The sequence below is a fragment of the Cornus florida genome, unplaced genomic scaffold (genome assembly GCF_030987335.1).
Source record: "Cornus florida cultivar Cherokee Brave unplaced genomic scaffold, ASM3098733v1 CherokeeBrave_3.0.0_Hap2_Chr02, whole genome shotgun sequence".
NCBI lineage: Eukaryota > Viridiplantae > Streptophyta > Magnoliopsida > Cornales > Cornaceae > Cornus > Cornus florida.
In genome coordinates this window covers 111878801-111950889 of record NW_026775572.1, presented here as the reverse complement: position 1 = coordinate 111950889, position 72089 = coordinate 111878801, and the positions used below count along the sequence as shown (strand labels likewise).

General features: G+C 36.9%; 1 protein-coding gene and 1 non-coding gene across 2 annotated transcripts; one reads left to right on the top strand and one right to left on the bottom strand.

Annotated features, from left to right (window-relative positions):
• The first annotated feature begins 27769 nt into the window (after window positions 1-27769).
• Window positions 27770-28675, top strand: LOC132296619 (uncharacterized). Its single transcript, XM_059794803.1, has one exon. The coding sequence runs from the start codon at window positions 27770-27772 to the stop codon at window positions 28673-28675; it is 906 nt and encodes a 301-aa protein (XP_059650786.1).
• Window positions 28676-52568: 23893 nt separating this feature from the next.
• On the bottom strand, window positions 52569-52675 carry LOC132297827 (small nucleolar RNA R71). Its single transcript, XR_009479419.1, has one exon. It is a non-coding gene; the product is annotated as a small nucleolar RNA R71 (small nucleolar RNA).
• Window positions 52676-72089: the final 19414 nt, after the last annotated feature.

Sequence of the window (72089 nt, the reverse complement as noted above, 5' to 3'; positions counted from 1 at the left end):
GAGAGGATGGCATTGGCTTATGATCAGTTCAGTGCACGCTTTGATGAGAAGTATTTCTCTTATGCAGTAGGGCAGCTATGAAGACTGAGTTTCTTAATTTGCGCAGGGGAACATGACAATGGCAGAGTATGAGCAACAGTTCACGCGCTTATCTCTTTTTGCACCGCAAGAGGTGGATATCGAGGAGAAGAAGTGCAACAGTTTTGTTTAGGGACTGATGTGGTCTATCAAGAAAGCTATTACAGGCACTCCAACCTATACTACATATGCTCAGGTGGTAGACGCCGGTCTACAGCAGTATCAGTTGACCGTGGACTTCAGACAGGCCAAGGGTGAGAAGCAAGGTGACAGAGATTCTACTAACCAGTTAGCTGAGAAAGGGAATGGGAATGGACACCGACATAATGACAAGGGCAAGTTCCAGGGACAGCAGCCTTGGAAGAAGCACAAGGGTGGTTCAGATGTTCCTAGGGTTGTGGCACCTATTTAACGACAGCAGAATGGGGGACCACAGGTAGGACAGGGTCAGCCACAGGCTAACCGACAGAGGAGGCCATTTGGTACTTTCCAGGGTAGTTGCTATACTTGTGGAGAGTATGGTCATACTTTCAGGTAGTGTCCTAGAGCAAGACAGGGACAGGGACAGCAGGTGCAGCAAGGGCAGAGGGAGCCAGTGCCTTTACCAGTTCCACAGGTTCCACGGATTCAGGGACAGACATATTCGGCTTTACCGGCACCGCCGCAGCCTCAGGGACAGGCACCGCAACAGTTACATTATAGTAGGGTATACAATCCCATGCCACAGGATATGCAGGCACCTCAGGCTGTTAAAGGTAAGTTTCCTATTCATGGTTTACTTGGACGTGTGTTATTTGATACGGGTGCTACACACTCGTTTGTAGCTAGATCATTTGTTGCTTTGTCTGGGATGACGACTCAGGTATGCAGTAGACCACAGGGTATTTCTACTTCGTTAGGCAATACAGTCATTCTTTATGAGAGTGATGGGCCTGTGACACTAGATATTGGTAGACTCAGATTTCTAGCCAATCTTTTGGTCCTGGACATGCACACTTATGATGTGATACTTGGGATGGATTGGTTATCGCATTACTATGCCCAAGTTGATTGTTATGATAGGTCTGTGGTTTTCACCATACCTAGTCAGGATATGTACGTCATCGCTATGCCGCGTTCTAGCGAAGTCACTATCACCTATTTGTTTTATATGGAGGAGGAAACGGAGGAAGGGACTAATGTATCATTGGATAACATACCAATTATACAGGATTTTATGGATATATTTCAGGAGATTCCAGGGTTACCGCCGAGTCGAGAGATTGACTTTGTGATTGACTTAGCTCCAGGCACTATGCCAATTGCTAGGACACCGTATATGATGGCACTAGTGGAGATGCGAGACCTGAGGGATCAAATTCAGCAGCTACTCAGCTGTGGTTTTATTCGCAGGAGTACTTCACCCTGGGGAGCACCGGTTTTATTTGTGAAGAAGAAGGATGGTTCACTTCAGCTGTGTATAGATTACAGGGAGTTGAACAAGGTTACTATTCGTAATAAGTATCCGTTACCCAGGATTGATGATCTCTTTGATCAGTTAAAGGGAGCTACGTACGTCTCTAAAATTGATCTGCACTCTGGATATCATCAACTTCGGGTTTGGGAGTAGGATATTCCGAGGACCGTGTTTCTCAATAGATATGGATCATATGAGTTTCGGGTGATGCCGTTCGGGTTGACTAATGCACCAGCGGTTTTCATGGATTTAATGAACAAAGTCTTCAAGGCTTACTTGGATCAATTTGTCATTGTCTTCATAGATGACATTTTGATTTACTCGAGGTCAGAGGACGATCATGCTAGACATCTTCGAATAGTCTTGCAGATGCTTTGTGAGCACCAATTGTATGCCAAGTTTGAGAAATGTGAATTTTGGCAGCAGGAGGTGAAATTTCTGGGTCACGTGGTGTCAGAAAGGAGAATAGCAATGGATCCAGCCAAGGTTTTAGTGGTGGTTGAGTGGGATCAGCCTACTTCACCTACTGAGATTCTGAGTTTCCTCGTGTAGGATGAACATTGTCAAAAAGCTTTTGAGGAGCTGAAAACTAAGTTGACTTCGGCACCGGTTTTGTCTACCCCATAGAGCGGGATAGAGTATCTGGTCTATACAGATGCTTCGTTGCAGGGTCTTGGATGTGTTTTGATGCAGGAGAAGCGACCGATTTCGTATGAATCTTGGAAGCTTAAGCCTCATGAGCTTAATTATCCAACACATGATTTAGAGTTGGCAGCTGTGGTCTTTGCCTTACGTATTTGGAGGCATTATCTGTTGGGTGAATCCTTCAGGTTGTTTAGCGATTACAAGAGCCTGCAGTACTTGTTCACTCAGCGGGAGCTGAATATGAGACAGCGCAAATGGTTGGAGTTTGTAAAAGACTATCACTTTTCTATACAGTATCATCCAGGGAAAGCGAATGTGGTGGCGGATGCACTCAGTCCCCGACCTATCGGTAGTCTTTCTACTATGTTCGCTACTGAGTGGAATGCTTTGAAGATGGTGGATGAGTTGTCAGATGCTTTCATGGCTTGTATGGTAGTTACACCTTCCATTATTCACAAGGTTTTGAAGGCACAACTCACAGATCAGCAGTGCATTAACAAAATTATAGAAATAGCTTCTGGAGAGGTTCCATTCTACTACGTTGGGGCTGATGGAGGTTTGAGGTACAAGGGACGGTTAGTGGTACCTTTTGCTGATGATTTGAGGAAGGATATGATGACTAAGACTCACCACTCTAAGTTCTCAGTTCATCTAGGAAGCGACAAGATGTATCAGGATATGAAGTGGCAGTTTTGGTGGGCAATTATGAAGAGGGACATTGCTCTTTTTGTTTCTCAGTGTAGTACTTGTCAGATGGTTAAGATTGATCATCAGAGACCACCAGGAGCTCTACAGCTACTGTCGATACCAGAGTGGAAATGAGATAGCATTTCTATGGATTTTGTCAAGGGATTGCCAAACTCTTTCAAGGATCACAACTCTATTCGGGTTATCGTGGACAGATTGACAAAATCATCTCATTTCTTGCCTATTCACACTAACTTCACTTCGGAGCAGTTGGCGAGACTTTACATTACCGAGATTGTGAAGTTGCATGGCATTCCATTGTCTATTATATCGGACAGAGATTCGAGCTTTGTGTCAGGATTTTGGAAGAGTTTTCAGTAGGCTTTGGGTACCGAGTTGCATCTTAGCACTGCTTATCATCCTCAGACTGATGGACAGACGGAGAGGGTGAATCAGATCATGGAAGATATGCTCCGGTCGTGTGTTCTTGATTTCAAGGGCCACTGGGAGGATTACTTACCACTTGTGGAGTTTGCTTATAACAATAGTTTTCAGAAGACTATTGGGATGGCACCATTTGAGGCGTTATATGGCCAACCGTGTCGATCGCCTATTTGTTGGATAGAGGTTAGCGAGAGCAGATTCTTGGGTCCTGAGTTCATCAAGGATACTTTTGAGAAGATAGCTCTTATTAGGGATCGCATGCGTACTGCTCAGAGTAGGCAGAAGAGCTATGCTGATCGTCGCACTCGTTCTTTGGAGTTTTAGGTTGGGGATTAGGTTCTACTCAAAGTGTCTCCTATGAAAGGAGTCATGCACTTTGGGAAGAAAGGGAAGTTGTCACCGCGATTTGTCAATCCATTTATGATTACGGATCGAGTTAGAGCTGTTGCTTATCGGTTGGCACTTCTGGATAATTTGGATCGCGTACACAACGTATTCTATGTTTCCATGTTGTGGAAATTTCTGCGAGATGAGGATCGATATCAGCATATCGATGTTGGGGAGATTGAGTTGTAGCCGGATGCAACTTATTTGGAGCCGCAGTGTCGGATTGTCGACCGTCAAGATCAAATCCTTCGTAACAAGGTTATCCATTTAGTTCGTGTCCAGTGGAGCCATCACAATGAGGCTGAGTCTACTTGGGAACGGGAGGATGCAATTCGCTCGCAATTTCCTGAAATTTTGGAAAAAGGTAAGAGCGAATTCCAGCAAGGAATTCCTTTTATTAGGGGGGAAGAATGTAATACCCCTAATTTTAAAAAGGATAGTCCTGGTATTTATTTTATTATTTCAATTACATTTTTAATTGTTGACATGCATATGTGTTAATTTTATTGATTTAATTATGGTTAATTAGTTAATTGTTTTCATTGTTGTGATTTAATTGAATTTACTTATTTAATTGTTTTAATTTAATTGATTTAATTATAGTCAATTATTTGGTTATTTTAATTGAATTAATTTACTTAAATTTAATGGTTTAAATGTTTAATTGAATTGTTTAAATGGACTTGATGTAATTAAATGTAATTATGTTTTCAACGTGACTATTATATAGTTGTACATTAGGTTTACAGCCGACATTGATATTAAAATAGTTTTCTCTATGGGCCGAGTAAATCCAATTAGGGTTTAAGAGAGCCTAGGATTAGTGTGGCCTATAAATATGAGCCTAAGTTATCTGCTTAGGGTTGAAGAATAAAATTACGACATAGTAAGGTTGAGAGAAGTTTTGGAGACGGTTGGGAAGAAATCAGAGAATAAACAAAGGATTCGCCGGAGAATTGAGACGGACGTCGGTGTAAGGCAAGTTCTATCCTTACTCTCTCCCTTAGGCTTCATGTTCTTTGCATTCTTAAACAGTTCTAGGATTGATTGAATCAATTAAAACCGTTTTCTGTTGTGCTAAACTTGAAAGATAGCAGTATGTTTTTATGCTTTGTAAAACTGTTAAAATATGATGGTTGCTTGCATGAATCTCTATTTAAAGCTATGTATGTAATGTAAACTAAAATGAAACATGGATTAGGAACACACTGGGGTGTGATTACATTGTCTAGAATCCATAGCAATGATGGTTAAAGGCTGCAGAAGATGTTGGAGAAGAAGAGACGAGGTAGAGAGGGAAAGAACCGGCTCTCCCTTGGAGAGAGCCAGCTCCCTTTTGATGGGAGGTGGCTTCTAAGGTATGGGAGCCGGCTCCAAGGGCAAAGAAGCAAGCTCCACACTTGTTGGAGCAGGCTCTTGCTCCAATTTTTCTTTTTATTTCGTTTTCTGTAAGTTTTTCATGCAGTGGATTAATTTCTGGAATTTTCTGATGAGTTTAGGAGTAAATATGGAAGGTTTAAATGAGGCTCATGACTGTGTTAAGGTTCCAGGAGGTGTGTTAATAAACTAAATACCTGGGTAGCTTGGACAGTAGGTGGTTTAAACAAATTAATACACTACTTAGAGCTAGAAGATTTAAATTGCTTAATCTGTTATGTTAGCAATTTTTCTGAGACGAATAATATAATTGGAACTTGTATCACCCTATATCATGAGCATGTATATGAATTATACTTGTCTAGGATGTGTTGGTGTTTAATGATATTAAATTGTAAACTTAGCACTAGCTGGATTTTGTGAAACAACCTAAACTAAACATGTTTATATGTATACTGTGGTTTTGTTTTGATGCTTACATTATCACTACTAGTATCAATTGCTGGAGGTATGGACTTTGTTGATATTTACCTTAATTACTTGAAATATCAACTGCTGGATGTTGAATGCTATTAAGATTTAAACTTAGCACTATACCGGATTTTATGAAACACTATAAATTGAGTATGTTAATGTATATACTGTAATTCTATTTTGATGTTTTCATTATCATTGTTAGTATCAATTGTTGGAAATATGGACTTAGTTGATATTTACTTTAAGTGTCTGTGTTATCAACTGCTGGATGGTTGGATAGTATACACCGGTATGGGACGGTGGTATACTAGGGATGGTTTGGCTTCAAAATACCAAAACCTACCTAGTCTGGATTGAGAATTGGATTAACTAAAAGTTAAGTCCTATTGATTATAGTGCCATGGCAACGACTAGTTGAGCGGCACTACTAGGATACCGGATAGATTTAAAATATATCGTTATGGTACCTCGATATGAGCTTGAGTCTAAGGATCGACGGTTAGGGAGCGTATATGCATGGGGATGCATAGCTGGCTACGATGGTTGGAGGTGTACCCTGTTTAGGCTTAGGTACACGTGCCCACTTCGTGTGCGTTTTAGCATATTACCTTTATTCAAGTTGAGACCGGCCTGTATTCTCGTGAGAGTCCTTTAGTGTGATTATATATATACTTACGGACTATTAGCTATTGTTGAATTGTTTAGGATGTACATGCATATCGGGCCTCTGTTTAGATTGTAGTAGTATAGAACTTACGCGTGGGCCTGACCCACTTCTATTTTTCAGGTACACGACAGTTCCATACTTAGACGTGTTCGTGCTGAGCAGAGGTTTCTGCTCGCTCTACCGAACGACGTAGGACTTCTCTCCGTAGCTTATATCAGGATGTTCTTTCAGTTGTTTTAATTCAGTTTGGATTTTTTATTAGGGGTCCACTAGAGATGGATTCCCAAGTTGTTTATTCTATTGGAGGTTTTGGATTATTGGGATTTAAGTATTTATCTTTAAAGGATTTTATTTTATTTTCTTTCAGCTTCTAATATTTATTCTTATTTCATTTTGTCATCTGTGTTTGTTTATAAAATATTAATTGTTTGATATTCCCTCGGGTTTGGGCCTGGGCCTGATCAACCCGTGTCTCGGATCCAAGGGGTACCATAATTGCATCAAGTGTAAGCACTAGATTATGAAAATGCCATATACATACTTCATTCCCCAAAATAAACAAAACTAAAGCATGCTTACAAAGGAGGGCTTCATCACCTCCCTAGAAAGGGAGTTAGTTACCTATAGAAGCAAGGGAGGAAAGAGTAGAGGAGATCTTCCCCTTCATTTTTGCACCTTGGAGCCACAATACACACAACCCTCAAGAACATAACATTTATCTCTCTAGAAAATCCTTACAATGTGTGATATCTTATTACCATGGTTCAAGCCTTCTATAAAGCAAAAAATACCTCCCAATAACTCTAAATTCATGGCCCAAAATCCCTAGAGAAGTGTAGAGCAATCCCTTGAATCAAGGGGATAACTTTGGGTGAAACAATGCAGCCCACGACCTGTTGTCTACAGATTGGAGGACGCCCGCAGAGTAGGGCGGGTGCCCGTAGGAAGCTACCGGTTTCTTCCATGTTCTGGCAATGGGGCACTTGTGGCTTGATGAAGGCACTTAGCGGGGACCTACAGTGCATGGTAGGGCCCCACCAAATCTGAAACCGACTGGACAAATTAGTAGGTGCCCGCAATCCTGCTAGGCACAAATCGTTCTTGAAATGACTTTAGCCTGGCCCGGTGATGCAATCATCCTCCTTAGCACTTTTTGCAGGGATAACCATAAGTTCAATGGATCACTGGCTTTGCCAAATTGATGGTCCCCGACAATGGCATGCTTTGATCTTCAAGAACTCATCAAAGCCTCACTTTTAACTACTTTTGGGGAACCAACCTAAAAGTAAACAAAAACAAGCAAATGAAGCTAATATATACAATACGATTAACTAATGGACTTAACCGATGCAAATAAGGGCACTTGAATATGCAATATTTGGCGCTTATCACACCCCCAAACTTACATTTTGCTAGTCCCATAGTAAAACCAAAATGAAGGACTTAATAAAGTGACTACATTTGAAATGCTACCCACAGACATCAACCATGGTGCAAGAAAATGCACACAACTCATTTGTAACTTAGAACAGACAGAACATTGGAGATAGAATCATTATGAAGACTACCTTGTGTATATGAAGCCTTGATTTAACAAAATGGCCAAACATATTTCAATTCTCATGAATCAACATCATAGTCTATATAAATACTTCAATTGTCATCTCTTTAATAGAAATCAACTCTAACTTTAATGAAAGTGAACCAGATTCCCAATATACAGCTTTTACCTTCTTTTTCCAATTTCAAAACACAAGTCTTCAAATCATTGAATTTCCCTTTTAAATGAGGTCTCTGAGGCATGATTTATTCAAAATACACATTTTTTTTTTTTAAATACATATTATGGTCATGCAATGTCGAAATCCCTTAAGCTTTATAACCAACCCATGTAGCAAGTGTTAGGCCAGTAACTCCCAAACCGAATAGCATTAGGCTGCTAAGTGTAAGGACACTCCAATGGCTTAATAACTCGAGTTAGCAAGGCTACGAACTCCAACGAACCATATTTATTTATTTATATTTCGTGAATGACCGTGCAATGCCTAAGTCCCTTAAGCTTCTAACTAACCCATGTAGCAAGTGTTAGGCCAGCAACTCCCAAACCGGATGGCTTTAGGGTGCTAACTGTAAGGACACTCCAAGGGCTTAATAATTCGAGTTAGTAAGGCTACGAACTTAAACTAGTCATTTTCATTATTCATTTTTTCTTCTTTCTTTCCTTTTTTTTTTTTAAAAAAAAAAAAAAGAAAAAGAAAAAAATGCCAAAGATATCCATTCATTAGGGTTATCATTTCAAATCAACTGAGTCATGATCAAGGTAAATCAGGTTACATGCCTCACAATTAAGTTTCCAGTGTGCATCTGTGAAGTGTGAAGCATAGAAGAGTATGAAATCCGACGAAAATCTAATTGAAACATTTATACAAACCGATTTGAATCAACATGATCATTTCAAATTTTTCTATATTTTCAAAACTATCATTTGCCTCTATACACAAAGTATTAAACACATGCTTCAATCTCAAACAAGTTATAAGATTACAAGATCATTGCTTCCCAAAAATTAAATTTATTAACTTATACTAACAAGTTAGCACATGCAAGCAAAAATGCAAGCCCAAATATACCCCCAAACTTGAATGTCACATTGTCCTCAATGTGAGAAGACAAATAATGGAATTGAAAATGAAAAATAAAGAGGGTACAAAGAGCAATAATACCAAGGAGAGGAGGAAAATCGGTGACGTTGTAAAAATATGCCACCATGTGAACTCCAAGAGCATGCCCCCAAACTTGAATCTAAAAACCTATCAAGAACACATCTATGCACAACAAGCATCATGTAAATCTAGACAGAGATAAAACTAAACAACTACAATTTTATTTAACCAAAAATTGAGTATCCATGCAAAATAGCAAAAAGAATTGCAGTTATAAGTTCAAAATAGGAACTGAAAGTAATGCCAAGTGCAGCCCAAAGTAAAGCAAAAGAGTACTTCTGAAAATGAGAATAGGAACTAAAAGTAGGAAATCATTCCATCATCGGAGTAGAGGATGAGCCACCTACTCCGCCTAGTGGTCGATCAATCAAAGATTGCAGCATGGCTTGCAATACCTGTTACCCCTCCTGAGTCTCCTTACGAAAATCTATAAGGGTGCCCTCCATGGTCTCAACTTGCAGCTGCAGTGTATCAAGACAGGGGCTGAGAGAGTCATAGTCGGCACAAGACATAGTAGGTAGTGGTGGCACAACAGGTGCTGGAGCAACCGGTGCAGGAGCAACAGGAATAGCTGGACCTCCCCAATCAAACACACCTCCAATGCGGGCTCGATGAGAAGTCTTAAGCTGGACAGTACTTGAATTTCATGCACCAAGGTCATAAAGAAATACCTCAGTGCTCCGCTCTTCTCTCTAGGGAACCTTGAACTTTTTATTCTTGAGCAGCTTGGTGACCAAGTATGGGAAAGGAAATGCCCAAGTGAGGGCATTATCCGACTGTGTCACGAAAAGATCATTGTAAACCTTGAGAAGTTGGTCCCAGATGAGCTGCGGGACACAAAACCAATATCCCTTCTTAGCGGCATAAAAGGTGTTTAGAAAAATCCCCTTACGTTTAGAATGCTTCAGAATGGAAAGGACATTTTTGGCAAGGACAGAGTCCAAGAACCACAATTGGCACGGAAGGTATGACTTATTCGTGTTTGTTTTGCGACTGCCAGTATAGTTGTTGTGGCATATTTCCTCGACAATTTCTGACAAGGTTAGATCAACTGGAGAAGCACCGTATAGAGGCTAGTCCTCCTTATCTAAAGGAGATGCCAATGGATACTCCAAGGCCATAGCAAGGTCATGAAGGGTGAATGCAAAAGGTGTACCATCAATGGTGGTCTTAATGACCTCCGGCTCTGCGCATGAGTAAAACATGTTGGAGTAAAATTGACGAACTATACGCTGATAGAACGAGCCGGTGCAGGGTTTGAATAGAGCTTTAAGGCCACGATCCTTCAATTCTTTGACCGCCCACGCCGTTTCCGGGTTTTCCTTAAACTCATCCTTAATGACGAATTTGGCTTCAGTTTCAATGGATCACTCAGCCCAATTTGAAGTGGGAGCATCCTTGGATGGTCCCTTAGAGGAGCGAGCACACTTGGAAGAAGTTTTGGGTACCATTTGGAAGAAGGAGTTGGCTTTGGCAATTTATCGAACACCCAAATTGATGGAGAACCGAACAAAATCCCCTTGCTTGGTGGGAGATAGATGGAATAATAAGGATGATTGATGTGGATTTGATAGAAAGATGATGGAGATGGGAGAGGAAGAGATGGAAGTGAGAAATGAAGGGTTGAGAGGTGCAAGGGAGGGTTTGAGTCGGTTGGAATAAGAGAGAGGGAGTTATATAATTTAAAATGGGCCTTGAAATGGTTAATTTTATGAAGGCCCAAAGCTTGGCGGGCACCCGTAGCATGTCATAGCATGGCACAGGCTAATCCTAGCGTGCAGTAGAGGCAGCCTTTGGCACTCGGCGGGGGCCCGCATGTTTTGGCAGGCGCCTGCCAATTTTGACAGAATCTGCTTTGTCATTTTGGCTGAACAGAGGCGGGGCCGAGGTCCAAAAATGTTCCAGCTAGAAACTTAAGCTCCTATGGACCCTAGACACCTTGTATAACCCTCGGAATAGGAATGGGAGCTTATTTGCAAAAGCGCTATTTTTGAGGTCTGAATTTCCCGTGATTTTTCAATTTTTTGAGAAAATTTGCCAAACAACCTTGAAAATTTTCAAAAATGGTACCGAGACCTTAAAATGACTAAGTAAGCCTAAAGTGACTTTTGGAACGCAATTTGAGATAATTCTGGAAAAGGTCACATTTTGGCTGCACTTAGCTAATTTCTGAAATTTTTTGGCTAAGGCAATATGAAAGAGGGAAGCTTTGAAATTGAAAGTATTGTTTCCCAAGATTGCTAAATTTAATGTTGATAGCTAGATGAACCATGATTTCGCATCATTCCTCATAAATTGGGTCCATCAATAGGACTTTCTCCACTTTTCGAATGGGGACTATGCCATCAACATAATGTTTAAGCCTTTGGCCGTTAACCTTAAAGAAAGATGCATCGGTAGGATCATGAAGTTCAATTGCACCATGAGGAAAGACGGATGAGATAATATATGGACCATCCCACCGTGAAAGGAGTTTACCGAGAAAAAGTCGCAACCTAGAATTGAAAAGCCAAACTTTCTGTCCGGGGGCAAAAGACTTGTTGACATTGCGCTTGTCATGAAATGCTTTAGTCTTTGCCTTATAGATTTTGGCACTTTCATACGCATTATTTTGAATTTCCTCAAGCTCATTGAGCTGCAATTTGCGAGTAGAACTGGCTTGCTTAAGATCAAAATTGAACCATTTTATGGCCCAAAAAGTACGGTGTTCTAACTCCACTGGGAGATGACAAGCTTTGCCAAAGACAAGTTGATATGGTGATATGCCGATGGGCATCTTATATACTGTCCGATAGGCCCAGAGCGCTTCGTTTAGTCTTAATGACTAATCTTTGCGGTCCAGTCGAATCATTTTTTCTATAATATGCTTGATCTCACGATTAGATACTTCCACTTGACCACTCATTTGATGGTGGTAAGGTGTGGCAACCTTGTAAGTGACAGAGTACTTGATAAGGACGAATTTGAGATAGCAGTTACAGAAATAAGATCCTCCGTCATTGATGAGGGCTCTTGGCGTACCAAATCGACTGAAGATGTTTGATTGAACGAACTTGACCACAACTTTATAATCATTGGTTTTGGTAGCTTTCGCCTCAACCCATTTAGACACATAATCCACCGCTACAAGAATATACTCATAGCCATAAGAGGATAGAAATGGTCCCATGAAGTCAATTCCCCACACATTGAAAATTTCTATGATTAGGATAGGGGTCAGGGGCATCATGTCTCTTCTGAACATGGATCCGAGCTTTTGACAATGCTCACATGACTTGCAGAAATTGTAAGCATCCCGAAATAAAGAGGGCCAATAAAATCCGCTTTGAAGGACTTTGTCAGCAGTTTTCTTGGCACTGAAGTGTCCTCCACATGTAAGAGTGTCGAAGAAATTTAGGACACTTGAGAATTCAGTTTCGGGAATGCATCGCCAAATGATTTGGTCCGGGCAATAATTGAATAATTCTAGGTCTTCCTAAAAGAAATTTTTGACTTGGGAGAAGAACCGGTCTTTCTCTTGTTTGGACCATTTGGATGGAATTTTTCCTACTGCAAGGTAGTTGATAATGTCTGCAAACCATGGAAGATTTGTATAAGAAATCTGAAACAATTGTTCATCCGGGAAAGAATCATGAACCATAGCAAATTTAGAAGATTTCTCGATGAGTAAAGGAGAGAGATGGTCGGTGACAACATTGTCTGTCCCTTTTTTATCTCGAATTTCAATGTCAAAATCTTGAAGCGAGAGAATACATCAAATTAGATGGGGTTTGGTCTCTTTTTTAGCGAGCAAATGCCTTAAAGTGGCATGGTCTAAAAAGACAATGACCTTGGATCCAAGAAGGTAAGAACGGAATTTATCCAAGGCATACACCACAGCTAGCAACTCTTTTTTAAGGGTGATGTAATTTAATTGAGCATCAGAGAGAGTTTTGCTAGCATAATAGATAGCATGCGGAAGCTTGTCCACACGCTGGCCTAAAACTGCACCCAATGCATAATCGGATGCATCGCACATGATCTCAAATGGAAGACCAGTTAGGCGATTTCATGATTGGGGCTGAAAAGAAAAGAGTACGGAGCTTCTTAAAAGCTTCCAAACAGGCTTTATCAAAATTGAAGGGAAAATCCTTGGGAAGAAGATTACACAAGGGCCGAGATATTTTGCTAAAATCTTTGATGAAGTGGCGATAAAAGCCGGCATGACCAAGGAAGGAATAGATCTGTCGGACAGAATTTGGAGGAGGAAGGTTAGAGATTAATTCGACTTTAGCCTTGTCAACCTCAATTCCCCTTTTAGAAATAACATGTCCCAAGACAATGCCTTCTTGGACCATAAAATGACTCTTTTCCCAACTTAGAATCAGATTTGTCTCATTGGATTTTTGAAGCACAAGGGATAGATTTTGGAGACATGAGTTAAAGGAAGATCCAAAGACGGAAAAATCATCCATGAATACTTCCAAAAACTTTTTAACCATATCAGAAAATATGGGCATCATGCACCTTCAGAAAGTTGTTGGTGCATTGCATAGCCCAAAGGGCATGCGTCTATAGGTAAATGTTCCAAAAGGACATGTGAATGTGGTCTTCTCTTGATCTTGAGGATCAATTGCCACTTGGTTATAGCCGGAATAACCACCAAGGAAACAGTAGTAGCTTTAGCCGGCAAGCCTTTCTAGGATTTGATCAATGAATGGGAGTGGGAAATGATCCTTCCTAATGGTAGAATTGAGTTTCCGGTAGTCAATGCACATACGCCACCCGGTGGTGGTGCGTTGTGGCATGAGCTCTCCCGCTGAATTTTCAACAATGGTGAGGCCGAATTTCATGGGAACAACTTGAGTGGGGCTTACCCACTTACTATCCGAGATGGGGTAGATGATTCCCACATCTAGTAGCTTGATCACTTTTTTTATGACCACTTCATTCATATTTAGATTCAACCGCCACTGCACCTCTCTAGAAGGTTTAGGGTCATCTTCCATATGAATGCAATGCATACAAATAGAAGGGTCGATTTCTTTCAAATCAGCCACTGCCCAGCCAATAGCTTCTTTGTGCTCTTGTAGCACCGCTAAAAGGTTATTTTCTTGGTCCTTTAAAAGGTCCGATGCAATGATGATTGGAAAAGTTTTATTCGTACCAAGAAACACATACTTAAGGTGAGATGGGAGTGGTTTTAACTCAAGTTGTGGTGGAGATTTTAATGAAGGTACCGAAGGAGTAGTGAAAAGTTGAGGAAGTGGTTCTCTTGACACTTTCCAAGGAGGAAAGTTCATGATAGTACCAATGTTGAGCAAAGAATTTACTTCTTGGATGGATTGATTAATATCAAATTTTGCAAAGTCAAAGTAAGACATGCAAGTTTTAAGAGGATCCTTGCTTAGAATGAAGCGGAGAGATTCTTCGACCACTTCATCGACCACATCAATGAGAAAATAATCATCCTCTTTGAAAGGATGTTGAGTTGCATGGAAAATGTGGAGTTTGACTTACATATTTCCAAAGGCAATATCCATCACCCTGGTTCGGCAATTTATCGAAGCATTAGTCGTAGATAAGAAAGGCCTAACGAGGATCATGGGAATATGTTTCTTTGGATCATGAACCGGTTCTGTGTCAAGAACCACAAAGTCTATTGGGAAGTAGAATTTGTCCACTTTGATGATGACATCTTCAAGAATGCCCCATAGGTGCTTGACCGATCTGTCAGCAAGCTGTAAGACTATGGAAGTTGGCTTAAGATCTCCCAACCCAAGTTATAGGTAAACTGAATAAGGAATTAAGTTTACTCTTGCTCCTAAGTCAAGGAGGGCCCTTTCTATCTTATTGTCACCAATGACACACGAGATTGTCGGGGCACCTAGATCCTTATACTTTGGAGGAGTGCTGTGCTGAATTATCACACTCATTTGTTCAGTTAGCCTTACCTTCTTTGGTAAATGACTTTTGGAATTGCGCTTTTGAGTGCACAAATCCTTTAGAAATTTGACATAGGGAGGAATTTGATTGATAGCATCCAAGAGAGATAGGTTAATTTTTACTTGCTTAAAGACCACTCACAAGTCCTGAATTTTTTAACTTTTGTTCCCAAAATGTGTCGACTCTTGGAGACGTTGAGGAAACGGAGCCTTAGGCTCATAAGAAGTCTCCATATTTGGGGTCAAAAGCTTGGAATTTTTGCACCTAGATGAGCTAGGATTTGGATTTTGTGAAGAAGAACTTGTTCATCTTTTCCTCCATTAACCTTGTTGTCCACAATTCGACCACTCCTAAGGGTGGTGATTGCTTGGACATGTTCATGAGTAGGCCCACTCGGAGGAGGGACTTCGTCAATCACATGGATCCCTCTAGGATTCTCAAATGGTTGAGCGGGAAGTTTTCCCTTATCTCTTTGAAGAAGTTAGTTCATTGAATTAGCTATTTGTCCCACTTGATTCTTAAGTTTAGCTATTGACTGAGTATGTGAATGAACCATTTGGAGAGTGGGCTGTAATGATGTCTAGAGTTGCTTGTTAAGGAATTCCATCATTTGCTTATTTATGGCGAGAATCTCATCAGTTGGAAACACAGGAGGTGGAGTAGAAACATTTGGATTAGAGGGTGGACGATAACTTAAAGAGGCCTAAAATTGCCTATTTGGAAATTGAGAAGGGGGATGATTTTGATGCCTTTGATTTTGAAATGTCGAATTTTGTGGGGTGGGTTGCCTCCACAAAAAATTCGGATGATCTCACCATCCCAGGTTGTAGGTATTGGAGTAAGGATTATTTTCAGGCCTGGAAAACATAACATTTGCTTGCTTTTGATTATTACTAGGAAATTGCTCCAGTATGGGGCAATCTTCCGAGAGATGGAATGGGCTAGTGCATGATGCACACACCGCACTTACTGAATTTTGAGATAAGGAAGGAGAGAGATGTACTGCCATTTGAGCTACGGCATCCACTTGAGAAGATTCTTCCCTCATTGTCTTTGGTTGACATAGATTGGTGTTCTTGGCATTAGTTGAGGTTGGAGCCCTACAAGAATTATGTTGCAATGAGTTTTCACTCAAATTCTCGAGTAAGGTCCAAGCCTCATCGTATTTTTAGACATGAACATCCCTCCACATGATGAGTCAACCATAAGTCTATGTGGTTCAGTTAAACCATCATAGAAAGCTTGCACCAATTGCCATTTTGAAATTAGGTGGTGCGGCCATTTCCTAAAGAGGTCTTGTAGTCTTTTCCAAGTCTCATGGAGTTGTTCCCCATCGATTTGTGAAAAGCTAATAATGGAACGCCTCATTAGGTTGGTCTTACTTACAGGATAGTATTTTTTTAAGAATTCTTGCTGCAATTGAGCCTATGTAGTGATGGAATTTGCAACAAGGGAGTTCAACCAATATTTTGCCCTATCTTTTAAGGCAAATGAGAAAAGACGCAAATGGAGTGCATTCTCAAGGAAGACCCTCAGCTTGATGGTAGAATAGATTTCAAGGAACTCATTAAGATACTTATAGGGGTCTTCATTTTCAAAGCCATGAAAGGATGGTAGCATTTGAATTATGTTAGATTTGATCTTATATTGGGCTACATCGATGTTTGGCATCACTATGCAAGAAGGAGAGGCATAAGTGGTAGGGATTAAATGGTACCTAAGAGTTATAGGTACCATATTTAGAATTTCAACCCTATAATTATTGATTGCCTCATTGCCGACATTTTCTTTAATTCTAGCAATTGTATAAAATTCAAGTTCATTTCCTCTTATATTTTTAGATTCCCTAAGATTTCTTCTAAGGGTCTTTTCAAGTGAATTTATGTCAATTGGGGCTTCAAGAGTTGGCAAAGATAATGACCTACGTCGCAACATCAACAACACAATTTACAACAAGCATAACACTTCTTCACCATAACATCCACATACAATGTTCCCTTTCTCCTCAATTATCAACAAGACAGAAAATAAATGGCCATGACAAGGACCGATGCTTTGTAAAACAGTAAAACAGGAATAGCCTCGACAAAGGCTTCACAAGTTAAATATCAGTAAGTTAAACATATGCAACATATTCACAATTTTGAGACTAGAACTTTGAAAAACTTACCGAGAGTCCTCTAGAGCTACAATTTTTTCCAGCTTTCCCTCGGCAAGCCTTAAGTCCCTAGAATCTCACAAGAATACTTAAAACATAATGTCACCAAAACCAAACAAGAAAATATTCACAAAACACAATATTCACAATCAAACCAAAGTTAATTTTTGAACCTCGGTCACAAAACAGTTTGCAGTCCTCGGCAACGGCGCCAAAAATTGGTAGGTCTCGGTATATGCTACCAATAATAATCAACCCTTGCAATAGCACAAATCATTGTAAAATAGGGCTATCATAGAAGTAAGTCGAACCACAAGGACTGCAAGTTTATGGCAACCAAGGTCTTTGTAATCACTTTGTTTAATGAAAGAGGTGTAAAGTTTTTGGTTTGTTTGTCACTTAGAACTAGGAATTAAAATGTGTATAAAATAATAAATTAAAAGAGATTAAATGGAGAGAAACTTAAGTAGAGAGGGCTAGGGAAGTGAATCAACTACCAACCCTATAAACATGCTAGCTTATGATTAACTTGGGAAACAACTTACATATATGGAAATGATATGTAGCAATACAAGATTACTACATTATCTTCAAGATGTTCATAGAATCAAGAATTAAGCATAATCCCTCAAAGTTCCACATTTTTGAACTACCTAAATTAGGGTGTAGCTATGACATGCTCACTAAGCTAGGGACTATGAAACTCCTCAATAACTATGGTAGTAGCACATGAAGGTAAGAACCAAGAATAATCCATCAAAAGGGAGGCCCTAAGCTATGGACTAAAAAGCTTCTCATACAACATGCCAATAAACCATTTCACAATCTTATTTCCATTGTCACTATGAAAATGCAAGCCATATAATCATGAGAAAATATAATCTAAGACAAGATAATAGATTCAACATAATCATTTATAGAAATTTAGGTCCATTGCATCAAGTATAAAGCTCTAGATTATGAAAATGCCATATACATACTTCATTCCCCAAAATAAACAAAACTAAAGCATGCTTACAAAGGATGGCTTCATCACCTCCCTAGAAAGGGAGTTAGTTACCCATAGAAGTAAGGGAGGAAGGAGTAGAGGAAATCTTCCCCTCTATTTTTCCACCTAGGAGACACAATACACACAACCCTCAAGAACATAACATTTCTCTCTCTAGAAAATCCTTACAATGTGTGATATCTTATTACCATGGTTCAAGCCTTCTATAAAGCAAAAATAACCTCCGAACAACTCTAAATTCATGGCCCAAAATCTCTAGAGAAGTGCAGAGCAATCCCTTGAATCAAGGGGATAACATTGGGTGAAACAATGCAGCCCACGACCTGTTGTCTGCAGAATGGCGGGAGCCGGCAGAGCAGGGCGGGCACCCGCGGGATGCCACAAGTGTCTTTCATGCTCTGGCAATAGGGCATTTTGGGCTTGATAGTGGCACATGGCGGGGGCCCTCAAAAATGAAATCTAATGGACAAATTGGTGGGCACCCGTAGTGTATGGCGGGCGCCCGCAATGCTCCTGGGCACAAATCCTTCTTGAAATGACTTTGGCCTGGCCCGATGACGCGATCATCTCCTTAGCACTTTTTGCAGGGATAACCATGAGTTCAATGGATCACTAGCTTGGCCAAATTAAAGGTCCCCGGCAACGACATGCTTCGATCTTCAAGAACTCATCAAAGCCTCAGTTTTAACTATTTTTGGGGAACCAACCTGAAAGTAAACAAAAATATGCAAATGAAGCTAATATATACAATATAATCGACTAATGGACTTAACTGATGCAAATAAGGGCGCTTGAATATGCAATATTCGGCGCTTATCAACTAAAAATCAGAAAGATACCTCAAACTGAAGTGGTCATTGCGGAAGCATCAGCCTGTGGAAGAGTGTAGGCTCATCCCTAAGCCCTTGAGCTCTGCTGTGAATTGCCATGATAGTCTGACTGATGTAAAGAGATAGTAGGTGTGAAACCCCTGGCTGGATAAGTACCAACTAGCGCCACTTGCTATGGTGCCTAAGGAACTCTAAAACCAAACTGAACCACTACAGACTGAGCTGGTACCATCTGTGAATCCGTACCACTACTTGACTTGTTCAACAACTGTGGACAATCCTTCATAAGATGTCCTAGTCGCCTGCAATAGAAGCAAGCTCCTTACCCTGTTTTCATAGAAACTGAAGTCTAACTGGCCTGTGGTCGAAGCTATGGGCAGCAAGGCTTGATGTGCCCCGGCTACTAGCAATGGTGACAGATCATATCCCAAGTTGATCTTGAAGATACAAGAACTGTGGGTGCAGAACGACTCTGCTGTGGTGCCCCCTGTGAGTGCGTACTGTTTCCTGCCTTAGCCTTCTTCCACTGACTCCTAGAAGATGACGGAGTGTCGCCGCGAGGCTGCTTATGTGAACCCCAGATTCGTAACTGATCCCGTTCCTCTGCCTCAGCTAACATAGCCTTCTGGACCACCTCTCTGTAAGTCCTCAAGTCAAGAATTGAGACCCGTGGCCTGATATCAAGATGTAGCCCATCCATAAACTTTATTGCCCTGGCCTCATCTGTCGCTACCATATCCTCGGCATAACGTGAAAGAGAAGTAAATCGTGTCTCATACTCAATAACACTCATAGTGCCCTGATATAGACCTGCGAACTATACCCTTATCTCCCACCTCATAGCCCTCGAAAAGAAGTACTCAAAAAATAAATCTCTGAACTCATTCCAAGTCATCAACTCAACATTGTGGACATTGGTCATAAACCTCCACTAGATATCTGCATCTCCCATGAACATAGAGGCTGTCAGAGAAATCCTCAACCTGTCCGTGGGAACTGCCATACTGTCTAACTTGTGAACTATAAGGTCCAACCAAGCTTCTGAGACTAGTGGATCTGAACTCCCCGCAAATGCATCAATCTTAACCCTCTGTAGTCGCATGAAGTACTCCAGTGCCTCATTGACTATCGCTGCCGGTGCTGGAATTTGTATCCCTGTCACCTACCTGCGAATCAACTCCTGTAGAGATTCAGCGATCCCCTAATTGATTCCTTCAGCCACTCGCTCCTCATAAGTTGGTGCCAGAGGTGGATTTGCATCCATGCCAAGAACTGGAATCCTGGGCCTTCTTGGACCTCTCGTAAGCTCGGTCTCATTCACCTACTCCTCAGTGCCCTGATGTGAAGACTCTCCACGCGTGACAACCATTGTGATAAACATACAAAAGGAAAGAGGTCAATAATAACACAAGTTATTATGACCGAATGCAACTCATACTATGAATGCACAAAAACACGAAGCAAAACAAGGTATGCAACATACGGTCATGCTAAAACAATCAAACAAAGCCCTTAAAATAGTTAAGCACTTAAGCAAATAAACATACATGTCAAACAAAGATGCTCTTAACCACATAGGCATATAAGTATAAAGACATGTCATACTTTAAGCGTGTTACCAAGAAACACATAAACATGTTATAATACCAAAACATGTTATTAAAAGCATGTAAATATATCAAAGTGGATCAACAAAGAATGATATGCACCCAATCCTAAGGAATTCAAACCTAGGAGCTCTGATACCACTTATGACAGCCCAAGTTTTATAAACCCTGTGCGTCAGTGATGACCAATTGATGATCCGATAACGGATCTGAAATGCGGAAGCAAAATATAGAAAGTGACCTCTAGAGATGTACATCACCCCTAAGGTGCCAAGATGAATCCCCATGAAGCCATTGAACTCAAATGAGCCAAGCAAATGAGGCAAGAATGCCAAACCCGGAAAGAAATGAACTAAGGGCATAATGGTCATTTCAAACTGAAATGGATGCCACCTCACATACCATTGAAAAGACAATGAAAAATGAATGAAGTTGGGCTCAAGAATCGCCTGATTCGGAGTCCGGACGAAAGAGATATAAAATAAAACAAAGTGGCATTCTCCATTTAAGAAATACCACGAACCTATCTTACTAAAACTGAAATAACTCTCACTATAGGTGGAGTTTTAAGGTAAGGTTGGTGCCATTGGAAATCCAACTTCAATCTCTTGAATTTAGACTTAAGAACGTCCAATCGGATTAGGAATAAAAGAGTTATGATCCTATGAAGTCAATGCAACAAGACTGTCTAAGGAAAAAATAAGGAATTTGGTTCCAGGGAAGATCGGTCAACCGAAAGGCTCTCATCAGCCGGTTGAAACTCCATCATCAGTCAGTTGAACCCCAATCATCAGACGGCCAAAAGGATGAAAATCCTAAAATGGCAACTAAAATGCTCCTCGAGCATGTGGCAGCCGACTGATGGACTTCATCAGCCGACCGACGCCTCTGCTGCAGCAATTTAAAAGCTGCTACAAAGTGTGCAAAGCTAACCCCAGTCCAACCTTAATGCATATATGCATTCCAATTGATCCAAAATGAGTTTGAAAACGTTTTCAAACTTTGTTCAAGTATAAACAACATGCTAAAACAATGAGAAACATGAAACTTACTCCCACGCATGAATTTTTTGCATAAAATCCATAAATCATTCCAAAAATAGTTCAAAAGTTGCCATTTAAGAGTTTTATGAAATGTAAGCATGCCCACAAATGTAAAATGATGTTTTAGATGCACTACAATGGCCTACGGCCTCATTTCAATCCATTTATAAAAATTGACCTTTCGAACCTTTATTTCCACAATTAGGCTATAAAGGCAAAACTTATATTTTAAAAGCATACATATAAGTTGAAGTTTAATGGCCCTTGGCCTCATGTTATACATACAAAATAAGCTCCAAAAATATACTTAGATACACATTACATGTCAAGAAGCCATCTTAGCTTACAAAATACCATACATCCATAGTATAAAAAATATATAACATCCAAAAATAAGTATACTAAAGAAGTGCATGTCCATAAGCAAAAATGTTCCAAAGTACTCATAAGCCTCTAAGGATGATGAGCATCCGAGAACATTATCTCCTTACCTGTAAAATAACCCACACAACTAGGGTGAGTAATCAAGTTACTCGTAGTAAGAAACATATTCGTATGCCATAAAGTTTCAATGTCATTGCAAGATCAATATAGACGAATACAAGGGAGCATTCCATTTAACGTCTATGTTCAAGATGTTCTAAGGAATCATCTTAAGCTAACTTAATTGATTCTATAACAATGCAATAACAATATCAATATGCTTAACAACATCAAATCGCCATTAACCAAAACTACAAGTCACAATTAAACATTGGTTGTCAACTTCGAATTTAATGCGAAATAAAATAGTGAAATACTTGGACATCATGCCTTGGATAAAGCCAAGACCTAAACGGTTATTCTGGGCATTAACCTACTGGGAATACCACCCTAGTGCGCACTATAAATGGGGAGAACTCATACCTCCTGCACTAGAGCCAAACTTTAGCTATGTCACTTAAAACAATGTCCCAAGAGAATCCAAAATATATCAAGTTCAAAACTTATACACAATATTAAGGCATATATATTATCTTCCATGCACAAGTATTCTGAAACCACACAAACCATGTCTTAGGGTTCCAACTCTAGAATGGCATAATAAATGACCAATACTCTTTATGATATAATGTACAAAACAATATCACCAACTTATCAATTTAAATCATGCCTCCATAATAAGCTTTATATACTAATCCTTAACAATTTAGCAATAAGCTTCCAAAACAATTACAATTAGTCATCAACAAGAGCATAGAATCATCACCACCACGAATATAACAATTCAAGACAATAAGAATTGTATATTACATTGATAATTATACAAGAATTATATATCATTACTACATGTAAAAGTTCTAGAATTTAGTATACTACTAAATCACATAATCCTTCTACACAAGGTAAATACATATCATACATGCTTAAATCAATAAACCCTAAGTCAAGAAGTGAGAGTTTTTTATAATATATAAGACTATCATATTAAAAGCATATACACAATATATATTAAACCTCAAGGAACTTAAAACACTCAAAATATAAACATATTGCCACCCCTACCTCAATAGAGAATTGAATCTCTATAATCCCAAGCAACCAAACTCAAAATGGATAACAAATCTAGAGGTTATGAAGAGAAGAGTGAGAGGAAACTTTTGTCTCCCAAGGTTAAAGGTCTTAGGTGAGTGGACGGAGGCCAAAATGAAGGAATAAGCTATTAACCAAGCTTTCCTCCAATGGTGGCTAGGTTAGGGTTTTGAAGAACAAAGAAAATGAGAAAGGTAAAGTGAAAATGGTGAGTGGAAGGTCTAGAAATCCTCCACTCACTATATGTTCTTATACTACCTCTCACACACACATAATGCAAGACTAATTTGTGAGCCTACACTTATCACAAATCCATGGCTCCTTCATAGGCTTAATCTTAAGTCTACACTTGTCAACCATCTAAGCCAACAAGTACACCAATCCTAGGCCAACATGTGGGTAATCTCCTCCCTCCAAATGTCAAAAGATTATGCATCCAAATCACTCCACCCCATTGCCAACAAGTGGCACCATGAGAGTGTGACACTTGTCACTTTTTCCAAAAATTGCAAAAAAATCATTTTTCAAAATATTTTTAAAATTAAATTGCAAAAAGGTCCCTAAGACAAAAAATAATTATTTTACATAATTACACTAAAACCCAAAATCAAAAATAATTACAATAAAGTATGCATCTATGCCCTTTTACAAAAGAGTTAGCAACAAGAATGTATTTTCTATAAAAGTAAAAATATAAATATCATGAAAACCAAATATTATGGATTCATGCAAAGCCGGACTCATATCCGATCACAAAAAGTGAGGTTATGCAAAGAAAAATGATAAACGGGAAAAAGGCGAAATAGGGAAAAGGACGAAAGAAAGAAATCACTGTAAAAAAAAAAAAAAAAAAAAAAAAAAAAAAAAAAAAAAAAAAAAAAAAAGGGAAGAAAGAAAAATGGCAGGGTCATTATAGCCCCTTTGAATTTTTCTCTGAAATTCTGGATTTCTAAAATTCTCAATTTCTATACCCCTTCCTCCTTCCTCCTTCCTCCATACCTCTATTTATAGGTTTCTTCTATTAATAGGATGACGACATGTGTCATCTCCTAATAATGACATAATCATAACTGGGTCGGACCGGTTATATTATGATAATTATCCAAAAAAGTTAACTATTCTTTTTATATCAATTAATAAATATTTTATTGTGATTGATTTTATTAGGTAATTTTTAGAGTTTTATAAATACTATTTTTATAAAAACTTTTTTATATCAATTAATAAATATTTTATAATAAATAAATAAATAGGTAATTTGTGTCAGAGTTTAATAGAAACTCTTTTAAAAACTCTTTTTCTATCAATTAATAAATATTTTTTATATTAATAATTCTTGTATAATTAGATTTTCTTTTATTAAAAAACTCATAAAAAATAGATAAATAGGTAATTTGTGTTAGAGTTTTATAAAAACTCTTTGAAAACCTCTTTTTATATCAATTAATAAATAATTTTTTATATTAATAATACTTGTCTAATTAGATTTTCTTTTATTAAAAACTCATAAAAAAAAAAAAAGCTAATTTGTGGTAGAGTATTAGAAAAAAAAATAGGTAATTTGTGATAGAGTTTTATAGAAATTATTTTATTTTCTTGAAATATATCCTTGTCTAATTAGATTTCATTTTAGTAAGAAACTCATAATTAAAGCTAATTTCTGGTAGAGTTTTTGAAAAATTATTTTATTTTATATATCAATTAATAAAAAAAATAAAATAAAAACCTTATATTAATAATTCTTATCGAATTAGATTTTATTTTAGTAAAAAATTCTTAATAATAAACAGATAAATAGTTTAATTTGAATTTTTTTAGGTAGATTTTAGAGTTAGCTAATTTGTGGTACATTTTATACAAATTTTTTAATTTCTTTGAATATATTCTTGTTTAATTATATTTTCTTATATTAAAAAAAAACTATTAATAAATAGATAAATTGGTAATATGTGTTAGAGTTTTATAGAAGATATTTTAAAAACTCTTTTTATATGAATTAATAATGTTTTTTTTATATATTAATAATTCTTGTCTAATTAGATTACCTTTTATTTAAAAATTAAAAAAAATAAAAAATAAAATAAAAACTCTCATAATAAAACATAATTTGTGGTAGAGTTTTAGAAAAATTATTTTATTTTTTATCAATTAAAAATATTTTTATATTAATATTTCTTGTCTAATTAGATTTTCTTTTGTTAAAAACTTATAATAAATAACCAAAAATGTAATTTGTGTTAGAGTTTAATAGAAACTCTTTTAAAAACTCTTTTTATATCAATTAATAAATATTTTTTATATTAATAATTCTTGTCTAATTAGATTTCATTTTATTAGAGAAAATCATAATAAATAGGTCATTTGTGTTAGAGTTTTATAGAAACTCTTTTAAAACCTCTTTTTATATCAATTAACAAATAATTTTTTATATTAATAATACTTGTCTAATTAGATTTCCTTTTATTATAAAACTCATAATAAATAGGTAATTTGTGTTAGAGTTTATAGAAACAAAATTTTATTTTCTTTGAATATATTCTTGTTTATTTATATTTTCTTTTATTAAAAACTCATAATAAATAGATAAATAGGTAATACGTGTTAGAGTTTTATAGAAAATCTTTTAAAAACTCTTTCTATATGAATTAATAAATATTTTTATATATTAATAATTCTTGTCTAATTAGATTATCTTTTATTAGAAAAAAAAAACTCATAATAAAAAGTAATTTGTGGTAGAGTTTTAGAAAAATTATTTTATTTTTTATATCAATTAAAAAATATTTTTTATATTAATAATTATTGTCTATTTAGATTTTTTTTATTAAAAACTTATAATAAATAAATAAATAGGTACTTTGTGGTAGAGTTTAATAGAAATTCTTTTAAAAACTCTTTTTATATCGATTAATAAATATTTTTTATATTAATAATTCTTGTCTAATTATATTTCTTTTTATTAAAAAAACTCATAATAAATTGATAAATAGGTAATTTGTGTTAGAATTTTATAGAAACTAATATTCTCTCTCTCTGTGGGGTGAACTAGGGTTTGCACTTAGGTTTTGCACGTTTTCAATGGAGGAGGGACTACCCTCCTCCTCGATGCCTGTGGGGGCGTCTAATCCCCACCCCTCTTCTACCCTTCGGAAACCTTGGAGTGTTTTATTCCAAGATTCTGTTTCTGCTTCTTTCTCAAACCTACAATATATATCGAAGCCGGCGTTAGATCCAATATTGATACTTGATGATGAAGATGTTGCCAAGGAGGTCTAGGAAAACTCATTAGTGGGTTATGTAATAGGAAAACGCCCATACTACCACAAAGTAAATCGTTTATACAGAATGTTTGGAAACCAGTGGGGGAAATCAAACTTGTTACGCTCCATGATGGATACTTTATGGTCAGATTCGCCTTGGTGCAAGAATTGGAGAAAGTTTTATCTCGTATTCATACCTTTAAAGGACGACCAATGATCTTGAAAAAAGTGGGACAAGAATGTCGACCTGGAGAAGGAAGTATTGGGTTCAGTACCAATTTGGATCAAATTATTCAATGTTCCTATGCATTACCGGGGTCCGTCCTCTGTATCAAAGATTTGTTCTCCTTTTTCCAAACCAATTAGGATGGATGAAGTGTCTATGGCACGGGACCGTGGTGCTTATGTTAGAGTCATGGTAGAGGTTGACGTTCATGAAGATTTGCCTACTGAACTTGAATTTATGACACATGGTACTAAGTGATGGATACGAATTGAATATGCCTGGAAGCCCCAAATATGTTCTCTTTGTCACGGCATTGACCATGGTGCAAAAACATGTCCAACTAAGAAATTACAGAAGAGGAATGAAGCAAAATAGGTTTGGAAGATTAAGCAAAAGGGCAACGAAATTATTATGGAGGACGATGCCTCAAAAACATTACCCATATTGGTAGGGGAGAATTCGAAACATGACATCATGGAGGAAGAACCCGTAAGGGAGAATACTGAAATAGCAGCTGATTCAGTGGTGAATACGATTCAAGTGCCGGATACACACCAGGTGCTTGACCCAAGGACTCAACCAGAAATGCAGGTATCAAATTCTTTCAATATGCTAGGGGTTGATAAGGTTATTGATGTGGGTGAGGACACTGTAGAATCAGAAGATATTAGCAATATGTCTGCAAGTACCAAGAAGAAGAAGAACCGAAAGAAAATAGATGTGCAAGTGACTCCAAAGGTTACGAGGAACATGGTGGCCATGGAAGGGCTTACTTCCAACCCACCAATTTCATGATTGGTTGCTGGAATGTAAGGGGCTTGAATAGGCCATAGATGCAGAAAGAGGTAAGGTTTTGGATGGGTCAGAACTCTCTTTTTGCTGTATGTTTGCTTGAGACTCGAGTTAGAGTAGGCAAATTTGATGCTATTATGAAGAAAATTAATAACAGATGGACATGGATTAATAACTATGACCATCATTTCCCGTGTAAAATATGGATTAGTTGGGATCCACAGAAGGTTGATATCACTTTGATAGATGCCAGTTCACAAGCTATGCTGTTGAAAGTTCAATATTTAGAGACCTCCACTGTATCTTGGTTGTCTTCAGTTTATGCAGCTAATTCTAAGGTGGAAAGAAAGCAATTGTGGTCCACACTAAAAACTTTCTCCAACTGTGTTGATAGGCCTGGTTAATTATGGGGGACTTGAATACAATCCGAGAACATGGGGAGAAAATTGGTGGAAACCAAGTTCCACAAAGAATTCTGGATGAGTTTAATAATACAATGCATGGGATTGGAATAACTGATCTTCCTATGATTAATGGCAAATTAACATGGTGTAACAGACAAGATGACACTCATAGGATTTATTCAAAGTTAGATAGGGGCCTGGATAACTTGAGATGGTTACAAACTTATCCCAATTCTAACATTTACCTAACTGCTGCATCCCTTTCAGACCATTACGCAATCGTTTCTCAAATAGGTGTGGTTATGGAATCCAGTCCTAAACCTTTTAAGTTCTTAAAGGTATGGCAAATGCAGGAAGGCATTGAAGATATTATCACTAAGGCATGGCAGAGTCATATAGGCGGCAATCCTCTTTATAGTTTTACCATGAAATTGAGGAAAGTTAAGAAGTTAAGGAAGGTATGGAATACTAATAAATTTGGGTCTATACATGCTCAAGTTTATGCAGCTAGAACTCAGTTAGAGGAAATTCAAATGAAAATGTTGCACCAACCTATGGACTCCAATGTGATTGCAAAGGAAGCTAAAGCTAGGAGAGACTTAGAGTTGGCCTTAGCTAATGAAGAGATATTAATTGCTCAAAAGTCTAGAACCCGATGGCTCAAAGATAATGACAAATGTATTGAATTCTTCTATAGGAGGATGGTACAACATAGGGCTAATAATGCAATTACAATGTTGCATTATGATAGGGGAAATCTGATACAAAATCAAGATGACATTAAAACAAGACTGGTGGACTATTATCAGGGATTATATGCTTCTGAAAATAGAAGAGATGAGGAGCTCAATGTTGATAATCCTCGAAGAAAATTAACTTTGGCAAAAACAATGTTATTAGAAAGGTAATGCAGTGAACAGGAAGTTAATGAGGCTGTTCAAGCCATGGGACCTGACAAGGCACCTGGCCCAGATGGTTTTCCCCCAAGGTTCTTTCAATAATATTGGCACATCATTGGTAAGGATCTCAGTCAAGCTGTACAATTTTTCTTTGCTAATGGTAAGCTCTCTAAATCAATTAATAGCTCCTTTATTACTCTGCTTCCAAAAAACACTGACAGTGTGGGGTGGAGGACTTCAGGCCTATTGCCCTATGTAATGTAGTGTATAAGGTTATCGCTAAGATCATGGCTACTAGACTGTGTGGGGTTGTCTCACAACTGGTGGGAGGTGAGCAAACTGCATTCATTAAAGGAAGAAGAATCCAAGACAATATTATTTTAGCACATGAGCTCTTAAATGGTTTCTCTAGGAAAACTTGCTCTCCCTTGTTTGCTCTGAAGGTGGATTTACAGAAAGCTTATGATTTAGTCCAGTGGGATTTCTTAGAGAAGCTCCTTATCTCTTATGGTTTTGGTGCAAATTGGATTAACTGGGTAATGGAATGCCTTTCCTCTACTTAGTTTTCTATTCTTGTCAATGGCTCCCCATGTGGCTTCTTTTAACCTAGAAAGGGATTGAGACAAGGCTGCCCTTTATCTCCTCTTCTGTTCACATTGGTTACTGAACACTTTTCCAACCAAATGGCTATTCTGGTTAGGGAAGATAAAGTTCATCTTCCTAAGAAAATTATCAAGGCAGGGCTGAAGGTTTCTTATATGTTTTTTACTGATAACTTGTTGGCTGTTCTCCAGGCTGATATCCACACTATAAAGAACTTGCAAGCTGCTTTGACTAAATTTGCAAACATCTCAGGTTTGAAGGTTAACCCAAAGAAGAGTACTGTTTTTTTCACCAAATCTATAAGTAGAAGACGAAAATTGAGAAGATTATTCCAATGCAATTTGGGATCTTTCCCTGTCACTTACTTGGGTCTCCCTTTGTTGCCTACTGGACTAAGGAGGATTCATTATGGTAAGCTACTGGACAAGTTCAATAACAGAATAAATATGTGGAATGGCAAAAGTTTATCACTGGCTAGAAGGGTTGAACTGGTAAGATCTGTGCTTACTTCCTTTGTGTATTACTGGTGTTCTATTTTTACTTTACCAAAGGCTGTGATAAAATACATGGAGAAGAAAATGAGGGATTTTTTGCGGGGATCAAGTTCTGAGCATAGGAAATTACATGTTTTAGGGTGGAATAAAGTGACACGACCAAAAAATGAAGGTGGATTTGGGGTGAGACGGATAGAGGACTTCAATATGGCATCCACTTTCTTCAATCCAAAGATTATCTTTGGGTGGCTTGGTTCAAATGGAAATACACTAGGGTAGTGTCATACTGGAATTATCATTTTAAGTCCACTGATTCTATGCTGTGGAGAAGGATGCTGGAAGTGAAAGACTTCATGCTCTCGAATGTGGAATTCCAGATTGGTAATGGTAATACCATTTTTCTCTTTACTGATCCTTGGTTACAAGGAGAATGTTTGCAGAATAGATTGGGGGACAGAGTTTATAGAGACTTTGGACTTCCAAAACAAGCACTGTTGGCTGCAATTATTCGGGATGGACAGTGGCAGTTCCCTTCCACTAATTCCAGTTCAGTGTTGCAATTTAGAAACTTTGCTCTATCTTTGTCTATTAAGCAGGGTTGTGACCAGTTTTTGTGGAGAAATGGTCAATTTTCTCTTAAAGCTATGTGGGATAGATGGAGATTTCATTACCCAGTTGTAGACTGGTTTGCAATTTGCTGGTGTGGATCGAGACCTAGCGCTTCTATGGTTTGTTCGCTTGCTATCCAAAACAAACTATTGTGCTTTGTTAATTTGAAAAAGAGAGGTTTGCCTCTAGTGGCCATTTGCCATAATTGTGTTCAAGCTAAAAATGATTTGGATCACTTGTTTGTCACCTATACATTCACTGAAACTGTCTGGCACTAGCTGTCAAATTTGTTTGGCTGGAACATGCCTCAGTTTGAAACCTTAGGTAATCTCATTGCTTGGTTTGTGCAACAAAAATTTATACACAAAGTCCAGAAGAGAATTTGTACTACAACTATATGGTTCTTATGGGATGAGGGGAACAATAAACTTCACCAAGGGGCGACATGGAGATGCTATTCAATTGGTCAAGCTATTTGTGGAGAAGCTTTAATAATTTCTGATATGGACCGGGGGGGGGGGGGGGGGGGGGGGGGATTGGATCCTCCTCTTTGCTTAGCTAGATGCCTTTTTACTTACGTTTTAAGTGTTCTTTATGTGGTTACAGCTTGTGTTGACCAAGGGGATGCCCTTGTTGTTTTTTGTATTCTCTTGTTATATTTATAAAATTTTCCATTTTTACTCAGGGAAAAAAAAAAAAAAAAAATTATAGAAACTCTTTTAAAACCTATTTTTGTATCAATTAATACACAATTTTTTATATTAATAAATTATTGTCTAATTAGTTTTCCTTTTATTAAAAAATCATAATTAATAGGTAATTTGTATTAGAGTTTTATAAAAACTCTTTAAATATATCTTTGTCTGGTGTGATAGAGTTTTATTGAAAATAAATAGGTAATTTGTGATAGAATTTTGTAGAAATTATTTTATTTTCTTTAAATATATCATTGTCTAATTAAATTTAATTTTATTAAGAAACTCAAAAAAAGAAGCTAATTTGTGGTAGAGTTTTATAAAAATTACTTTATTTTATATATCAATTAATAAATATTTTTTATATTAATTATTCTTGTCTAATTAGATTTTCTTTTATTAAAAAAAATCATAACAATAAATAGATAAATAAGTTAATTTAAATTTTATTAGGTAGATTTAAGAGTTTTAGAGAGTTTTTTTTTTTTTGAAAAAAAAAAAAAAAAAATCTCTTTTCATGTCAATTAATAAATACTGAAACTCTTTGCACATTTAATAATAGTATAGATAAAAACTCTTTTTATATAAATTAATAAATATTTTTTTATATAAATAAATAAATTCTAAAATTCTTTGGCAGAACTTCTGTATTTTACTCTGAAATTCTGGATTTCTAAAATTCTCAATTTCTGTACCCCTTCCTCATTCCTCCATGCATCTATTTATATACTTCTTAGATTAATAGGATGATGACATATGTCCTCTCTTGATAATGACATAATCATAACTGGGCCGGGCCGGTTATATTGTAACTTTTATATCAATTAATAAATATTTTTTTATTTAAATAAATAAATACTGAAACACTGAAACTCTTTACACATTTAATAATACTATAGATATATCTTTCTTTTCATCTTTTTCGAGTATATAATATACTCCCTCCGTCCTAGAAAGAGTGACATGTTTCCCCAAACATGACTGATGTGATAAACGCCGAATATTGCTTATTCAAACGCCCTTATTTGCATTAGTTAAGTCCATTAGTTGATCATATTGTATACATTAGCTTCATTTGCATGTTTTTGTTTACTTTCAGGTTGGTTCCCAAAAAATAGTTAAAAGTGAGGCTTTGATGAGTTCTTGAAGATCAAAGCATGACGTTGCCGGGGACCTTCATTTTGGCCAAGCCAGTGATCCATTGAACTCATAGTTTTCTCTGTAAAAAGTACTAAGGAGGATGACAGCATCATCGGGCCGAGCCAAAGTCATTTTAAGAAGCAAATATGTGCCCAGGAGAAATGCGGGCGCCCGCCATGCACTGCGGGCGCCCGCTATAGTCCAGTAGGTTTCAGATTTTGCGGGGCCCTGCCATGCATTGTGGGCCCATGCCAAGTGCCATCGTCAAGCCCCAAGTGCCCCATTGCCAAAGCGTGGAAGCCCACCTGCGACACTTTGCGGGTGCTCGCCCTGTGCTGCGGGCGCCCGCCAATTTGCAAACAACAAAGCATGGGCTGTATTGTTTCACCCAATGTTATAGCTATGATTCAAGGGATTGTTCTGCACTTCTTTAGGGATTTTGGACCACGAATTTAGAGTGGTTGGAAAGATATTTTTGCTTTATAAAAGGCTTGAACCATTGTAATAACATATCTCACATTGTAAGGATTTTCTAATGAGAGAAATATTGTGTTCTTGAGGATTGTGTGTATTGTGGCTCCTAGGTGTGAAAATGGACGGTAAGACTCTTTCTACTCCATCTTCCATTGCTTTTATGGGTAACTAACTCCCTTTCTAGGGAGGTGATAAAGCCCTTCCTTGTAAGCATGCTTTAGTTTTATTTAATTTGGGGAATGAAGTGTGTATATGGTATTTTCATAATCAAGAGCTTTACACTTGATGTAATGGACCTAAATTTCTATAAATGAGTATGTTGAATCTATTATCTTGTCTTACATTATATTTTCTCATGATTGTATGGCTTGCATTTTCATAGTGACAATGGAAATAAGATTGTGAAATGGGTTTATTGGCATGTTGTATGAGAAACTTGTTAGTCCATGGCTTAGGGCCTCCCTTTGATGGATTTTTCTTGGTTCTTGACTTCCTGTCCTATTACCATAGTGATTGAGGGGTTTGATAGTCCCTAGCTTAGTGAGCATGTCATAGCTACACTCTAATTTAGGTAGTTCAAGCATGTGAAACTTTGAGGGATTATACTTAACTTTTGATTCTATGAACTTCTTGAAGATAATGTAGTAATCTTGTATTGCTACCTATCATTGCTATTTATTTAATTTGTTTCCCAAGTTAATCATAAGCTAGCATGTTTATAGGGTTGGTAGTTGATTCACTTCCCTAGTCCTCTCTACCTAAGTTTGTTTCCTCTTAAATTGTAATGACTCGGTCATTTCCTTCCCTTCCTTTTTCCTCAGGATTTTATGGATGAATTTTTTTTTTCATTGAAATTTCTTTTCTGAGTTCGGTTTCTTGTCACTTGGTGTCATCTTGAGTGCTCGGAAATGGTTTCTGAGACTCTTTCCTTTGGATTGACAACTTCTTTAAGGACCGAGTCATTTTCACATTTTTTTGTTTTTCGATACTATTCACTTTTCGTCATTTTTCCTATTTTGTCTTTTTTCCATTTGTCACTTTGTTTGCAAAACCTCACTTTCTGTGTTTGGAGTTGGTTTTGTCTTCCCGTATCTTCATTCTAAGTAGTTTCCATGAAATACGTATCTTTACTTTTGGAGTAAAGTGCTCTGGTTGCTCCCGGTGTCCATAGGGGCATGGATGCATAGTTATTCAGAAGCTTTTTCTTTTCTTGGGGTGTTTTTCGTAAATATCTTTTGAAGATATTTTATTTCAGGGGTTTTTAAGAAAATATTTTCATTTCGGGCCAGTTATGCAGTTTTCACTTTTTAGAGGAGCCTTTATGCAATTAATGAAAGTTATTGCAAAATGCCTTGTTTTGAGCCTGGATTCTCGTATAGGAATCATTTTCACTTTTCGTCGAGTCGCGTACTCTTATAATTTCCTTCTGGTTGTTTTTCTCCAGTTTCAGGGTTTCTAGCCCTAATTGTCGCCGAACTTATTCGGGGCATATCTTCCTGCACGGGACTCGATTTTTTATGCCGTTTCTTCCGTTGTTCATATTTTCTCATCTCGGTTCTTTTTGTTCATGGAGTTTTGCCATTTGATTACGTTTGCTCAAATTCCATTTTTCTAGACCCGGCGGGGCCCTTTCGGGGCACTTTTAGGGTTTTCCTATAAATAAAATGTCTTAAAGTGAAAAGTCACTTTTTCCATCATCTTCCTCCCTCTTTGGCCGGCAGCCATGGGAGCTCCTTGGGCTGCCACCTTTTCTTCTTCTCCTCCACTTGATTTCCTTGGTAGAAAGTCTTCCGCCTTAACATTTATCGTCTGCATCGTTGTGGTCTACCTTTCCCCCTTATTAGAACCCGTTTTTGGCCAAATTTTTCATTCAGGTTTGAAGTCAAGTTGTGATTTTGATGGGCATTCCTTGGGATTCTTGTTCATCGTGTTGTCATCGACAAAACCCCGAAGTATCGTCGAATTCGGAGCACTTTTCTTTCGGTGGGGATTTAAGATTTTCATCTCAAATTAAGGTAGGGGATGTATTAGGTTTATAATTATGTTGTATTTATTGCTATATAAGCATATACAACTTGCAAGCATGCCTTTGTTCAAGTTTTAGAATTTAATTTAATTGATTTCTATATTTAAGATTTAATTCATATGGTTGTGTATAACTTGGAATTAAATTATGACATACTAGTAAATTAGGCCATGATATGTTTATCAACATATATTAAATTAGGAGTATTTGAATAAGAATTGCAAATTTTATTTAATATTTATCTTTTGTGAAAGATTAATTCACATAGTTGAAACAAGCATGAAATCAACTTGGATTGTGATATTAAAGTAGGCCTTGGTGAGTTCTTTAACATATATTAAATTGAGGATTATTTGGAGTTGTTTAAAAATCTAGAGAAAATTAATTAATTAGCTTAATTAATTTTATTTTAAGTGTTGTAGTCACTTAAATTGATTTTGGGTATAATATATGTGAAGACCGTGCTATGTCCTTTAACAAATATTAATTTGAGTTTATTTGGAATTGACTTGAAATCTAAAGACTTTTCATGTTAAGGTGATAATCTCATGAAATGTAGTACAATTAATTACCTTGTGAGCATATTACTAATTAGATGTAGAATTAGTACTTGTGGCATCTTAAAATGGTAATTGGACTTAGCATGATATAGGATATCATTGTCTTGCAAAGCTTGTTTAAATATATCTTGTGGAGGTATATAGCTTGTTAGAATATTATAATTTTTTACCTTGAAAGCTTGTTACTAAATTGAAGCTTATTTAATACTTGTGGCTTATGATGGTAATGTGGCTCAATTATTGTAAAATATTCTTGCTTTGTATATAAATTGTATATTGAGAACATGACATGTCATATGCTATTTAGACTTGAATTCTAGGACATGGTTTGTGTGGATTCAACCTTATTTGTGTATAGAATGTGGCAACTTGCATTTGATTTTGTATAAGTTTTGAACTTATTAATTTTGGAAAGCTTGTGAGAACATAATTTATGTGATGGCTAGGGTTTGGCTCTAGTACGTGGACAAGTGTCTTCTAAGTCATAAGTGCGCACTAGGTGGTACTTTGTGGATCATAATTACCTGAAAATACTTGCTTGATCTAGCGACCGCATGTCCTAGTCTTTCCAGTATTTGATTTCGTATTTAATTTCAAGTTGTTAATCATGGATTTCTTGTAGCTTGAGAATTGATGCTTACTTTGGGTATTTGAATCCTATCTAACATACTTGAACTTGTATACTTGCTCCGTGAGTTTAAATTTAATTTAGTATACTTGTGCCGTGTATACTTGTCTTATATGTATTTCGTTTAGCTTAGTTTACTTGTGCTTGTATACTTGATCTATGAGTACTCGAATACTTGTGTATGTATGTTAGATATTGCTTACCTTGTTTAACATGATTTAAGGTACTTGAACATGTATGCTTGTGTGTCGTATATTATGTTTTAATACGGTTTAGTGTACTTGAGCATGTATACTTGTATGCCGTGGTTCATTTCAATTGCATGAGTAGCTTAGGATGATCTTTGAGTCTCATTTTAACATAGACGTTAGGTGGCATGAGCCCTTTTAACATGTTTCACCTAAGGTGATCATATTGTAAAATGCTAGGTTAATGCATGCTCATTCCCCACGAGTAAACTTGTTTACTCACCCCGAAGTCACTGAGTTATTTTCATGTATGGATACCTTGGTTCGAGATGCACATCATTCCTTGGATGACTTGTTGCTTTTAAGTTTACATTTCATGCAAAAGTTAGCATGAAATGTCATTTTGTAGCTTTACATATCAAAACTTGTATCCTTGATTCCAATTATGTAATGTGTGCCTAAGTACACTTTTTGGATGCTTATTTTGTATGTATAACATGAGACCAAGGGCCATTAATTCTAAAGTTTACAAATATGTTCTTAAAACTTAAAATTTTAGTACTTGGTACTATTCATCAACTTTTTTTTGAAAAATGTGTCGACCGATCCGAAACTTCAGGGGATCATGTGGGTATATTTTAAGATTACATTTTCAATTTAGACAATTTAAAAACCTTCCGGAGCCCTATTTCCTTTCCTTTGGCAGCAGCTCGAAAAGATTTTAAACTTCTTGACTTGATTTTCTCGGGGGTATTCTGGGCATTTTATAGTACATTTTCTTTGTTTCCGTCTATGTTATCGGGTAAAAAACTTGATTTTAGGGGCTGTGTTCTTCTTCGTGTTTTTTGATGGCCCTTTTTTGTTATCAGTTGCGGACAGATCCTGTAGCATCTTTTTTACCCTCTTGACGTCTTCTGATCTAGGGGCATTTTGGATATTTCACAGTGAGTTTTTTTCGTTTCCTTTTATATGGTTGGGTAGAAAACTCAATTTTAGGGGGGGTTTCTTCTTTGCGTTTTTCCAGAAAAAGTCATTTTGGACCTCATTTTGGCTCTCAATTCTGGCTGGAACTTTTCTTCACCTAGCATGTCATGGTGCTCGTGGGGTGCTCGTCTCGACGTCGTGATGTCGACTTTTGTTTTCGCTCGTTCTCCTTCGTTTGGACTTCAAATCGAGTGAATTTTTTTTTTAAACTTGACTAATTTTTCACTGTATTTCCAACGGTGTGCTCGGTTGCACCCGGATCTTCTTGGATAATTACCAGTTTACCCTTTTAGCCTTAAGTGCTCGTTTTTCTTCGTCATGTTGTTTCCCCTTCGTCCGAACTCCGAATCATGCAATTATTATGTCTATGTTAATTACTTTTTCATTGCCTTTCTAGCGGTGTGCTCAGTGCACCCGAATCCATAGTTTTTAAAATGACTATATTGCCCTTGGGGCTATTTTTGTCCAGTTTTTCTTGCTTTCCGCTTCCGCTACTTTCCTTTGAGTTCCGTGACTTCATGGGAAGTTACGGATGTGTTTTAGGAATGATATACATTCTAGGAACATCATTTCCATGTGAAATGACTATTTTGCCCTTGGGCTTATTTGTCATATTTTTGATCTTTTGCTTACGCGTCAGTTCTCATTGAGTTCCACGACCTCATAGAAGGTCACATTGACTTCTTAGAGTCTTGTTTTCAGTTTTGGCTTCCGCATTCGGATCCGTTATCAGGTCAATCTTTGGTTCATCACAGGATGCACTGGCTTGAAAAACTAGGGCCGTCACATAAATTCCTTCAATTTATTGCCGAGGAAAAGCTGGAAAAAAATAAATTGTAAGTCTAAAGGACACCTGGTAAGATTTTCAAATTTCTAGCTCAAAAATTGTAAATATCTTGCATGTGTTTAACTTAGTGATACTTAACTTGTGAAGCCCTTGTGGAGGGTATTCCTGTTTTACTGTTTTACAAAGCATCGGTCCTTGTCGTGGCCATTTATTTTCTATCTTGTTGATAATTGAGGAGAAAGGGAACATTGTATGTGGATGTTATGGTGAAGAAGTGTTGTGCTTGTTGTGAATTGTGTTGTTAATGTTGGGACGTAGGTCATTATCTTTGCCAACTCTTGAAACCCCAATAGACATAAATTCACTTGAAAAGGCTCTTAAAAGAAACCTTAGGGAATCTAAAAATATAAGAGAAATTGAACTTGAATTTAATACAATGGCCGAAAATGAAGAAAATGTCGGGAACGAGGGAATCAATAATGATAGGGCTGAAATTCCAAATGTGGTACCTATAACTCTTAGGGACCATTTCATCCCTACCACTTATGCTTCTCCTTCTTGCATAGTGATGCCAAACATCGATGCAGCCTAATATGAGATCAAATCTAACATAATTCAAATACTTCCATCCTTTTATGGACCCCTATAAGCATCTTGATAAGTTCCTTGAAATCTGTTCTACCATCTAGCTGAGGGGCTTCCCTGAAAATGCACTACATTTGCGTCTCTTCCTATTCGCCTTAAAAGATAGGCAAAATATTGGTTGAACTCCCTTGTTGCAAATTCTATCACTACATGGGCTCAATTACAACAAGAATTCTTAAAAAAAATACTATCCTGTAAGTAAGACCAACCAAATAAGGCGTTCCATTCTTAGTTTTTCGTAAATCGATGGGGAACAACTCCATGAGACTTGGGAAAGACTACAAGACCTCCTTAGGAAATGTCCGCAGAACCTAATTCCAAAATGGCAATTGGTGCAAGCTTTCTATGATGCTTTAACCGAACCACATAGACTCATGGTTGACTCATCATGTGGAGGGATGTTCATGTCTAAAAATGCAGATGAGGCTTGGACCTTACTCGAAAATTTGAGTGAAAACTCATTGTAACATAATTCTCGTAAGGCTCCAACCTCAACCAATGCCAAGAACACCAATCTATGTCAACCAAAGATAATGAGGAAAGAATCTGCTCAAGAGGATGCTATAGCTCACAAATTATAGCAATTAATGACACCACATTTCTCTCATTCCTTGTCTCAAAATCCAGCAAGTGCAGTGTGTGCATCATGCACTAGCCCATTCCATCTCTCGGAAGATTGCCCCACAACAGAGCAATTTCCTAGTAACAATCAAGAGCAAGTAAATGCCATGTTTTCCAGACCCGAAAATAATCCTTATTCCAATACCTACAGTCCTAGATGGAAAGATCATCCGAATTTTTCGTGGAGGCAACCCGCCCCACAAAATTCGACATTTCAAAATCAGCCCTCTTCTCAATTTCCAAATAGGCAATTTCAGGCCTCTTCAAGTTACCATCCACCCTATAATCCAAATGTTTCTACTCCACCTCCTGTGTTTCCAACTGATGAGATTCTCTCTGCAAATAAGCAAATGATGGAATCCTTTAACAAACAAGTATTAGAATCCAACAAGCAAGTCTTGGCATCCTTGCAGCCTACTCTCCAAAATGGTTTATTCATATACTCAGTCAATAGCTAAACTTGAGAATCAAGTGGGACAAATAGCTAATTCAGTGAACCAACTTCATCAAAGAGAAAAGGGAAAACTTTCCGCTCAACCATTTGAGAATCCTAGAGGGATTCATGTGATTGACGAAGCCCCCCCCCCCCCCCTTCCGAGTGGGCCTACTCATGAACATGTCCAATCAATCAACACCCTTCAGAGTGGTCAAATTGTGGACAACAAGGTTGATGGAGGAAAAGATGAAATAGTTCTTCCTCCCAAAAACCCAAATCTCAGCTCCTCTAATCCAAATTTCACTCCTGAAAATCCAAAGTCTAGCACTGAAAATTCCAAGCTTGTGACCCCAAATGTGGAGACTTCTTATGAGCCTAAGGCTCCGTTTCCTCAACGTCTCCAAGAGTTGACACATTTTGGGAACAAAATTTGTAAAATTCAGGACATGTGGGAGGTCTTTAAGCAACTAAAGATCAACCTATCTCTCTTGGATGCTATCAAGCAAATTCCTTATAATACCCCTAATTTTAAAAGGATAATTCTGGAATTTAATTTATTATTTAGTTGCATTTTATGTGATTATTTGCTTAAATTGTTTTATTTAATTATTTGTTATGTGTTTTATTTTGTTTATTTATTTAATTGGAATTGTTTGTTTAAGTGGTTCATTGTGTGTTCAGTGTAGTTAATTATTTCATTGATTTTACTTAATTGAATTTAGTTAATTATTTAATTGAATATATTTAATGAAATTTAATTCTTTTTCTATCTTAAACTTAAACGTGACTGTAATTGTTGTTGCTCACATATAGTTTTACATTAGGTTTAAACTTTACATGGGTAGCCGACGTTGTTTATAACACAAGATGGTTTATGGGCCGAGTTGGGCTCTGTCTCTAATCTTACACGGAGTAGGGTTTTAGGGATTAAAGCTTATAAATACACCATGATAATAAGTCTAGGGTTACGATCAAAGCACTTAGTTCACAGACGTAACCTAAGTTCTATAAACAAATAAACAGAGGGTTGAGAGCAGAGTATTGAAAGGTCTGTCAAAGGGAGAAGTTAGGAGGACAACGAGGAAAGGCTAAATGCAAGTTCTAACCTCATCTCTTTCCCTTTTACTCATGCTCTTTGCAAGCCTAAGTAGTTCTAGGAAATCATTAAATGGAATTAATTGACTATGCATGTTTAGAACTCATTACATCAGTATGCTCTTTGCTGTAATAGAGAGGGACGGATGTAGTGCAGTCAAACGGAGACGAAACAAGCAACAGAGGAGAGGGGGAAGAGGAGACGGATCCATGGAACCATGGAGCCGGCTCTACATGGTTTGGAGCCAGCTCTACGTGGTTAGGAGCCGGCTCTACCATGGTTGGAGGCGGCTCCACCTTGTGGGAGCCTGCTCTCCTTGTGTTTGTCTAGTTTTTTTTGAGTTTCTGCGAGTTCTGGACTGGTTTTTGACATGGCAGATGTGTTTAAGAGCTGTGAATGGGAATTGTGGTTGATGTCTAAGATTAATTTAGGCTTCAAAGGGCTTGTTAATGCATATTCAACCAATTAATATTATTATTTGGAACAGTATACAATTTCTAAGAAAACTAGTAGACTGTTTTAGAGATTTAGGATTTAAACTACACCACTTTAGGTGTAGCAGTTTATTTGGGAATGGAGTTATGCTATGATCATGTTTCTATAATGGACTATAAGCATACAGGACTATAGAATGAATTACATGCCTATAATGGATAAAAGATGTATACTTACATTAACTGTTTTATTCACTCCTGAATAACTGTGTAATATTATAGGATAAGTATGTAAATTTGTAAAACAAATCTATCATGCTTACTTGGATTTAATTAAGGGTTATATACAGGGTCTGTATTATCCATCATGGAACTGTGTGGAGGAGTGTTGAGCAGACTAGCTAAAGAAAAACGTTTTAACATTTTTAATGTGAAGCAGTTGATGTTTACAATTGAGTGATTGACTGTCGATTGTTGGATATTCTGTATAGTTGATAATTACTTTTATTACTCGCATTGTCAATTGTGGATGTTGGATTATTGTTGAATATACTATATAGTTGATAATTACATTTATTACCTGTGTTGTCAACTGTAGATGTTAGATTACATGCACCGGTATGGGACGGTGGTATGCCTAGGTTTGGATTAGTTTCAAAATACTAAATCCTACCTACACGGAATAAAGGAATGGATATTAAAATAAATCCTACTTATAATTAAGTCAAAGAAGCTGCATAAGCTGAATGACTACTCGAATTACTCGTGAGTTATGTCAAGTCAAAGAAGTTGCATAAGCTGAATGACTAACTAGACTTTCTATGGTTAGGACGGACTTTAAATATATGTTATGATACTGCAATCTAAGCTTGAGTCTCAGAGTCGTCGATTAGGGAGCGTATATACAATAGGATGCATAGCTAGATATGAGAGGTTGAGGTATACCCTATTAGGTCTAGGTACTCATGTCCACCTTTGGGTGTGTTTTCGCATGTTGCCTTCTACTTAGGTTGAAACCCCCTCCGTAGTCTAGTGAGAGTCCTGTAGTGTGGATATAATTATGTATCGGACTATTAGCTATTGTTGAATTGCTTAGGATGTATATGCGTATCGAGTTTTTGCTTGGATTGTAGTAGGTTAGAAATTGTTTATGGGCCTGACCCACTTCTATTTTTCAGGTACTCGTCAGTTCCGGACTTAGACCTGATCGTCTTGAGTAGACACTACTATTCACTCTTCCGATGACGTAGGACTCTCTCCGTAGTTTATTTTTGGATGTTTCTTTCAGTTATCGTTATTTCAGTTTGGATTATTATTAGGGGTCCACTAGAGATGGATTCCCGAGTTGTTTAATCTATTGGAGGTTTTTGGATTATTGGGATTTAAGTATTTATTTTAATGAATTTTATTTTAGTTTCTTCCAGCTTGTAATATTTATTCTTAATTCATTTTGTCATCTGTGTTCACTTTTAAAATATTAATTGTTTGATATTCCCTCGGGTTTGGGCCTGGGCCTGATCAACCCGTGTCTTGGATCCGAGGGGTATTACATTCCTCCTTATGCCAAGTTTCTCAAGGATTTGTGCAATCAAAAGTGCACTTCCAAAAGTCATTTACCAAAGAAGGTTAGACTAACTGAGCAAGTGAGTGCGATAATTCAGCACAACACTCCTCTAAAGTATAGGATCTGGGCGCCCGACAATCTCATGTGTCATTGGTGACCACAAGATAGAGAAGGCCCTCCTTGACTTAGGAGCGAGTGTGAACTTGATTCCTTATTCAATCTACTTACAACTTGGGTTGGGAGAGTTTAAACCAACTCCAATAGTGTTGCAATTTGCTGATAGATCTATTAAGCAACCATAAGGAATCATTGAAGATGTTATTATAAAGGTAGATAGGTTCTACTTCCCGATAGACTTCGTGGTTCTTGATACGGAACCAGTCCATGACCCAAGAAAACACATCCCCATAATTCTTGGACATCCCTTCCTAGCTACAGCTAATGCTTCCATTAACTGTAGAACTGGATTGATGGATATCTCTTTTGGGAATATGAGTGTTAAGCTCAATATCTTCAATGTTGTGCAACTTCCTCTGGATAACAGTGAGTGTTATGCAGTCACTATTGCTGATGAAATCATTGCAAATCCAATCCCACCTCCTTCAACGGAGGATCTCCTACAAGTTTGCTTGGTCCACTTTGATTTTGAGGATTTTAATGTGGAGAAATCCATTCGGGAAGTCAATTCCTTGCTTAATATTCCATCACACTTTCCCTCTCCTTCATGGAAAGCACCGAATCCATTTCTGTCTTAGGATTTTCCATCTCCTTCCATTTCTTCACCAGAGTTACCTCAACATTTTGAGGGTGGACCATCGAACAAGGGTAACGACAATGTTGACAGTTTGCTGGAAATTCTTCCTATCATTTCGGCCCAATCTATAATCATTGTCAAAGATACTCAACCTGCGAACGAACCATTTGAGTATATCGAGGTATGTAACTTGGAAATTGCAAATATGAAAGGTCATGATCCTCCCGTTGTTATTCAAGACAATGACATTGAAAGAAACTCCATAATCTCAAACAAGCAACACTTTTGCTTAAATCTGAAAATAAAAAAAATAAGATTACAAGAGATACTCAAATCCCCTAAGGCCAAACTTGTTTCTCTTCAGAATGATCAATATCCCTCACCATTCATTGATCTAGGTTTGAGACCATATGAAGGAGGAAAGTTTCATAAGGAACGTTACGGGACCATCTCCTCGATGGATCTCGATCATGGTTCGTCTAGCTATCCACATTAAATTTAGCACTCTTGGGAAGCAATTCTTTCAACTTCCAAGCTTCCCTCTTTCAAGTTGCCGTAGTCAAGATTTTTCGAAAATTAGCTAAGTGTAGCCAAAATGTGAACTTTTTCAGAACTATCTCGAATTGCGTTCCAAAAGTCACTTTAGGCTTACCTAGTCATTTTAAGGTCTCGGTACCATTTTCGGAATTTTTCAAGGTCATTTTGGCAATTTTATCAAAAATCCAAAAAAATCACGGGAAATTTGGACCCCAAAATTAGCGTTTTTGCAAATGAGCTCTGAATCCCATTCCGAGGGTTATACAAGGTGTCTAGGGTCTATAGGAGCTTAAGTTTCTAATTGGACAAATTTTTGGATCCCGGCACGGCCTCCGTTTGGCAAAAATTCAAAAACAGTCCTTGAGCAATTTTGCGGTCGCCCACCAATTCTTGTGGGCGCCCACCGAGTGCCAAAGGGGAGGTCCAGCTGCTCCTATTGCTCCTGCACCGGCTACTCCCGCACCTGTTGCACCACCACCACCTGCTATGCCCCGTGCCAACTACGACTCTCTCAGCACCCATCTTGATACACTGCAACTGTGAGTGGAGACCATGGAGGGCACCCTTACGGATTTTCATAAGGAGACTCAGGAGGGGCAACAGGTATTGCAAGCCATGCTACAATCTTTGATTGACCGACCACCAAGCGGAACAGGTGGCTCATCCTCTACTCCGATGATGGAGTGATTTCCTGCTTTCAGTTCCTATTTTCATTTTCAGTAGTACTCTTTTGTTTTATGTTGGGCCACTTTTGGCATTACTTTCAGTTCCTATTTTGAACTTATAACTGAAATTCTTTTTACTATTTTGCATGGATACTTAGTTTTTGGTTAAATAAAATTGCAGTTGTTTAGTTTTATCTCTGTCTGGATTTATATGATGCTTGTTGTGCATAAATGTGTTCTTGACAGGTTTTTAGATTCAAGTTTGGGGGCGTGCTCTTAGAGTTCACATGGTGGCATATTTTTACAACGCCACTGATTTTCCTCCTCTCCATGGTATTATTGCTCTTTGTACCCTCTTTATTTTTCATTTCCAATTCCATTCTTTGTCTTCTCACATTGAGGACAATGTGACATTCAAGTTTGGGTGTACATTTTGGTATTGCATTTTTGTTTGCATGCGCTAACTAGTTCATGTAAGTTAATAAATTTAATTTTTGGGAAGCAATGATCTTGTAATCTTGGAACTTATTGGAGATTGAAGCATGTGTTTAATACTTTGTGTATAGAGGCAAGTGATAGTTTTGAAAATAAAGAAAAATCTGAAATGATCATGTTGATTCAAATTGGTTTGTATAAATGCTTCAATTAAATTTTCGTCGGATTTCATACTCTTCTATGCTTCATACTTCATAGATGCACACCGGAAACTTAATTGTGAGGCATGTAACCCGATTTACCTTGACCATGACTCAGTTGATTTGAAATGATGACCCTAATGAATGGATATCTTTGGCATTGCTCTAAAGAAATTTGGCATTGCTCTAAACAAAAACAAAGAATAATGAAAATGACTAATTTAAGTTCGTAACATTGCTAACTCGAGTTATTAAGCCCTGAGAGTGTCCTTACACTTAGCACCCTAAAGCCATCCGGTTTGGGAGTTACTGGCCTAGCACTTGCTACATAGGTTAGTTAGAAAGCTTAAGGGACTTAGGCATTGCACGGTCATTCACGAAATAAAAATAAATAAATATGGTTCATTAGAGTTCGTAGCCTTGCCAACTTGAGTTATTAAGCCCTTGGAGTGTCCTTACACTTAGCACCCTAAAGCCATCCAGTTTGGGAGTTGCTGACCTAACACTTGCTACATGGGTCGATTAGAAAGCTTAAGGGACTTTGGCATTGCACGACCATAATATGTATGTTAAAATATATATATATATATATATATGTATGTATGTATTTTGAATAAACCATGCCTCAGAGACCTCATTTAAAAGGGAAATTCAATTATTTGAAGACTTGTGTTTTGAAATTGGAAAAAGAAGGTAAAAGCTGCATATTAGGGATCCGGTTCACTTTCATTGAATTTAGAGTTGATTTCTATTAAAGAGATGACAATTGAAGTATTTATATAGACTATGATGTTGATACATGAGAACTAAAATTGTTTAGCCATTGTGTTATATCAAGGCTTCATATACATAAGGTAGTCTGCAAAATGATTCCGTCTCTAATGTTCTGTCTATTCTAAGTTCCAAATGAGCTGTGTGTATTTTCTTGCACCATGGTTGATGTCTGTAGATAACGTTTCAAATGTTGTCATTTTGTTAAGTCCTTCATTTTGGTTTTGCTATGGGACTAGCAAAATGTAATTTGGGGGTGTGATAAGCGCCAAATAATGCAAATTCAAGCACCCTTATTTGCATTAGTTAAGTCCATTAGTTGATCATATTGTATATATTAGCTTCATTTGCATGTTTTTGTTTACTTTCAGGTTGGTTCCCCAAAAATAGTTAAAAGTGAGGCTTTGATGAGTTCTTGAAGATCAAAGCATGCCGTTGCCGGGGACCTTCATTTGGCCAAGCCAGTGATCCATTAAACTCATGGTTTTCTCTGCAAAAAGTACTAAGGAGGATAATCACATCATCGGGCCGAGCCAAAGTCATTTCAAGAAGCAAATATGTGACTAGGAGAAATGCGGGCGCCCGCCATGCATTGCGGGCCCCCACCAATTAGTCCAGTAGGTTTTAGATTTTGCGAGGCCCCGCTATGCACTGTAGGCCCCCGCCAAGTGCCCCATTGCTAGAGCATGGAAGCCCACCTGTGACACTTTGCGGGCGCCCGCCAATTTGCAAACGACAAAGCATGGGCTGCGTTTTTTCACCCAATGTTATCCCCTTGATTCAAGGGATTGCTCTGCACTTCTCTAGGGATTTTGGACCACGAATTTAGAGTGGTTGGAAGGCTATTGTTTCTTTATAGAAGGCTTGAACCATTGTAATAACATATCTCACATTGTAAGGATTTTCTAGTGAGAGAAATATTGTGTTCTTGAGGGTTGTGTGTATTGTGGCTCCTAGGTACGAAAATGGAGGGTAAGATCACCTTTCCTCCTTCCTCCCTTGCTTCTATGGGTAACTAACTCCCTTTCTAGGGAGGTGATGAAGCCCTTCCTTGTAAGCATGCTTTAGTTTTGTTTAATTTGGGGAATGAAGCGTGTATATGGCAATTTCATAATCTAGAGCTTTACACTTGAAGTAATGGACCTAAATTTCTATAAATGATTATGTTGAATCTATTATCTTATCTTACATTATACTTTCTCATGATTGTATGACTTGCATTTTCATAGTGATAATGGAAATGAGATTGTGAAATGGGTTTATTGGCATGTTGTATTAGAAGCTTGTTAATCCATGGCTTAGGGCCTCCCTTTGATGGATTTTTCTTGGTTCTTGACTTCATGTGCTATTACCATAGTGATTGAGGGGTTTGATAGTCCCTAGCTTACTGAGTATGTCATAGCTACACTCTTATTTAGGTAATTCAAGCATGTGGAACTTTGAGGGATTATACTTAACTTTTGATTCGATGAACTTCTTGAAGATAATGTAGTAATCTTGTATTGCTATCTATCATTGTTATTTATTTAATTTGTTTCCCAAGTTAATCATAAGCTAGCATGTTTATAGGGTTGGTAGTTGATTCACTTCCCTAGTCCTCTCCACCTAAGTTTATTTCCTCTTAAATTCCTTCAATTTATTATTTTATGCAATTTTAATTCCTAGTTCTAAATGACAAACAAAATCAAACCTTACACCTCTTTCATCAAACAAAGTGATTTTAAAGACCTTGGTTGCCAAAAACTTGCAGTCCTTGTGGTTCGACTTACCCCTATGATAGCCCTATTTTACAATAATTTGTGCTATTGTAAGGGCTGATTACTATTGGTAGCATATACCGACGCCCACCAGAAGCGCTGAAAAGTGCACATTTAAACCCCTTAATCTTGAATGTTCTAGGACCTTATTCTATCTTATTTTCCTGTTTTCGTCTAATTTCATGTTATTCTCCTTTTTAGGCGCTTATCCCCAAAACAAGTCAGATCAGCTGAATTAGAACATTGGAAGAAGTAATCTAAAGTCTAGTGGAAGAAAGGAGCAAAGTGGAAGCAAAGTGATGAAAAATTCCTCTTCAATCGATCAAACTAAGCTAAGATCGATCACATTATGATTGTTCCAACCCTGCCATGATGGATCGAACCCTTATCCTTATCCTCAGGAAAATTTCTTATTTGTTCGATCCAACCTTTTATTCGATCGATCGAACCTTTTGATCTTATCCTCAAAACCACTTTTGTCCTTTTCCCATAAATATCTCAACCTTTGTCTTTATCCAAATAATTACGCCGCCATACTTCAATCGATTGGAGCAATAATGTGATTGATCGAACTGCCTCAAAATACGTACAAAACAGATTTTAAGCCAAATTGAAGGTGTGCTCGAGGTGCAATCATTGGAAGTCCTAGTGCATGAGGTCTAACCATTGGGTGTGATATTTGAGCTACCTATATAAAGAATTTGGCTATTTTTAGTAAAGAGGTTGGTTAGTTAGAGAGAGAATTGGCTAGAGATTAGAGAGAGAAAACATACATTTTGGAAAACTCCTTCCACTCTTCTAGGGTTTCTACCAAGAACACCTAGGGAGGAGAAGGAATTCAACCATGAAGAGAGCCCTTGAGGTTGGATGACAACAACCATGAGTGGCTAGACTATTCTCTTGGGGCTAAAGATAGCCTTAAGCATTCCTCCTAGACTTTGATGCTTTGTAGTTAGTGAGGATTTGTGTTGTAATTCTTGTTTTGACCTCATATTTATATAAATCTTGTTTCTACATGATTTGTGTAGTTTAATACTTCCAATTAATCTTTTAATTCTATTCATATATCTATGTATGTTAGAATGAATGGTCATGTGCTTATCTCTAGATTTTATGAGTTTGATACATGTCTATGTGTGTTAGAGTTATAAATCTAGTGTTAGTCAATACATGGTGCTTAATGGATTACTCTTGTGGTTTACTTGATGGATTATACTTATTTTTTGATGGATTGTGTTACCTCCTTAGCTTAATTAGTTTAATTTTTATATCATTAGCATAGTTGTAGTGTAATTGCTTTAATTTCCTAAATAGATGGATAATCCATTCTTTTTGTTTGATGCTCCATGCTTATGAGTACAAGTAATATATTTCTCTAAATTCTTGAGTGTGCATTAATTATGGGCTTATGGAATGATTAATGGTTTAATTGGACATGTTGTGCTATTTACTAGATTGATTAGACAATGTATGCTTACTTGGCCATCCAAGTTTAATATTTCAATTAATGGCACACACTTCTTTTACAACATATAATCCCCCTAATTTATTAATTATTGAATGTCTAGAAAGGTAAGGCTTAGTGGTGAACTCTATGTCCCAAGAATTATCTCTCATTCTCTACACCTCATTTGTTTAGTTGTTTTACATTACATTACTTTAGCTTAAATTGTAGTATAACTCAACCAACAAACACCTCTTTTGATCATTGAACCTACTAATCTTACATTGATTTTGAAATACCTTGTTTTTCCCTTAGGACGATCCCTACTCACTCTTGCTACGTTAGTAATAGTTAGTGGTGGTAGTGGCATTTTACAAATTCAAACTTGGCCACCAAATCACACACAAATCTCAATTTTGGGACATCATAACGGCTAGTCGACCAAGTTTTGGCGCCGTTGCCGGGGATTAGTAACGTCATATTTTGGGATTAGTTAGGAATTAATACTCATTTGACATTGTTTTTACTTCATTTTACTTTGTTTACTTATTGTGTTTGTTCTTGATTGGCTAGGTACTTGGAGCCAAGGAAAGCAAAGCAAAGGAACTTTAAAGCAAAGGAACAAGCTAAGCTAAGCAAAAGCATAAAAAACAAAAATAAAAAATTTGCGAAGTGAAGCAAGGCAAAAGTTAAAAATATTTTGAAATTGCTTAAGGACCCTTTATGAGCTATTTTAACTCCCTTTGCTTAGTTAAATCGTCGGCCCGCGTGGTGGTAATTCTTATTTTGCTTAGTTAAATCGTCGGCCCGTGTGGAGGTGATGAGTACTCAAATGTGGCGCATTTTAGGACCTAAGCTAGCGTATTTTAGTCCATTCATCTATCTTACTTTCATGTTTTAGTACTTATTTGTGTTTTTGCCTATTTCAGATCAATAAAGTTCAAACAGGCTAAGAAGAACCATTTAGCTCACATTTTGAGCTAAGGAGCAAATCTGGAAAAAAAGTTAGAAAAATTGCATCAGTGGAACTTCGATCGATCAAAGGAAGTCTCGATCGATCGAAGAAGGCTACAATCAATCGAAATCAAGGTGGTGCCAGCTCAGCAATCTGAATAAGGCCAAGAAGATATTTTCATGACACATCATCTTCGATCGATCGAAGTAAGTGTTTGATCGATTGAAAACCCTCGATCGATCGAAATGACTGCTAGTAGTGTGTTGTCTAATTCCCGAGTGCGCCCGAACTCTACTTACTTTTGTAGCTACGAATTTCCACCAATCAGAGGCAGTATTTCAGACTTGTTACCTACTCAAATAGGCTTGTAATAGACGAATTGAACCAATTTTCTAAAGAGTTACACAAGTAGATATTTTATCAAATATAGAAATAGTTTCTCTCTCTAGAACTAGGGTTTGTGAAGAAAGCAAGGATGAAGAAAATGATGCCAACCTCCAAGTTAACCCTTGAGGGTTCCATGACCACTACAATGAGTGGCTAAATCCTTCTCTTAGGGCTAGAGATAACCCCTAGGCTTGCTTCCTAAACCTAGCTTTTCATATATTTTTGGGGATTTTAGTTGTAATTGATATTTTGACTATGAATAAATATAGATCTTGTAATTTTTACATGATTTGTATGGATTAATGCTTTTAATTGATCATTTAATTCTATCCATATGTCTATGTATACTAAAATGAATGTTCATGTGCTTTTCTCTAGATTTAATGAAATTGATGCATGTCTATGTGTTGATGTTATGAATTTAGTGATGGGCAAGGCATGGTGCTTAATGATTACTCTTGTAGTTTATTTGATGGTTCATACTTATTTTTTGATGGATTGTGCCACCTCCTTAGTTTAATTAGTTTAATTTTCATGTCATTAGTATAGTTGTAGTGTAATTGCTTTAATTTCCTAGATAGGTGGCCAATCCATTCTTGTTGTTTGATGTTCCATACTTATGAGTGCAAGAAGTACATTTCTCTAGATTTTTGTGTGTGCACTAATTGTGGTTTAATTGAATGGTTAATGGTCTCACTTGATAGCTTGTGCTACTCACTAGATTGATTAGATAATCTATGCTTATTTTTCATCCATGCTTAATTTTCAATTGGTGACACACACACACATTTTGCAATATGAATTTCCCCATTAATTTACAATTGCTAGTGTTTGGTAAAGTGAAACTTAGTGGTGAACTCTAAGCCCCAAGACCTTTCTCTCATATTACTTTCTCTAATTTCTAGCTTGTCACTTATTTGCATTGTTTTCATTGAACCATTAGTTAATTAATCAAATCAAATCCCTTTTTTATTCATTCAACCTACTAATCCAACATTGATTCCAAAATAGCCTTCCTTTCCCTTGGGACGATCCCTACTCACTCTTGCTACGTTAGTAGTTAGTAGTTAGTAGCAGTAGTGGCATTCTACAAATTTAAACTTGGCCACATTCATCATACTTTGAGCTTTAGTTGTTTGGAGCGACGACATTGTCCACACCAGGAGGCAATCTATTTCTTGCAATTGTTGAAAGCATAGGAGTATGGGATCAATGTATGTAGAGGTTTGTTGTTGATTGACTTATTGTGGAGGAAAAATGTTTGTTGCTTGCTATTTGTTGAGTTGTTGTTTGTTTTGATTTGTATTGTGCATGCATGGTTGTAGGTCTTTGAATCTTACTCTTATCCTACTAAATTTTAATCTTGAATCGGTTGTTTGTAATCCAAGGGGAAGGGGTAATTCAAGTGACTCCATTTCATCAATGGATATACGTAATTAGGACTATGTTGAAGACCTTGGTCACATCGACCAACAAGGCATTCTTCACCATAATGTGCATCAATAATATGATAACATGCAAGTATCATTAGGCATACCTAGACCTTTCATTCCACAACAACAAGGCCAAGTTCCAATGGGAATGCCACCACCTCCACCTCCCATTGTTTAAGCAAATCATGGGGCTTATGTAGAGCCACCGATTGTGAATCCTCCCCTTACTTTAAGAGACCATTACGTGCCTAATGAGTATAATGCACTAACATGCATTCAACTCCCTCCATTTAAAGTACACCATTATGAGATTAAACCATAAACAATTCAAATGTTTCTTAATTACCATGGGATACCTAATGAAGAACCTTATAAGCATTTAGATGAATTTCTTGAAGTGTGTTCCATCGTGAAATACACAGACATACCAGAAAAAGTTTTAAGGTTAAAACTCTTCCCTTTCACCCTAAAAAATAAAGCAAAATATTGGTTTAACAATTTGAAACCTTTTTCTATAACTACTTGGGCAGAGATGTAACAAAAGTTCTTAAAGAAGTACTATCCGGTGTCTAAGACCAATGCAATGAGAACTTCAATTCGTGAATTCTCATAAGGGGATGGGGAAATGTTTCATGAGGCATAGGAACGATTAAATGATTTGCTTAGGAAATGTCCTCATCATGACATTCCTAAATGGCAATTAGTTCAATACTTCTTTGAAAGTTTATCGGACAACTATAAGGGTATAGTTGATGCTTCTTTGGGTGGTTCTTATCTTGATAAGCATGAAGATGATGTGCGGCACTTATATGAAAGCATGAGTGAAAACTCAATGCACCCATCCTTGTCATCTAAAAATGGTAGAAATATAGGTGGAAGGAAGAATATAGGCTTATATCGAGTTAATAATTCTAATGATATAGTTACGGAAGTGAAGTCTCTATCCCAAAGGTTTAATCAATTTTTTATCAACCAAAACTCGGCCTATCAAGTGTCTTCCTCCCCTAATCATGCTCATCATCCTTCCAATGAATCATGCTTGACTTGTTCTAATGTTTTGCATTCTACTTCCAATTGTCCTCATGGACATGCGTATAGTGAACACCATGACCAAGTGAATGCCACTTTTGTTAACCAAGGGAATAATCCCTATGGAAATCACTATAATTCCAGGTAGAGGAACCATCCAAATTTCTCTTAGAAAAGCCAAGGGGAAGGCTCAAACCCTCCCCAAAGTGGTTTCCAAAGCATGTATGGTTCACCCCCTATGCAAAGCCAAGGTTACTAAGGTTATCGTTCATCTTACCAAGCATGAAATGGAAATCAATTTTCCAACTCTCATTTTTCAAACCAATCATCATATTCTCAAGGTAATTCAAGAAGTCCCGCATTTGAAGAGAAAGTTTTATCCGCTTTAGGTACTTTGGAGGCGAATACTCAATTGTTTCATTCTCACTCCTAATCGATTGCAAAGCTAGAAACCCAAATCGGGTAAATAGCTAGCACCTTGAATGCGAGGGAGAAAGGAAAAATACCTTTGAATCCCCTACCGAAGCAACAATTCATTGTGGAGACCAATTCCTCTTCGAAAGGTCATACACTTGAACATGTAAATGCGGTGACCACTTTGAGAAGTGGAAGAGTTATTGACAACCAAGTTGGTGTTTCCAATGAAAAGAATGAACCAGTGCAACCTAGTGTTGACATCCATCCCATTTCACATCCCACTCTTCCTTCATTGATTGTGAAAGACCCCCCATATGATGCCCCCGGATTTCCGAATGCTGGTTAGCAAGGCCCACGCCCGAATACCTAGGGATAATAAAAATAAATCGGCAATAAACAAACACATAATACAAGAGGATAAATAAGAATAAATAAAAATACTAAAATGAATACTAAAATGTTAATCCGATAAATCCTCAGAATAAATTTTCATTAAATAATAAAATATTTTGATACAACAAATCATCCAATACAACTCGGGAATCCATTCTATGTGGACCCCTAGAAAATTACAATTGAATAAGTAACCATAACGACTGTCTACATCTAAAAGATGAAATATAAATGAATCTCCTAAGTAGACTCGGAAGAGTGAATCAGACTGATCACTGCTCAGCACGAACAATCCTTTACACCTGAAGAACACCTGAAAAATAATGGTGGGTCAGGCCCATAAACAAGTTCTACTCTACTATAATCCAAGTAGAGATCCGATACATGTATACATCCTAATCAATCCAACAATAACTAGTAATCTGTATATATATATATACACACACACACACTAAAGGAACCTCACTAGATTATAGGGTTGCCTCAACCTGAATAGTAGGCAACATGCAAAATGCACATATAGTGGGCATGAGTTCCTAGACCTACCAGGGCACACAACTACACTATATCTAGCTACACATCCTTGGCGATATACGCGCCCTAACCACTGATCCTGAGACTCAAGCTCATATCATGACACATAATTATATATATATATATATATATATATATATAATCCAGTAACCATCCTATCCAGTAAAAAAGTAATCCTCTATAAGTAATCCTCTATAAGTCATTCAACTTGTTCAGCTGACCTGACTTGAATATAAGTAGGACTCTAACATTTTAATTAATCCATTCCCTTATACAAAATAAGTAGGACTTAACTGATAAGTTAATCCATCCCTAGAGTGCCACCATCCCATACTAGTGCACTACATCCACCCAATCCAATAGTTGATATAACAATTAAGGAAATACATCAAATAATCCAGAAATAAATATAATAACATAATGTCATGCTATCACAGAATAGGAATGAATTATAATTTATTTAAGCTTCCTATATCATATCCTACACAAACTGAATCTTAAACATGCTAATATTTTTCTATACAGACAAGTAAGCATTCTCCATATCCAACTCATGCTACACATTTAATCTTAATTGTTAAAACAATTTGAAAAGGTTAAATCTATTCATTCCTTAAAGAATTCAAATAGCATGCATTGTTGCATTTAAGTTTGTTTAGAATTCATTTAAACTCATACCTAGTCCTTATTTAATGATTAGGACCCCTCAAAATCAATTAAAATTAATTTAACGCTGTTTACGATACTTCCCCAGGTAAGGCTCGAGCTTTTGTCCTAATTGCTCGAGCTTCCTGTTTCAGGCTCGACCTTCTGTTTCAGGCTTGAGCTTTACATCCCAGGCTTGAGCTTTACACCTATGGCTTGAGCTTTTCTTTTAAGGCAAGAGTTTTACATCCATAGCTCGAGCTTTTCTCCAATAGCTCAAGCTTTTCTTTTCAGCTCGAGCTTTACATCCATGACTCGAGCATTGCCTCCAAGACTCGAGCATTGTAACAGCGGATCGAGCACTGTTACGCGAATCTGCCCAGAATTTCTACTGCGATCTCAATCTTTATTGTTTAAGGATTCCTAGGCATGTTTCTAAGTTCCATCAATCCATAAATATGAAAATCACATTATTTAAAGCATGTAAAAATTCATAAAGAAACCAGATCAAATCCATGAATTTAACAATTCATACAACAAGAACAAATATGAACTAAATTCAGTAAAACCTATGTTCTAATCCAATTAAACATGCATAATTATTTAGTTTTATGTGTTTAAGAATCCTGGAATCTCCTAGGCATGTATAGAAACACAAATCTAAGGGAGAAAGATAGAAGAAAAACTTGCCTTAAACTTTCGAATCAAAAGTTAAACTTCTTCTTCTTTGATCTTCTTGTCTAAAGGTTCTTCTCCTCCTTCCTTCCTCTTCCTCTTTCTCTCTCTAACTCTCTCTCTCTCTAAAATATATTACGTGATATATTTTAACCCCTTTTTACAACCTATAGTTATATATTTATAGGCTAAATGATAATCCTATTCCTTTTCCTAATCCAAGTCAACTTAATAAAGAAAATAAAATTTAAAATATTGAAAAAGGTAACTTAAAATATGTTACGTATATAATCTACGTATAGCCTTGTTAAATAAATAATATATATACATCAAATTATTTATTAACAGATTATTTAATAATACTTAAAGTACTATAATATTAAAAGGTAACTTAAAATATGATACGTTTATAATCTATGTATATCCTTCTTATATAAATATAAAATATATACATCAAATTAAATATTAATACTAAAGTCACCATAAAAGTAATTAATAAATTACTTTCTTTTATATATGTATATACATATATATCTATATATATACATATACAACTATCAATGGATAATTATCCATACACATTAAACCTCCTATCCATGTAGTCCATGAGATCTAATCGGTTGGCTTATTAATTGTAGATTAAATGATTAAATGTTTTGTTTTATTTTATTTGATTTTATTTGATAAACAAATACTACAAATAACACCTAGACAAATAGTTAATTAATCAAGTAACACTTAATTCAATTAAACACATAAGCAATTAATCAAATAGTCAATTAAACAATTTAAAATGTAATTAAAATAAATAAATAATTACCAAGACTATCCTTTTAAAACTAAGGGTATTACATATTCCCCCCTAACAAAAGGAATTCCGTCCTCGAAATTCGCCCTTACTTTCTTCCTTTATATCTGGAAATTGTGGGCGAATTACATCCTCCCGTTCCCAAGTAGACGCAGCCTCACTATGATGGTTCCACTTAACTTCAATGTATCAAGTAGTGTACATGGTTCCTATATATAAGGAACATAACAATCATACAATTCATAGGTTGTATCGAACAACAACGTCATTCTCCCAATTGGACAAGGTAATGATCTATATTCCTCCAAGTGCCATAAAATATATGCATAAAACTCCTATACACCCAACGCTAATGATTTGGTAATGCTAATCTAGAGGTGACTGCCTCAATTTATAAACACATTCCTCTAAAAGTCAAAGTAATAAGTAAAATTGACCTTTCTCTAAAAATCACCTTGCTTCCTATATGGAAAACAGAACGAGCAAACTACTCCCTGATATAAAACTTTAGTATACGAGTTCGACTATTTCAAAATTCTACTACCGCCTCCAAACCGCGCCAGTCCATTACTTAGGGAAGTATTTTTCTCTGACATATTTTTAAATAAGGTCAAGGTCTAATTGTATAACCCTTACTTCCATTTCAAACCAACAAATGAGAGATATGCAAGAGGTAATATACAAAAACTCAAACGTTGTCACCCCAACCTCCTTGTGCCAACAATTCCACAGACAAAAACTGAATAGCAAAGTAAATGCTTCCAATTGTCTATGAAAACCTAAGATATATGCCTCAAATATATCCTTTATGGTCTAATGTAATCTCTCTATCAATTCCTCCATTTAGAGATATGAAACAAAGCTACTACTCCAAAATCTTTATAAAGTTCCTTCGAAATAGCACTTTGCATCCACTATAATGGACATCCACATGTTATAACACCACTATTGCGGTACTATAGAACTACTATGAAGCTTTAAAATGAACATCACTCCAATTAATGTCCTCAAGCGAACTTTCCCAATCCACCACTCTTATTCCATATGGAAAATTAAAATTCTAAATCAAAGTCAATAATTCTCACCGACCGTCCACTCCTGTTTAGTCTTACTTACATATTCGTTATAGGAAGTGGCTAAAGATTCCTATGATATTCGATGATCAACGTTTCACCTTTCGAGCAGATGTTACACTTAGGGCAATTATATACACGTCCCTATCCGTACCTGTTCACCAAAACCGACATTTGATGTCATGATGTACCTTCTAACCATCTGAGCGCACCGAGAAAAATTATAAACTTTCCATCTCAGTCGCCCGACCGACATATCACTATTTACAGAAACTATTAAATCCTCCTTTAGTACCTTAAATTCCATCTGAGTAAGGTAACACCATCCCCAGGGTCAGCTCCGATATTCAAAGTTGACCATCTCAACTACCTTAATAATAGCAAGTGTTATTATTACAAATGCTATAAATTCATCTGATAACTCAACAACTAATTGAAATATTTAAATATTCTATTGTTTGTTGAGAGCATTCATTTCCATCTTCGCTTCCAACAGACAGAACTTGATGTAAAGTATGAATCAACACTGTAATCCACCTAAACCGTCTCGTGATCCATTCTATTCATATGAACTGAAGTCCTACCAGTTCAAAATAGACAAGAATTAAGCTAAACTGATTTATCAGTCAACCAATATCCCATCCAGAATCCTAACCCGTGTGTAAAATCAGCAACCCCTCAACTAAATCCGTAAAATGCTCTCTTATTTCCACTTTAGTATAGGAAATGGCTACAAGGATCTGGTGATCTCTGATAATCCATCTCTACTATCTAATAAATATTACACTGGGAGACAAAATCACTATATCCCTCCTCCTGCCCGTCCTCCAAACACCTGCTTCATACCACAAAACACCATATTTCCACCAAGATGAATAAAGAATTAAGAGTTATGAAACTCAGTCCTTGCATCCTCCATCCAATTTCTCTGCAAAAAGTACCGTTAATCCAGTACCACCAGCTTTCGTGTGTACCCATTGTTTAAATTGGAGCATCTTCAAAAATGAATTCTGTAACTAAATATATCCACCACTGATCCGTGATAAACTTACCGATATTGAAAGTCAATCAGTAATTCCATTTATCAATAGTCAACTATTTCTTTAACTCAACAAAAGTCAACAAATTATGACCTTTCCATACACACCATGCACCTCTTCTTTATTATATAGGTGAGCGGTCTCGTTATCTTGCCTTTGACACACCCTGTTTCTTTAACAAAAGTAAGTGTCAATCAGACTTCTTATTTAACATCAAATGAATATGAAACCTTTCCATCCTCCAAATAAGTCATCAATTTCCTAGCAACAACTAATTGTTGTGAATTATGACCTTAAAAAAAAAAAATTCCATATTATTTATGCAAGTGAATAAGACTTAGTTTCCTCCTCCATGTGCAACACCGGCAACTCCTCCTAATGACACACCATCATCAATAGAATATTATTTAAGAATAGACTGATGAAGATTTATCCAGTCTATTGTCCTCACTTGGCGTCATTCTATTAGGTACCTAAACTAGCACAAAATCCTCCTTCTGACTAGGTAACAACTTCTGGAATTTTCCAAAAAGATGTTTTGCAAATCCAGCACCTCTGATAAATTATCGTGGCGTTACAGTGATCTTTATTTACCACAACCTCACGAATACAGAAACATTATCAACCCTCTTATCATGGCATTGTAAAACCATACGTATCCAAACCTAGCGTAAAATATTTCAAACTAGATTATTTGACTCATAGTGATGGTTTAACTATCCTAGCCCAAATAACATACCCTAATGACACATATCTAGGTCCAATAGAATGGCTAGATTTATGCGTATCTATCAAATCCTACGACCTCATGCTCACAAATCTAGTGTAAATAGCGTTATTACTCCATGTTATTAAAAACAATAGTTGGCTGATCACACACTTGTGTCCTTAACTAAACCATAAACCAAAATCTCGAATAGCTAACGAAAATAAAACACGTATGACAAACACAATAACACAAAATATACTCCTACTTAAGATATTGTTCAATCTAGAAAAGAAAGTCTCTTTTGAAATCAACCTTACCAAATTGTCTCACAATTTCTTTTTACAGTTTCGTAGATAATCATCCAATCTTGAAACATATCCTTTAAAACATAGCTTAAAAGCAATATATGTTTGTCTAAGCAAATACCAAGGGCTTAACCTTCATCCTCCTTATACACATAATGTAAACTGTCTACCATGGCTTTATAAAGCAAATTAGAACATCACAACATAATCCACATACTCTCCTGAACATGATACAAAATCATACTTTTCGTTCTGATAAGAACTCCATCAAATCCCCAAACTCCTGAAGAATACTTCTTATATATCTCTTTTAGAGATGATAAAAAAGTTTAACTATTTGTACATTGATCAACCCCAATACTACTAATATTATTCGCTATACTAGCAGCAAATAAAATCACCCTCGCGCGATCATTTATCTTCAAGATTTAGTACCCTCTTTCTTGGATACGTAGAAATCTTCCCCATTAGAATCCTCTTCGGGCTCTGGTAGTGCGTCCTCGCAACACTCCAAATTTGTGCAAAATAGTGTGGCCAAGTTTTAAATTTATAAAATGTCACTACTAACTCTAACTAATAAATATAGCTAGGGTGAGTAGGGATCATCCCAAGGGATCGTGGGCGTATTTGCAATGGAAACAATATATAGGGTTAACAGGTCGAGTTATCAAAAGGTGGCTTGTTTGGTTAATTAAACTACTAGCTAAAACTAAGCAAGTTTAATGTAAAACAAATAATAACAAACAAATGAAAGAGGGAACAAGAGAGAGAGATCTTGGGATCTAGAGATCACCACTAAACATCACCTTTCTAGACCCTTAATGTATAATTAATGAAGGGAAACATGTGTTGCAACAATAGTGTGTGTGATTGATTGTTTCAACAAGCATGGATGACCAATTAAGTGTATATTGTCTAAGCAACCTAGTGAATAGCACAATATATCAAACTAAGCAATTATTCCTTCCTTTAAGCTCACAATCTAAACACATCACATGGTTAGAAAAATATACTACTTGTATTCGTAAGCATAAAACATCAAACAACAAGCATGGATTGTCCTCCCATATAAGAAACTAAGGCAACTACACTACAATTAAGCTAGGAACATGGAAATTAAACTAATTAAACTAAAGGAGAGCCACAATCCATCAAGAAATGAGCATGAACCATCAAATATACCACAAGAGTATTCTATTAAGCACTATGCCTTGACAATCTCTAGATTCATAGCATCAATATACATAGACATGCATCAACATCACAAAACCAAGAGATAAACACATGAACATCTACTTTAGCATACAGAGACATATGGATAGAATGAAATGATCAATTGGAAATATTAATCAACACAAATCATTGTAAGAACAAGATTCATATATAAATCAAGTGTCAAGGCAATATTACAACACAAATCCCCTCAAAATACAAAACATTAAGTTCTAGAAGACATGCTTAGGGCTAACTCTAGCCCCAAGAAGATGTTTAGCCACTCATTGATATAGTCATTCAACCCTCAAGGGCCATGTCCATGGTAGAATTGCTCTTCTTCTTGATGGAAACCCTAGAAGAATGGAAGAACTCCCAAAAATAGTGTATGTCTCTCTAAGCTCTAGCCTCCTCTCCAAGATAGGTGATATATGATGTATGATATGAAGATTAATGAATATTGCTCTTAAAATGGCTCCAAATCCTTATATAGGAGGCTCAAGTGTCACACCCAATGGTCTAGACTCGTGCACTAGGATCCCTTCAATGACTGCACCATGAGCCATCTTTTAATGAGCTGGACTCTACTTTAATTTGGACTTGAGGAGGTTCGATCGATCGAGTTCAAATCGATCGAACTTTGGTGAGATCGATCCAATGTTGGCGAGATCGATCCATCCTTGGCAGCGCCTTTTAGAATAAAGACAAATCTGAGATATTTTTGGGATATTTTGGAATAAGAACAAAAGTGGTAGGTGGGGAAAAGATCAAGCAATTTCGATCGATCTGAGAAAAGTTAGATCGATCAAAGATGGTTAATTCTTTTGGATAAGGACAAGGGGTCTGATCCATCTAGGTGAGGTGAGATCGATCAATATGAGATTGATCGAAAATATTCCTAATCGATCGAAGTTTGCAGATTTCCACCACTTTGCTTCCACTTTGCTTCATTCTTCCATTCAGCTTGAGATTGCTTCTTTTATGCTCTAATTTGGTTGAATTAGCTTATTTTGGGGATAAGCACCTGAAAAGGGAAATAACATGAAATTAGTCTAAAACGGGAAAGTAAGATAGAAAAAGGTCCTAGAATACATAAGCTTAAGGGGTTTAAATGCGCACTTTTCAGCGCTCATCACACCCCCAAACTTAAATATTGCTAGTCCCTAGTAATGAACTACAAAGTAAAGGAATAAAATGAACCACTAAACAACTATGAATCTAGAAAGCAATAAATGGATAATGCTACTTTCGTATGGAACACAATTGCATTTAGCACATGCAATAAGCCTTTTAAACCCCTAGGTTACCCCTAGTGGACGAGTGAAGTCTCGTGAGGGTTTCCAGAAATGATTCCCACAAACATTAAGCTCATTCTCACTAAAGAAGCACCAATATTGCAAACAAGTATTGGGAGAAAACTACCTCAAGTATGCAATTTTTCAACCATTTTCAAGCAATCTCCCAAAATTTGAACATCAAGCAAGCAAGTATGGTCCTCCACACATTAAGAAAATGATCATGCAAATCAAAACAACTCTAGAATTCTTTTTGAGTGGACCGGCATCAAATATGTTACTATCTAAGCCAACTAAAGAAATGATCACATCCTTACCCTCAAACTAGAATACAAATCTAGTACCGATCATCAAGACAAAAAAATGGACCTTTTATTAAAGCTTTATTCACTAGATGTGCTTATTCTTTTCACTCAATTTTTTTTCTAATCCTAAGGATCAAAGATGGAAGCATAGTGCAATGTGTTGATCTATTAAGCTTTCTAGCGATCCATGAGGTCGAACATTAGGTCAATGACTCACAAACCGGACGGCTTTAGGGCACTAGGTATTTGAACACCCCTAAGGACATACAAGCTCAAATCAATTAGGCTACAAATCAAAACAACCTCCATCTAATCATTTCCCACTTCTCACCTTTTGGGAGAAGTCCTCACTTTTTTATTACTTTTGAAACTTTTTTTTTTTTTTTTTTTTTGTAAGACAAGTTTAATTATTAACCTAGAGTTTGGGCCCTTCATCTTTCGGCGCGAGAAATTCAATGCTTGATGAGGCTAGAATCCCAGCTACTCAATCGAAAGGGTTTGTTATCCACCTTTATCAAGAATGAAAGCTTTCAATGCACTACTAGCCCAATTGGGATATAACCAATTCAATAATCAACAAAGCATGTACCCCAGAAATGAATACTAGTGTGCGTATGTGCTAGTGTAGAATCCCAGAGTGATTCTCAAAGCAATCACAAAATCAGGATGAGGTAGACCACAAGTGCAAACAAGATATCAATCATTCGAAAAAAATTACTCCTAAATGGCATCGACAAAGCATACAAGGAGTATTGGACTCTCAAGTCAAGTAATTTTTAAATTTTAAGCAATATAGTCCTCAAAAGATCAAAATATAATACAACCAAAGACAACTTACCCCCAAACTTAAACCGCACATTGTCCTCAATGTGCAATGAGAACAATGGAAAAGATGGAAAGAATATACCGTGGTGGATAGATATGAAGCCCGATAGTGATCCAATTCGAAAGACATCTCCCCTAAACTTGGAATCAACAACCTACTTGAATGACCACACTAGCAAACTCACATTAAATATCGAATGGGATAAGAATAATCAAGTCATGCATCCTAAGGCAATATAACACAAGATAAAATAGAAAATATGAAAATAGCATGACTACACATAAGCGCACAACGGTGAAAAGTTTTTATATTTTTTTTTTTATGAAAGCAAATATATACAAAATGCAAGAAAAACAAAGAATAAAATACATGAACAAAATGCAAAAATAAAATAAATAAGGCAAAATGCAATGAAAGAATAAGTACAATGCAAGAAATGAAAAACAAAAAGTAAGAAAGATGCAAGAACAAAATAATGAAAAATGAAAATAAAAACTCTCTTCTTTTTTTTTTTTATAGAAGTATATACAATGAAACAAAAATGCAAGAAAATATGCACAATGATTGTTAAGTTTAATGTCTCTGGCTAGATAGAATGCTGCTCTGAAGTTTTTTTTTTTTTTTTAAGAACATTCTGATCGATCGAGCATAGATCGATCAAATCTCGATCGATCCAACTGGTGAAAACCTGTAGACATGTTCGATCGATGCAAAGAGAGGTGATATTTTAGAGCCTCAAAAATTTTTCTAAGTATAGCACTTCGATCGATCCAAAAGAAACCGGATCGATCTAGGAGTTTTCAGATTGATTGAGAATGAAGTTCAAACAATACACAGAGAGCTGAAATATGCAGGAAATTTATACACGAGGGGACTAACAGATGATTGGATGCAGAGATGATTGGATGCAGAGCTGACTGTTCAATCGATCGAACTTCTTTAAGATCAATCGAACATTTAAGAATATGCAAGAAATTGAACTTTCTCTTGGGACCAATGAATGCATCACTATATCTCTTCATAGATTGGATATACCAAATGGGCAGCTTCCATATGTCGTTGAAAAAATTATCCCTTAATGTAGGATTTCAACCTTTGCCCATTCACCTTGAACGTGTTGCCATTCTTTAAACTTTGAATTTCAACTGCCCCATACGGCGCAACAGAGATGATCTCATATGGACCTTCCCATTTGGTTCGCAACTTTCTGGGAAAGAGTTTTAACCTAGAGTTGAAAAGCCAAGCTTTTTGACCAGGCTCAAAAGATTTCTTCACAATGTGTTTATCATGAAAAGCTTTAGTTCTCTCTTTGTAGAGTTTGGCATTATCATAGGCATTGTGTCTCAACTCTTCCAACTCATTCAATTGGAATAATCGGTTCTCTCCGACTTTGTCAAGGTCAAGATTGAGCTTTTTAATTGCCCACATAGCTTTGTGTTCTAGCTCAACCAGAAGATGGCAAGGCTTTCCATAAACAAGTCTATAAGGAGGCATGCCAATAGGAGTCTTATATGCCGTTCGGTAAGCCCACAAAGCGTCATTCAACTTGCGTGACCAATCCTTCCGGGTTGTGTTAACCATTTTTTCAAGAATATGTTTAATTTCCCAATTTGACACTTCTACTTGCCCACTTGTTTGAGGATGGTAGGGAGTGGCGACTTTCTGAGAAACAGAGTACTTAAGAAATAATTTCCTTAAGAATTGATTGCAAAAATGCCTTCCTCCATCACTAATCATTGCTTTTGGCATACCAAAATGAGTAAAGATATTGGATTTAATGAACTGGACAACCACGAAGTGGTCATTGGTTTTGGTAGCACAAGCCTCCACCCACTTAGAAACATAATCAACGGCAAGCAAAATGTATTGAAATCCATAAGACAAAAGAAAAGGACCCATAAAGTCAATGCCCCAAATATCAAAGATTCCACTAACAAGAATATTTGTCAAGGGCATCATGTCTCTTCTCGACATTGATCCCATTTTTTGACATCTCTCACACTCCTTGCAAAAGTTGTAGGCATCTCTATGGATGATGGGCCAAAACAGTCCACTTTGAAGCACCTTTAAAGCGGTCTTCTTTGCCCTAAAATGCCAACCACATACAAGGGTATGGCAAAACACAAGTAAACTTGGAATTTCACTCTCTGGAATGCATCTTCTCACAATTTGATCTGGACAATATCGAAATAAGACAGGATCTTCCCAATAGTAATTCTAGATGTTAGCAAATGAACGTTTCTTTGCTTGCTTTGACCAATTGGTTGGAAGCTTGCCAATTGCAAAAAAATTCATGATGTCAAAAAACCAAGGCATTTGTCCATTAGAAACTTGGAATAGTTGTTCATCTAGAAATGAATCATGAATTGGTGGGCTAGGGGATGATTCTACCACTAATCTTGAAAAATGATCGGCAACCACATTTTCGGTGCCTTTCTTATCTTTGATTTCAAAATCAAATTCTTTAAGAAGCAAAATCCATCTTATCAAATGAGGCTTTGTTTCCTTCTTAGTCAAAAGGTGCCTGCTTCAACTCATTCAAACCTAGTTAGACATACACGGAGTAAAGAATTAAATTGACACTTGCCCCTAAGTCAAGAAAAGCTTTACGAACTTCATGGGTTCCAATTACACATGAGATGGTCAGAGCACCGGGATCTTTGAACTTAGGTGGAGTGTTATGTTGAATGATGGAGCTCACTTGCTCCGTTAGGAATACTTTTTTAGGGCCTTGTCCCTTGCTCTTCCTCTTTTGCGTGCAAAGATCTTTCAAAAAATTTGTATAAGGTGGAATTTGCCTAATTGCATACAAGAGAGAAAAATTTATGTTTACTTGTTTAAAGACTTCCATCATGTCATGGATTTTTCCTTCTTGCCTCCCAAAACACGAAGTCTCTTTTAAAGCATAAGGAAATGGAGCTTTTGGATCATAAGACCTTACAACTTGAGGGAATGATGGAGAAGGTTGAGAATTCTTGATGATGACATTTTCATTCAAGGAAGTAGGAGTACGATTGGAAATAGGACGGGTGTCAACTTTTGGTTGCACTAGTTCACTATCTTCAATTGATTGTTCAACCCTATTGTCAACTTGCCTACCACTTCTCAAAGTAGTAATGGCTTGCACTTGTTCTTGGGAGGGATATCCCGGTTTAGAGTTTGCTTCCACAAGATATTGGGCTTTTGGATTCCTTTCGGGTTGGCTAGGCAATTTACTAATTTCTCTCGCAATCAATGCATTAGCTATCATCCCGATTTGAGACTCAAGCTTTGATATCGATTGAGAATAAGAATGCAACAAATTGGTGTTCATTTCCAAACTATCCAAAGCCACTAAGACCTTATCTTCAAATGTGGAGTTGCTAGAAAGTACATGAGGATGATTAGAGCTACTTTGAGAATTATAAGCTTGAGGATGAGAGAAATGATTCATTCTTTGATGATAAGAAGAGGATGAAACAAACCCTTTTGAACCTCTATTTCTTTGATGAGGAGGAATATATCAGTTTTGAAAATTTTTAGCTTTAAAAGGATTTGAATGTTCATTCCACACTGGAACATAAGCATTTGAAAGAGGATGAGCAAATGCGGCATTGACTTGTTCGTAGTGCTCATCAAGCACATGTCCATAGGGACAATTGAAAGTAGTATGCAATACACTTGAACAAGTCATACATGGCTCACAAGAATGATGAATATGATGATTAAGAAGAGGAGATGATTGATTTACCGATTTTTGACTCAATAAAAATTGATCAAGTTTTTGAGTGAGAGTTTTGACCTCGGCAACAATCTCCATTGGACTCTCAATTTGACATACTTTCACATTTCTCTTTTTGTTATTAGAATCATGACTCAACCAAGAAGTGTGAGACTTATGCAATGAATTTTCACTCATTTTCTCAAAAAGGTGCCAAACATCATCTTCATGTTTTCCGAAATATGAACCTCCACATGATGTATTAACAATGTCCTTATGAATGTCGGATAGACTTTCATAGAAATATTGAACCACTTGCCATTTAGGAATGCCATGGTGTGGACATTTTCTTAGCAAGTCATTCAATCTTTCCCAAGCCTCATGTAAAAGTTCTCCTTCCCCTTAAGAAAATTAACGAATAGAAGTTCACATAACATTGGTTAAACTCACGAGGTAAAATTTCTTTAAAAATTCATTTTGCACTTGTACCCAAGAAGTTATTGAATTTGCCCCTAAGTTGTTGAACCAATGTTTAGCCTTATTTTTTAGAGTGAAAGGGAAGGAAAAGTAACCTAAGAAATTCCTCTTGGACATTCATGTATTTCACGATGGAACATATCTCAAGAAATTCATCAAGATGTTTGTAAGGTTCCTCATCATTTAGGACGCATTTGAATTGTCTCGAGCTTAATTTCATAATGATTTGCCCCAAAATTAGGAAGCAGGATGCAAGTTGGTGAATGATATTCATGAAGATTGTAATGATCATGAAGGATCATTGGAGGAATTGGAGCTTGAACTCAAGGAGGAAATTAGTTGAAAGGCGGATGTTCCATGAAATTCAGGTCTAAATAACCAAGATGACCCTCTAGATTTTCCATTAGAATGATGAAGGGATGATTATGACCACACAAAAATCAAGCATCACAAAATTAACAAAGCAAACACTTCGCCCACGCAACAAATCAATCAACAAATCTCTACATACAATGATCACATACTCCCATGCTTGGACAATATGCAAAGAAAAGTAAATTGCCTCCATGCGGGCTCACGATTTATCTAAGAATGTAAGAACTTGCCACCATGCGGGCCAATGATTTAACTAGAGATTGAGTTAGAAAGATCTCAGAAAGGGTCCTTAAGCAACTTCAATTTAACTTTGAATTTTCAAGCCTTGCTATACTTTGCAATTTTTAGATTTTAGCCTTTTTTTATGCTTAGCTTAGCTCCTTGCTTTTAATTCTCCCTTGCTCAATTCACCTAGCCAAATAAGAACAAGCACAATAAGTAACTAAAAATAAAGTAAAGTAAAAACATGATCAAAAGAGTACTAATTCCTATTTGTTTCCAAAGAAATACGGCATTATCAATTCAATCCCCGGCAACGGCGCCAAAAACTTGGTAGCGCGTCGTCGCAACACTCCAAATTTGTGCAAAATAGTGTGGCCAAGTTTTAAATTTATAAAATGCCACTACTAACTCTAACTAATAAATATAGCTAGGGTGAGTAGGGATCGTCTCAAGGAGTTGTGGGCGTATTTGCAATGGAAACAATATATAGGGTTAGTAGGTCGAGTGATCAAAAGGTGGTTTATTTGGTTGATTAAACTACTAGCTAAAACTAAGCAAGTTCAATGTAAAACAAATAATAACAAATAAATGAAAGAGGGAACAAGAGAGAGAGGTTTTGAGATCTAGAGGTCACCACTAAACATCACCTTTCTAGGCACTTAATGTATAATTAATGAGGGGAAACATGTGTTGCAACAATAGTGTGTATGATTGATTGTTTCAACAAGCATAGATGACCAATTAAGTGTATATTGTCTAAGCAACCTAGTGAATAGCACAATATATCAAACTAAGGCATTATTCTTTCCTTTAAGCTCATAATCTAAACACATCACATTGTTAGAAAAATATACCTGATCAGTTGTCAATTATACATCAACCTTTGCAATAGCACAAATCATTGTAAAATAGGGCTATTGGTCGGGTAAGTCGAACCACTGGGACTGCTAGTTTATGGCAACTTAGGTGTCTAGAGTCATTTTAGAATGATAAAGGGGGTTATAGAGGATTTGTTGGATTGACTAAGATTATGAATTGAAAAGTGCATAAAACATTAATGCTAAGAAGTAAAGAGGCAAAGACAATTAAAAAGGGAACTAGGGAAGTGAATCCACTACCCATTAATAAGCATGCTAGAACATGATTTACTTGGGGAAATATATATATATAACTATGGAATGCAACAACATAACATTGATACATTATCTTTAAGAAATATATAAAATTAAGATACAAGAATAACCTATCAAGGCTTACATGTTTTGATTACCTAAACTAGGATGTAACTTAGACATGATCACTAAGCCATAGATTATCAAGCCATTAATCTCATAAAAAGAGCACATAAAATAGAAATCAAGAAGAATCTATCAAAGGAAAGCCCTAACTAATAGATTATCAAAATTCCAAAATATCATGCCAATAAAAACACTTCCATGAACTCATCTCCATTGTCACTATGAAAATGTAGCAATAGAATCATAAGAGAAAAACAATCTAAGATAAGATATTTGACTCAAAATGATCATTTATAGATAATAAGATTCATTACATCATATGAAGTGCTCTAGTTCATGGAAAAGTTACATATATACATTATACCCCAAATATAAATCAAAACATAGCAATGCTTACAAAATAGGGCTTCATCACCTCCCTAGATAGGGATTAGTTACCCATAGGAGCAATGAAGGGAGAGGAAGAGATGAAGAAGAACTCCATTTTTGCCCTCCAACAAGCTAGAACTCCAAACCCCTCAAGAATGCTACTTTCTCTCTCTAAAACTTAACCAAAAATATGAGCTATCCAAAAAAATGAGCTTCTACTCTCTATATACACTCAAAACCAACTCCCCATACTCAAAATCCCGAGCTCCCCCCTCTGCATAGAGTTAGACCACACAAAAGAAGGATAAGGGGACCAAGATGCTGAAATTCAGGGGCAGTTGAGTTGCCTACTGCAGATCGGCGGGTGCCCGCAAGGCACTGGCAGGCGCCCGCGGGAGCTTGCAAAATCGACGAATGCACTGGCGTGTTTGGCGAGCGCCCGCGATGGCACAACAGGCGCCCGCGGGGGCTCGCGGGGGCTTCCGCGGGTGCTAATCAAAGGCCCACGGAAGTTGGCAAAGAGTGTGGGGGATTAGCGGGCGCCCGCGGGGCCTTGCAGCTGCACTTCCTCCAAGCTTAATTTTTATGCAAGCTTCTTCAGGCTGGAGCGAAGACACACTTCCACTATGAACACTAAACCACGGACTTCACAAAAACGACGACTGAAGAGGTTAGGTCCCGAAGATAACTCCCCGACACGGTGCACGTATTTCAACATAAAGTTGTCAAAACCACTTCTTTGATCATTCTTTGGAAAAATACCTGAAATCAGAAAGAAATACACAACTAAATTAAAATTGTACATTATCCTCTAATAATGGACTTAACTAATGCAAGAAGGGACGCTTGAATATGTAATATTCGGCGCTTATCAATACTACTTGTATTCATAAGCATGGATTGTCCTCCCATCAAAGAAACTAAGGCAACTACACTACAACTAAGCTAGGAACATAAAAATTAAACTAATTGAACTAAGGGAGAGGCACAATCCATCAAGAAATGAGCATGAACCATCAAATATACCACAAGAGTATTCTATTAAGCATTATGCCTTGACAATCTCTAAATTCATAGCATCAATACACATAGACATGCATCAACATCACAAAACCAAGAGATAAACACATGAACATCTACTCTAACATACATAGACATATGCATAGAATGAAATGATCAATTAGAAGTATTAATCAACATAAATCATTGTAAGAACAAGATTCATATATAAATCAAGTGTCAAGACAACATTACAACACAATTCCCCTCAAAATACAAAACATTAAGGTCTAGAAGGCATGCTTAGGGCTAACTCTAGCCCCAAGAAGATGTTTAGCCACTCATTGATGTAGTCATCCCTCAAGGGCCATCTCCATGGTAAAATTGCTCTTCTTCTTGATGGAAACCCTAAAAGAATGGAAGAACTCCCAAAATTAGTGTATGTCTCTCTAAGCTCTAGCCTCTTCTCCAAGATAGATGATATATGATGTATGATATGAAGATTAATGAATATTGCTCTTAAAATGGCTCCAAATCCTTATATAGGAGGCTCAAGTGTCACACCCAATAGTCTGGACTCGTGCACTAGGATCCCTTCAATGATTGCACCATAAGCCATCTTTTAATGAGCTGGACTCTGTTTTAATTCGGACTTGAGGAGGTTCGATCGATCGAGTTCAGATGAGATCGATCGAACTTTGGTGAGATTGATAAATGTTGGCGAGATCGATCCATCCTTGGCGGCGCCTTTTAGAATAAAAACAAATCTGAGATATTTTTGGAATATTTTGGGATAAAAACAAAAGTGGTAGGTAGGGATAAGATCAAGGAATTTTGACTGATCTGAGAAAAGTTAGATTGATCGAAGATGGTGAATTCTTTTGGATAAAGACAAGGGGTCTGATCCATCTAGGTGAGGTGAGATCGATCAATGTGAGATCGATCAAAAATATTCTTGATCGATCGAAGTTTGCAGATTTCCACCACTTTGCTTCTATTTTGCTCCATTTGTCCATTCAGCTTAAGATTGCTTCTTTTATGCTCTAATTTGGTTGAATTAGCTTATTTTGGGGATAGGCACCTGAGAAGGGCAATAATATGAAATTAGTCTAAAACGGGAAAGTAAGATAAATAAAGGTCCTCGAATACCTAAGCTTAAGGGGTTTAAATGCTCACTTTTCAGCGCTCATTAGGCTCCTATTCCTCACTTGTCTCCTTTTTTAGATTAACTGAAGTCATGTTGGCCCCGATATGCAGTGACCTATCACGTACACCTAAATTCTTTGTTGGCTTATACTTTTAAAGTAATGCCAACCCGGAACTAAACCTTTGATCTCAAATTCTACCTTCTGGCAAAGAAATCAATAACATATTACTCCTTTGGTTCTTTATTGCTTTCGCCTTGGACCACAACCTTTTCCTAGTGTCAACCATTCTACAACTACGGAATATAAT

Excerpts from the sequence above, each read along its gene's own strand:
- LOC132296619 (XM_059794803.1), top strand. The coding sequence starts at position 27,770 with ATGGGGGACTTGAATACAATCCGAGAACATGGGGAGAAAATTGGTGGA.